At 43.8% G+C, this 70,787-nt stretch overlaps 2 protein-coding genes across 6 annotated transcripts; both read left to right on the top strand.

The window, feature by feature from the left end:
• The first annotated feature begins 1,817 nt into the window (after window positions 1–1,817).
• Window positions 1,818–8,390, top strand: MYCL (MYCL proto-oncogene, bHLH transcription factor). Its single transcript, XM_030327128.1, has 3 exons — window positions 1,818–1,913; window positions 2,251–2,755; window positions 5,772–8,390. Exons 1-3 carry the CDS (start codon window positions 1,833–1,835, stop codon window positions 6,368–6,370), a joined length of 1,185 nt encoding a protein of 394 aa, XP_030182988.1. The 5' UTR covers window positions 1,818–1,832; the 3' UTR covers window positions 6,371–8,390.
• A 10,310-nt stretch (window positions 8,391–18,700) lies between these two features.
• TRIT1 (tRNA isopentenyltransferase 1) lies at window positions 18,701–62,864 on the top strand. 5 transcript variants are annotated; one of them, XM_030325711.1, is made up of 13 exons: window positions 18,701–18,874; window positions 45,023–45,163; window positions 49,077–49,175; window positions 49,901–50,046; window positions 53,179–53,321; window positions 53,906–54,040; window positions 55,063–55,174; window positions 55,544–55,656; window positions 55,904–55,981; window positions 58,763–58,872; window positions 59,206–59,323; window positions 61,780–61,976; window positions 62,576–62,864. In XM_030325711.1, exons 1-12 carry the CDS (start codon window positions 18,701–18,703, stop codon window positions 61,947–61,949), a joined length of 1,539 nt encoding a protein of 512 aa, XP_030181571.1. In that variant the 3' UTR covers window positions 61,950–61,976; window positions 62,576–62,864. The 5 variants fall into 5 exon arrangements, 4 of the variants coding, with proteins under 4 accessions (XP_030181571.1, XP_030181572.1, XP_030181573.1 ...); XM_030325712.1 differs by lacking the exon at window positions 53,906–54,040; XM_030325713.1 differs by lacking the exons at window positions 53,906–54,040; window positions 55,063–55,174 and adding an exon at window positions 54,987–55,002.
• The last annotated feature ends 7,923 nt before the right edge of the window (window positions 62,865–70,787 follow it).

The raw sequence follows: 70,787 nt of genomic DNA, 5'->3' as shown, positions 1-70,787 counted from the left end.
TCTCTGCCCCTTCCCAGCTCATGCTCTGTTTCTCTCTGTCTCAAAAATAAATTTTAAAAAATTAAAAAAACAAAAACAAAGCTAGTACAAACTAGTTGCTGCCATCAACAGTGTCCCACATGCATTTTAGATCCAATATATTCAAAACTGAGGGTGTCATCTTCCCTGCCTTTTCTCCCAACCCATATGTCAACTCACACTTTGTGTATGCTCCAAACACAGTGAACTACTTGCACTTCTCACTTCCCTCTGCTTCGATGCCAATAGTTTGGTGTTCTTAGACCATAGGAGTGGGAGGGAAAGAGACAGCAGGCGATCTGGTTGCTGACTATAGACAGTGACCAGACCTTGAATGCCACATAGAACATTCTAGATGTGTTGGCTGCTATCCCAAATTATTTGGCCTAAATGGAATGACCATACAGTTTGGCTTTTCTTCTTCCACTGAGAGTAGTCTGCATAGAAGATGACACAAAGGGCTTATATGTCCATCGTCTTGGCCAGAGATGCAACTGCAAGCAATGGTCCCATTTTACAGATAAGCAAACAGAGACTTCAAATGACTTGGCCCCACAGCTAGCAAATAGCAAAGCAAGGGCTTGAATGAGGTTTCCAGACTCCAAATTCTCATTTTCTTTCCTCTAGTACTGCAGCTCTTACAGAGCTGTTTTGGGTGTGGTGTGAGGAAAGGGAGACAGCTCTGACCTACACCAGGGGAGGGGGGGCGGAATTCTCTTTACCACCAGTGCACTCACTAGGGGCTAAGTCTGTTTAACTTGCCTCTTTTCTTGGCCTAGTTCCCTTCTCTAATTAATCTTTTTTCTTTTTTTAATGTTTATTTATCTGTGAGAGAAAGAGAGACAGTGCAGAGAGAGAGGGAGACACAGAATCTGAAGAAGGCTCCAGGTTCTGAGCTGTCACCACAGAGCCCAACCCAGGGCTTGAACTCAGGAACAGTGAGATCCCAAGTCAGACGCTTAACCCACTGAGTCACCCAGGAGCCCTCTCTACTCTATCTTCTTAAAGAAATCCTTACAACAACCCTGTAAAGTAACTGTTCCATCCCTTTATTTTATAGATGGAACTGAAGCTCAGAAAGGTTAAGTTTCACGCCCCAAAGTCCGGAATCTTCCTACCTCGCTTGTCTGAGGTACCGGCTTGGAACACCGCGGTAAAGAAATCTGCCAACGGGTGATGAAGAGGATACCCGGGACCAGCCCCCAGTTCAGGGCTGAGGGCCGCCAGGTGGCGCGGTGGAGGTGTGCCTGTCCCCTCCCCAACCTCCACAGGACTGCGGGGCAGACGCACCTGAACTAAACCCGCGAAGCTGCCTCGAGGGGCGGGGCAGGGAGTAGCTCCACTGCCTAGCCCAGGGTGGGCAAGGAGGGCGACTTTAGTTTGCGCGGTGCGGACCGCCCGGGCCTAGCTGGAGAGTCACGCCTCCACTTGTCGACCGCCAAGCCGTGTCAGCTCGCTCCTTGCCCTGCACTCCCCAGCGTGCAATTCATTTTTGGTGGTGGGGGGGGGGGGTCCAGAAAATAGACTGGAGCGGGAGAGAGCAGCCAAGAGCGGTGGGGCGGAGACTCCACCGCCCCCACCTGTCGGCGGCGGGTCTGGGGCGGGTTGGGGGCGGGGCCTGTCCCGTAGGGTCCGCCCCCGGTCCCAGAGCTCTGGGAACGCGACGAGATATAAGGCAGCCGGAAACAATGCGCCTGCATCTCGCGCTCCCGCGCGGATCCCGGGAGCGTCCGGGCCGCCGTGCGCGAGCGAGGGCGGGGGCGCGCGCGCGGGGGGCGCGTTCTTGAGTGCGGGCCGCGCGCTCGGTGGCGCGCATGTGCCTGTGTGCGGGCTGCCGGGCTGCCCCGAGCCGGCGGGGAGCCGGTCCGCTCCAGGTGGCGGGCGGCCGGAGCGAGGTGAGGCTACAGGCGACCGAGGGGGGGCGGGCTGCAGGCTGCCTCCTGGGCACAGCGCGCCCCCGCCCGGCCCGGCCGGGCCCTGGGAGCTGCGCTCCGGGCGGCGCTGGCAAAGTTTGCTTTGAACTCGCTCCCCGCAGCCCAGTCCGCGCGCTGTGAGCCTCTTCCTTGGGCACGCCGACCCGGGGCTGGGCTTCCCGGGACGCGAGGGAAGGGCGCGGGCTGCCAGCCGGGAGGTTGGGGAGGGACGAGAGCCTGGCAACCGGCTGTGCTGGCGGACCCGGGGACGCCTCCCTCGGCCCGCACCCCAGCCAGCCGGTCCCCTTCCCTCCCGCAGGGAGCGGACATGGACTTCGACTCGTACCAGCACTATTTCTACGACTATGACTGCGGGGAAGATTTCTACCGCTCCACGGCGCCCAGTGAGGACATCTGGAAGAAATTCGAGCTGGTGCCGTCGCCCCCCACGTCGCCGCCTTGGGGCTCGGGTCCCGGCGCCGGGGACTCAGCCCCTGGAATCGGTCCCCCAGAGCCGTGGCCCGGAGGGGGCGCCGGGGACGAGGCGGAATCCCGGGGCCATTCGAAAGCTTGGGGCAGGAACTACGCCTCCATCATCCGCCGTGACTGCATGTGGAGCGGCTTCTCCGCCCGGGAACGGCTAGAGAGAGCGGTGAGCGACCGGCTCGCCGCCGGCGCACCCCGGGGGAACCCGCCCAAGGCGCCCGCCGCCCCAGACTGCGCTCCCAGCCTTGAGGCCGGCAACCCGGCTCCCGCTGCCCCCTGTCCGCTGGGCGAGCCCAAGACCCAGGCCTGCTCGGGGTCCGAGAGCCCAAGCGACTCGGGTAAGGACCGCCCCGGGCCATCTAAGAGGGGGGCACCCCAAGGGTGGCCAATACTCTGTCGCTGTCTGAGGTCAGGCATTGGGTCTTCGCAAGCCCCGCGGCCACCTCCCCCTTTCTGTAGCTGAAGCCGCCGGTGTAGCCCTCAGCAGTGTCTGTCTGGCACGTGGGTGTGTTAGTAAACAGTTTGAAGAAGTGGCGTGGGAGCCAGCGTCCTTTCGATGATGATTGGAGCCCCAGGGGACAAGGGAGACAGGGTGAGGCTTAGCGCTTAGGGAGGACAATACTAGGATTGGACTGTAGGGGATTTCTTTCCTCCGGAGGCTAGAAGGGTCTCTTAAGGGTTACTCCAGGCTTGAAGTTTTTTGTTGCTGCCACTTTCCCTGGGAAACTCACACTCCCTTAGGGAGAGGAAGCTGAGGAGCCTTTCGTGCAAAGCCAAAGCCTTCACCCTTTAAAAAATCTAGTCTCCTGTCTGCTTTACTTTAAAAGGGCAATAATGCCCTCCCATTGCACCTCCCACCCCTTACCATTTGTACACCACACAATCACCCACAGATAGGTAGCAGAGCAATGAATGCTCCCCATTAACAGATGGGAAAACCGAGGCTTGGAAATAGGAAGTCACTAGAAGTGAGCCCCATCTTTTGCCCAATCCTCCATTGCATCCAGGCACTGCTTCCTTGGTGTTTCGAGGGTCTTCATGGTAGCATATCCTAGAGGGGCTACACTTTGCTTTGTTGCTTTGGCCTGAGTTGGAAAGGTGTTCCTCTAGCTCCCTCCTAATTTTACCTGTGGGCTCTCTGTAGCTACTTCCTTGCATTCAACAAATGTTCCCTGGCCGCTGAGTGGTGCCAAGCTCTGACTAGGTGCTGGGGTCACAGGTATGGAGCTCCAGCCTCCTCCCCCATCCTTGGATGCAAATTTAAACCTCACTAAGTGCAGACTTCCGCATCCTGTTCTTAGCCTCGCCTTTTAGACCTCTACCCAGGAGAAAGACTGGAGAGGGTGCTTTTATAGGGTGCCAACTGACTAGCGTCAGGTAAATCAGGATCTAGAAAATTTGCCATAGCTTTTAAGAATAACTTTTACATGACCTTTTGAGAGGGAAGTGGGGAGTGGGTATGGAAGTTGTCATATACTTGCGGGGGCGGGGGGGGGGGGATAAGGATAACAAGAAATTAAAAGTCAATTTTCTTTTTTTTTTTTTTGGTCCACTGTGTTAAGGTCATTTTTAACCTGCTTGCTTTCAACACCAAGAGCTTGTGTTTGTTTGATGGCTGGAATGGGAGTTTGAGATCAAGAAACCAATAAAGATATATCTCTACAAAAGCTGATGGAGTGGTAGAGTGGAAAGAGCATTGTTTGGGGACTTTGGAGATCTTAGTTTGAGATTCAGAACATTACAGAGGTGATGTGTGGACTTGGCTGGTCTGGATCTCAGTTTCTCCCTCTGCACATAAGAGGGTTGGACTTGATTGTCCAGCGGAGGGCATTTTCTTGTCTGGGTAGAGTTAGACCATCTCTGGAAAGAATGGTGCCCTACATTATTTCTTCCTTAAGAAGAACCTTACTAGCTATGAGGTTTAACACTGAAATATTAAAAGTTTGGGATGTGGGAAAGCTTCCTGAATCCTTTTCTGACTTGCCCTTTAACCTGAACCTGTTTGCAAGCCACTGGTTCACTCACAGGCCACATGGCCCAGAACAAAATGCAACAGATTGCAAACAATGAGGGGGGGGCGGTGGGGAGAGTGACTGACGGCAAGGCTCAGCCAATAGGGGTTAGGGGCTGGGTAAAACAGCATTCCAAACACAGCTTATCCAGCCAATCACAGGCTTTGTGGCCAGGAGGGCTGAATGGTCAGGTTTTATTAATGGAGAAATAATGCGATTGTCCACACAATGGAAGCCTTCCTGACAAAGGGGCTCAAGGATCCTGATATGCAAAAGAGGCCGAGAGAACTGAGCTCTTCTGTTGTCAGGCTGAAATGCACGAAGGTGGCCTTCTGTGTGGGGGCTGCAAAACGTGAGGCAGGAAGACTTTCCCCTAATTGCACTCTCCTGGTTGGGTAGCCTAAGAGACCTTTGAGCCAGGGAATGACGGGGGCATGTCCAGGCATCTCCAGGTCTCTTGGTGTTTTGGCCCTTGTACTGGGACATTCTGTTGCTGCTCAGTTCCCTGCCCCCGGCACAGGTCGCTTGGAAATGGTCGCTTGTACCTTTGTGAAGTTCCTGCAGCTTTTTCCGACCTGCTATCACAAATCCAACCCTCTTCTGGTCCAGGGAAGGGGGTGGGGCAGGCGACCTATAAATGATGGATGACTAGAAACCCATTGAAACCAGGAGCAAAATGCTCCTGAGAGAAGCCCTTTCCCTCCCCTCTGTGGGTGAGGAGGGATAGGTTATATGTAGCCCTCCCTTCTCCAAATCTTCAGCTGAAAGGGATGGCAGAATAGAGAGGTGGGGGAATAATAGGATTTATAACTTGTGAAAAGTAACAATTCCCCAAGTGCAGACTGTGCTGGGCAGGAACAAAGGGCAGCTCGGCCCACAGACCCCTCATTTACAATTCTGATGGGGCATGAAAGAGCCCGACTGGGGAAGATCTTTATAGCTAAACTTTGTCCCAGGCCGATAGCTCTTTCTCTCCATCCCCTCGGTGGGGGAGGGGAGTGCCTGTGCAGACTGGGGGCTGTTGGCTTGGGTCTGCCTTTTGTTCTTATCTAAGCCTTGCTGTGCAAAAGGAAATTGGAGAATATTTTCCTTCTTGCTTATTTCCCCTCCTTTCCTTCATGCTGCCCTTACTCCACTACAAATGAATCAGTTGTCTTTCTCCCCATTTCAATTTGTTTATATCTAAATGGGGGAAATGTCCCCTCTTTTCCCGAGCCTCAGCATAGGGTGTGTGTGTGTGTGTGTGTGTGTGTGCGCGCGCACGTGTGTGTGTGTGTGTGTGTGTGTGTGTGTGTGTTTCTCATGGGATGTGTTTCTTCTCTGGATCTCTCTTCTTGGACAGAGGGTGAAGAAATCGATGTTGTGACAGTGGAGAAGAGACAGTCCCTGGGCGTACGGAAGCCAGTCACCATCACGGTGCGGGCAGACCCGTTGGACCCCTGCATGAAACACTTCCACATCTCCATCCATCAGCAGCAGCACAACTATGCTGCCCGTTTTCCTCCAGAAAGCTGTTCCCAAGGAGGGGCTCCCGAGAGAGGTCCCCAAGAAGAGGCTCTGGAGAAAGATGCCCCAGAAGAAAAGGAAGAGGAGGTAGATGAAGAGATTGTGAGTCCCCCACCTGTAGAAAGCGAGGCTCCCCAGTCCTGCCACCCCAAACCTGTCAGTTCTGACACCGAGGACGTGACCAAGAGGAAGAATCACAACTTCCTGGAGCGCAAACGACGGAATGACCTCCGTTCTAGGTTCTTGGCCCTGAGGGACCAGGTACCCACCCTGGCCAGCTGCTCCAAGGCCCCCAAAGTGGTGATCCTGAGTAAGGCCTTGGAATACTTACAAGCCCTGGTGGGGGCCGAGAAGAGGATGGCCACGGAGAAAAGGCAGCTCCGATGTCGACAGCAGCAACTGCAGAAGAGAATTGCGTACCTCAGTGGCTACTAAGTGACCAAAAAGCCTGACTGCTCTGTCTTACAAAGACCCGAGTTTATTTTTTAACCTGCCCTCTCCCCCTTAGTAATTTGCACATTTTGGTTACGGTGGGACAGTCTGAACGGTAGATTCCAGAATGCAGAGCAGCCGGTGCACACACTCTTAAGGGCTTGCATTCTTGGAAACCTGGGAACCCAGCTCTCCCTCTTCCCTGACTCAGGGGAGCACTGGGTGCTCTCTGGCGCCTTTGGCTTCTCAGGCAGGCAGCTGACTGAGGAGCCTGGGGTGCCTAGCTCACTAGCTGGGAAGAAAAGCCTGACAGATGCTATGCAACAGGTGGTGGACGTTGAGGGGGGTGGGTTCCAGCCTGCATGAAATCTCACACTCCGGATGAGCTTTAGGCTGGGAAAGGATGCTCCCACTGGTGTCTCTGGGGTGATGCTAGGACAGCTGGGCCCGGACGCTCTCCCTGAGGCTCTTTTTTCCAGGAGACACACGAGCTGTCTTGGGTGAAGACAAGCTCACAGACTTGATCAACATGGACCATTACCTCACTGTCAGACACTTTACAGTAGCTGAGGAGTTGGAAACCTTTAATATATATGTGTATATACATATATATGTGTGTATATATATATATACACACATATATACATATATATATTGTGATGTTAGCTGACACCCCTCCTCCCACTCTAAATGCTGCGACCTTGAGAACATTTAAAGAGCTTGGCCTCTAGATTCTTTGTCTCAAAGCCCTCTGGGCCCTTTCCTCTGAGGGAGAAACCATTCTGTCCTCACAAGGGACTTTTTTGTTTTCTTCTGCCTTTGTTATGCAATGGGCTCTCCAGCACCCCTTTCCCACAGGTCAGAAATATTTCCCTAAGACACTGGGAAATGGGTCCTAGCCTGCGGCCTGAGGAAGGCTTGGAGTCCTGGCTGTGAACTTGTGATCTGCCCAGGTGTTTTCCGTCTTGGAATCTTTTCTCAAGGCAGATGTCAGGCACATCCAGAGGGAGAACTATACCACTTCCTCTTTCCTACTTCCCTCTCCTCAGTCTCTGACTGGTAAGTCTGAAGTTCTACTAGAACCCTGCAAACTGTCCTAGTGCAACTCCCAAAGAGCTTGCTGGCCCTGCACCCACCTTGGGCCCCTTGCCAGCCTGATATGAGTCAGATCTGTTTCCCAGAGTCCGGGCCTTACTGCAGTTCTTGCTGGGAGAGCTGCTGGGACTCATCCAGTGCTCCAGAAGGTGGACTAGTTTCCTGCTGGGTTCTAAAGGAGCTTCCAGGAGCTCTGCTTCGCTGACCATGACGGATTTTGCCCCAGGTGAACAGCCCATCTCCAAGTGGACTCCAGGTGCAGCCTCCAGTTTGGAAAGACCTCTAACCCAACAGGTGTCATGTGGGCAACTCAGGAGCCCCAAAGCCTGGCCTGGAAGAAAGATCAACCCCTCCAGAACTCTGCCCAGGGCAGCAGGTGCCTACTGGCTGTGGTTTTGAAAGGGGGGAGGGGGGACGGGTAGAGCACTGTCTGTGGCTCTGGAAAGCCAGCTGCTACTTCCAAACTTATTATGCACAGTGGTCTGTTTCTGAGGTCGTTTTCTGGCCTCAGAGAACCCCAGTGGAAATTTGGAAAAAATCTCTCTACCTTCTGGAGTATGGTTTTCGGGAGCCAACTGTCTTCTGGAACTGTCTTTGGAGAACAGGTGGGACGTAGGTTACTGATGTATCACCTGAATAGCTTGTGTATAAGCTGCTGTTGGGTATTAGGCTGGGAGCAGTGGTTTGTTTTATTGTTTTGGTTTTTTTTAATACTGTATTTTTGTATGCCTTTTGCAAAGTGGTGTTAATTGTTTTGTACAAGAAAAAAAAAACACAAAAAACTCTTGGGCAATTCTCCTGTTGCAAGAGTCTGGTTTATTTTGAAAGGCAAGTTTACCTGAAATTTTGTATTTAGTTGTGGTTATCAATTGCCTGATTTTAAAATGTTGCCTTCTGAGACCTCTGCTAATAAAAGATTTCTCAAACATGTCAGAGTGGGGGCACCTTATGCCAACCAAGTCCCCCCTGAGCCAAGGAAAACAGTTTCGGGGTAACCACCAGCGATCCAGAGGGTTGCATTTCTCTAACCATGTTGCTAACCAGGTCATTCCACTTTGGGTTCCTGAAATGCCATTTCAGACATGTCTAAACAATGTAGGTTTGGTCCGTGGTGTAGTCCGTGAACGTGGCATTCTCTTGTGAATTGCAAAGAGGGTTGAATTTGAGCTTCAGAAGGTTTGAAATCCCAGCCCCACCACTTGCTCTGTGCCTTTCAGCTTTACCTTTCTGAGCCCTAGTTTCCTTATCTGTAAAATGGGGATAAATGCTCCTGCCCAGGGGGGTGACAGGTATTCATGAAGTAGTAGATTTTAAACCCCTTTCTTTCTTTTTTTTCTTTTTAATGTTTTTTAACATTTATTCATTTTTGAAAGGCAGAGAGAGACAGAGCGCGAACGGGGGAGGGGCAGAGAGAGAGGGAGACACAGAATCTGAAACAGGCTCCAGGCTCTGAGCTGTCAGCACAGAGCCCAACGCGGGGCTCGAACTCACGGACCGCGAGATCACGACCTGAGCCGAAGTTGGCCGCTTAACCGACTGAGCCACCCAGGCGCCCCTAAACCCCTTTCTTAAAGTGTGAAGCCTTATATTCTTTTGGGTGGTACCGGGTTCTTACCTTGGTGGTATGATGACCATGCAGGATATCTTAAAAATTCGCTAAGATTTTGTGATGTAATACAATTTTTTTTTCTTTTTCCCTCAATTAATGAAAGCAAATGAAGGCTCCTCTTCCCTCCCATAGTCTTCCTAAACTTGCCCTACACGCAGGAGGGGAGAATTGAATAACAGCTGTTCCTGATAGAATACTGCCTATGTCAAAGCACTCTGCCCCCTCCTTCATGTGACACCACGACCAACTGTGTGACAGGGTTACAGAAGACGAACCTGAGGTTCTTTTTTTTTTTTTTCCGTAATAAATATTTATTCATTTTTGAGAGCGAGAGCGTAAACGAGGGAGGGGTGGGGACAGAGGACCCAAAGCAGGCTCTGTACTGACAGCAGCAAGCCTGATGCGGGGCTCAAACTCATGAACCATGAGACCATGACCTGAGCCAAAGTCGGACATTCAACCGACCAAGCCCCGCAGGCACCTTGGAACCTGAGGTTCTAAAAGCAAAATAAAACTCGGGGCGCCTGGGGGGCTCCGTCGGTTGAGCATCTAGCTTCAGCTCAGGTCATGATTTCGCAGTCTGTGAGTTCGAGCCCCGCATCCAGAGCCTGGAGCCTGCTTTGGATTCTGTGTCTCCCTCTCTCTCTGCCCCTGCCCCCCCTCTCATGTTCTGTCTCTCTCTCTGTCAAAAATAAATAAACATTAAAAAAAAAAAACAAAAAAAACCTCTGTAAAAGTAAAACCTGCCCAAAGTTACTCAGTTACTTGGCTAGTAAGTCAATGAGTTGGGATCTAAACTCACTTTTGCCTGTCTCCACAGCCAGAGGTCTCAACCACTACATAATAATGACAGCTGGTTTTGTTAGCATGGGGTGTGTGGAGGAGGGAAACATGGAATTTCATCACTTAACTGCTTGTTGGAATTGTCTCTCCGTGGGGCCATTGCGCCTGCCATTTATTGGGATGGAGTGGAGCAAATGTTCCATGACCAGTCACTCTGCCACATTTGTGGGCTGGGTGGGTTAATCTTGCCCCAACGAGGCCCCTTCTGGGACTGTGAAAGCAAACAGTTGCTGTTCAGAAAGGCTGAGCACATCATGGTGGAAGAAGGCCACTTTGCCTCGGCTAATCCTTTACAGCTGAGACCTGGTTGCTCTCCCTCTCTCTTACGGAGCCTGAGTAGAGTCAAAAACTTCCTATAAATTCCTCACGTTTACAAAGTGACCCTCATCACAAGTATGCAACCTCTGCCACATAGTACTGGAGCCTAGGCCAGTTTCTTGCTCAAGGTCACATAACAAAACCAGAGTCCCAAACCCAGTCTCTTGTCAGGTAAACTTTCCACTCAACCCCCCACTGTCTCTAAGCCAGGGAACGTAGTTTGTAAGTAGCTGTTTGATAAACATAGACTTGTGTTCTTGGGACTGTTTTCTCAAAACTTCAGTTCCCTCTTTCAGTTCTTGTCACTCTGCTCCCAGTATATTCATCCTTCTTTTTTGATGCCATTTGTCAAAAGACTAATTTGTAGGATTCCTCTCCCTTTCCTAGGCCTCCAAAGAATTCATGGGCCCTCTGTAAAACAGCAGGGACCCCCAGTGTTAGTTGTTTTAAGTATCTTAATTCTCGCAACAACCTGGAGAACAGGGTGGCGTCAGTTCCATTTCACAGATGAACAAACTGAAGACTCGAGACATTGAAATCCTTTGTCTAAGCCCACACAGCTAGTGCCAGCTGCCTGACTCCAAACTTCAGCTCTTTTGAGTGTAACTCTGCTGAGAAAGGAGAGGGAATAAAGCCATCTCCTGGGGGGAAGGGAGGGTGTTTCTGGAATGTGAAGTATTTTAAGCTCCTTCCTAGCTCATTTCTACAGACTCCTACCTCTATCTTTGTCTGAAAATAGCTGGGAGTTTATTCCTGGATTTTGGAGGACAATTTCTACAAATTAGGTTTGACTGGGAATAGTATACCTCAGGGACTCTGCACATAGACAATAAGGGGCAGCTGAGAAGCCACACTTAGTATAGAAAAGAAAGGCCGTCTTCTGTGTTAGACAATAAAAAGCTAAAGCGTGTGCTAATTCTTGCCTCTGTTGGCAGGGAGTATTGTGGGGGGAATGAGACAGGTTGAATTATCTTAGATGTGCTGAATTTGTCTAAAGGACTCCCAGGGTTAGGATATTCCAGAATATTCACTTTAGAAGGAGAAGAGGAGGATGGGGATGGCTTTGTTGATCTAGAAGGTGATAAGAGGGACTGAGAAAGAGGTTCTTTTCTAAGGAGAAGATAACCCGTTGGCAGATGATTGATGAGTGGGTGACTGGGCAGGGGTGAACGAGAGGTGTCTAAATGTGTCAGCTAAAGTTCCGTTGGGGTGTAAGCATTTCTACTTTAAGCCCAGTGGGCAGCCCTTGTTAATGTCTTTATTTGGAACTGTTGCCAAAGAGATCAACTGTCTTAACATTACCCATTCTTCGGACCAGGAAATGTAAATATGTTCTTAAAGTCTCTAATCAGGTGAGTTATTAAATAATTACACTCTGTGCCAGGGGCCTAGGAGGTGCCTAGGAAGTGTTGGATTGCCTTTCAACTTGTGGGAAACAGTATGGTTGAGTGGTCTCCCTCACCCAACAGATCTTAGTTCCAAGTCTGGCCCTGCATTTTCCAGCTACACCTTTGCTACCACCTTGGGCAAATTACTACCTTCTCCCAGCCCCAGTTTCCTCCTCTGTAAAACAGGTATAAATAATAGCACCCACTTCATTGAGTTGTGGTGAGCAATAGTAAGTGCTCAGTAAATGATTAGCGTTATTCAAACCATTTAGCAAGGCACACCTAGAATACAGATTAGTCATATTTAAAAAGTGACAGAAGAGAGTGGTAAAATAAAGAGCCTTCCCACAAGGAGTACCTAAAGTAATCTGGAGTGCACATATTGATGCCTCAAGAGGCAATAAGTCATCAGGGAAAGAGTAGCGAAGGTTTGGGGAGACTGAGCTAGGCAGAGGAGAAAAGGCAGGCACAGACCTGAGCTTCTGTCTGGTCCGTAGCATCCCATGACCCACAGCAGGCAGGAGCTGTGAGCCTGCGATGCTGTTGCACATATGGGCCCTCCATTTGTCCTCCTGGGCACTGACTGTGGTGTCTTCAAACTGAGCAGGAGTCAATGGACTCCATTTAGCCAGTTAAACCCTCAAATGTCTATTTTGTTCAGGCAGTGACTCTCAAACTTGAGTATGTGTTAAGAATCTACCCACCCCACCTGATGCAGTAGGTCAGAGCTGGGAATCTACACTGCTGACAAACAAGCAGGAAGGCGGAATCCTGAGGTCACACTTAGAAGAATATTGGAATAAAGAGTTGGAGCCAGATCCTATGGAGATTAAAAAAAAAAAAAATTACTGGAGGTGGTATAGACGGCATAATATAATGGTTTAAAAACAGGGATTTGGATCCCTAGTACCTGTGTGATGTTGGGCAAATCACTTAATATCCCCGAGTCCTAGAAGTTTCCTTCTTCTCTGAAATGTATATAATAGTGAGAGCAATGATATATGAAGCTATGGTTCCTTGTGGAAGTTTATGAGCGTGCAAACACCGTCACAAAAGAAGGCAGCGTGTGGCTCAGTCAAGGGCTACAAGTCTCAGAAGGGGAAGAGAGCACTTGGGAGTCATCAAGAAAGTTCTTGTTGGAGATACGGTGACTATAACTGGAACCAGAAGTCCCAGAAGCATTTGGCTAAGTGAAGAAGAGGAAGGTGGGGGCGCCTGGGTGGCGCAGTCGGTTAGGCGTCCGACTTCAGCCAGGTCACGATCTCGCGGTCCGTGAGTTCGAGCCCCGCGTCGGGCTCTGGGCTGATGGCTCAGAGCCTGGAGCCTGCTTCCGATTCTGTGTCTCCCTCTCTCTCTGCCCCTCCCCTGTTCATGCTCTGTCTCTCTCTGTCCCAAAAATAAAAAAAATAAAACGTTGAAAAAAAAAAAATAAAAAAAAAAAATAAAAAAAATAAAAAAAAAAAAAAAGAAGAGGAAGGTGTTCTAGGCCGAGGGACTAGTGTTGGGGAAGAGGGGATTGTGGGAAGGCTGTATGGAATCTGGGGAATGAGGAACAATCTGGTCTGATGTGCTGGTTGGGTGGTCTCATTCTTACAAAACAAGAGGGGTTGCACTGGATTTCTAAGAGGTTCCTTTCAATAGCAAACATTCTCTGTGATTCTTTGAAGTAGGGAAGTCAGGGAAAGAAACTGATTGTGGTTTGAGATTTGAGGTGATGGGGTCATACAAAATAGAGCACCCAACAGGAAGTTGAGGATGTGATACTAAAGCTTTAGGAAGGGGTTTGAAATGAAGGTACAGGTTTGAGACTCATCAGAATATAAAGATGATGAGGGCCCAACATGCCAAGCCTTGAGAAAGAGAGGGGGCCAGAGACATAGGCCTTGAAAGAGCCATGAGATTAGGATTGGCAAGGAGCTCTTATGGCTCTGTATCTTCTTCCTTTTTGCACTTCCCCCACTCTGATTTTGCAGCCTTCAGGGATCTGCTGTGGGTGTGCAGGCCCTCTTAGGGAGCTGAGAAGACTGGAAGTGAGCTCCCTTTGAGAACATTCTGGTATGCTCTGGAGAAAGCCCAATAACTCAACCTTAGCTGGAACATAAACTATATGACATGGTAAGCTCTACTCTCTTGTGAGGGGAACCTTAACTGTTGTGAGCAATTCTGGCCTCCCAAATTTGAATCAGCCAATTGCTAATGGAAAGAGCAACCAATGGAAAATATTGTGATTACTCAGGTACTGTACTGGGTTGTGTTTTGTCCCTCACCAAATACATGTCTATCCAGAACCTATGAATGTGACCTGAAATAGGGTATTTGCAGATGTCATCAAGTTAAGATGATGTCATACTGGATTAAGGTGGGCTCTAATCCAATGACTGGGGTCCTAGGGAGGGAAATTTTTGGAAGAGACACACACAGAGAAGATGGCCATAGGAAGACAGAGGAAGATTGGAGTCACACTGCCACAAACCAAGGAATGCCAGCAACCACTAGAACCTACAAGAGGCAAAGAGGGATTCTTCCCTAGAGGGAAGCTTGGGAGCATGGCCCTGCTAACCCCTTGATTTTGGGCTTTTGGGGTCCAGAACTGCTAGAGAATAAATTTCTGTTGGTTTAAGCCACACGGTTTGTGGTAATTTGTTATGGCAGCCCTAGGAACCTAAAACAGGCACCAAATTTATTGTGAAATAATCCTACAGGAAATATTTTTTATTTGGGATACCTAATTAGTATGGGGGTCAGGCTGCTAGGGCTCCTTGGGTTGAATAAAAAGCTAGTGTTTGTCTTCAACTCGACTTTCTTCTCTTACCTTGGAAACAGATGCTTCAGTCCTCCCATGGCATGTTCCTCCTTCTGTCCTATCACAACATCCCTAGCTTTCCATGTTGAACATTTGAACTTTCTGGATGCTTCACTTTGAATGGCTTCACCTTTAACCATCTCCCTATGCTTCTTCTTTTTTCTAAAAAAAAAATGTTTTTAAGGGGCGCCTGAGTGGCTCAGTCAGTTAAGCACTAACTTTGGCTCAGGTCATGATCTCGCGGTTTGTGAGTTCAAGCCCCGAGACGGGCTCTGTGCTGACAGTTCAGAGACTGGAGCTTGCTTTGGATTCTGTGTCTCAATCTCTCTCTGCCCCTCCCCCACTTGTACTCTGTCTCTGTCTCTCTGTCTCTTTGTCTCTCTCAAAAATAAATAAACATTACATTTTTTAAGAAAAATGTTTTTAAGAAGGTATTTTTTTAAGTTTATTTTCATTTATTTTGAGAGAGTGAGAGTGAGCAAGGTAGAGGCAGAGAGAGAGAGGAAGAGACAGAATCCCAAGCAGGCTTCACATTGTCAGCATGGAACTTGATGCAGGGCTTGAACTCATGAACCGGGAGATCATACCCTGAGCCGAAGTCAAGAGTCAGATGCTTAACTGACTGAGCCACCAAGAGCCCCTCTAAAATTTTTTTTTCAAATATTTAAAATATACAAAGGGCAGGAAATAATATAATGAACACTATTGGGTCATCACTCCAATATCCCCTCTACCTCTCTGCATTACTCCCTTTCTCCTTTTTTGCCATGTTCCCATGCCTATCCCACCCCATGCTCTCAATTTCCTGAAGAAGGTGAGGCAGGTGCATAGGTTGCCCAGCCTGACTGTACATCGGTCCTACAGACACCGTACAACACGCACACACTAAGGATAATAATTAGGTGACTGGTTGTGGACTTTCAGAAGGGGAAGCAAAGAATTATTATCTTCCAAGTAATTTGAGCATCCCTAGTCTTAAATTTTAGTTGTGCTTTTCTGGACCGAACCTATCCCAGAAATTTTGCCTTTTCCAGCAGAAATTCTTTACCCCCAATAATCTGTAAGCAGTGGAGTATGTTGGAAATGGGCTTCTGCCTCCTCCACCTCTAGATATACACAGAGACCTTAAATGAAAGACCCTCTTACCTCTTGGGTTATCTTTCAGAATAGATTGAACTACTTCCCATCTGGCATCACAGAAGGCAAAGAGGGGTCAGGGCTAATACCTGGGCATGACTACAAATAGCTTTCTTGACTCTCTTTTGTACCTTTTGTGCAAAGCTTCCCATTAGAGGATTTTCTATTATTTTTGTTGTTGTTTTTGTTGTTGTTGTTTGTTTTTAGAAATTCTTCTTAACTCTTGGTCATAGACTTCAATTTCCTAATTTTCCCTTGAACTTAAACTCTCCAATTAGGATTTCAAGTTACAGCTATCCTGAAGGAACTATTCTTAATATAATTTAGAGTTCAGAAGATCATTAGGGAGACAAATAGAGGTACAAATGGAGTAGCCTAAAGATACTTACAGAATATGTTCCTATTCTCTTTTGGTAAGACTGGTAGAATAAAAATAAATAGAAATGGTATGGTTTTTTTTCACTTCTCCTGATTTGTTTTGAATCATGGGCTCCATTCTGATTTAGGAGTCTTTCCTGCTCACCACTTCAGTGATAATTCTCCCCATGGTCTATAGGATCCCTGTTCTCTTTGTTTCTATAGCAACAGTCCCGTGTTGCTTGGCTAGAAGCAATTTTCTGCTGCTGTGGTGAAGCCTCATTTTTTCATTCCTTTCTCCCCAGTTGCCTTGGTAACCAGCCTCTCCCTCTTTGGGTCTCTCAGTGGTAAATTCCACTCCTCTCTTTTTTCTCTCTCTCATAACAGTCACCTGGTCATGACTTGGACAGTGCTTTCCCATCTGTGAGTGAGCACTCTGTCATGGTCAGATTGTCATCATGAAATTAGCCTCTCTTTTGCTTTATTTGCATCGTTTCTCCTGCCTGCCGTCTTTCTAGGGGTTGTCATGGTAACCGTACCCTCTGAAAGTCTCCAGGCAAAGGCTCTACAGTTAACAACCATCATGTGAGAGTGTCTGCCAATCTATGGCCACACATCTCGATTTTAAAACCAGCCCCAGGCAGGTACCACAAATTGGAGAGAACAGGCTTTTGATCAAAGCAGACTGGACTGAGAAAAGGAGGTATAGGGGACCCTGGATTCTGATGTTCTCCAAACAATAAATGTGGCTACAGGGTTCAGGCTGGGCCCGCAAGAGTGCCCATTATGCCAGCAGTGATCCAAGTGATTGAGAAATGTATTGGCAGTTATTCCAGGCAGGCCTATCATATAATCTAAATTTCCAAGGGTAATTCCTCTGGCCCAAGGGATCCTGGTGATATGACCTGAGAGCTAGGTGGAGCCAAGTAATCTCAGGGAAAAAAAAGTTAACCCTTAAATTGGCTAACAAGGGGTTAGTAAAATACATATTTAGGTATTTTTACACAGTACTGAAAATTTCTCTGCCCTTAGGCTTCTGCTCTTACCTCTTTAGTGAGGCAGATGGGGTGTTACCATTAAAGTAACACCAAGTGTTCAGCAAATGGTGGTTGTTATGTGTTAGAGTATTGTGGCAGACACATTTTGGATATAACTTCATTTTATCCTTATGACAATCCTGAGAGGTAGTTAATGATAAGAAGACTGAGGCTAAGGGGCGTCTGGGTGGCTCAGTTGGTTAAGCATCTGACTCTTGGATTTTGGCCTGGGTCATGATCTCATGATTCGTGAGTCTGAGCCTTATGTCAGGCTCTGTGCTGACAGTGCAAAACCTGCTTTGGGATTCTCTCTCTCTGTCCCCCCCCCCCCCCCCCCGATGCTGTTCTCGCTCTAAAAATAAATACATAAACAAACATTAAGGGGTACGTGGGCGGCTCAGTTGGTTAAGTGTCTGATCTCACAGTTCTGTGAGTTTGAGCCCCACATCAGGCTCTGTGCTGACAGTGTGGAGCCTGCTTGGGATTCTGACTCCCTCTCTTTCTGCCTCTCCCCTGCGCTCTCTCTCTGTCTCTCAAAAATAAATAAATAAACTTAAAAAAATAAATAAACATTAAACAAAAGAAAACTGAGGCTAAGAGGTAAAGTGAGGCCATGCAGCAGCTGGTAAGTAGCAGAGTTGGGATTTGAACCCAGCTCTATCATTTCAAAGCCCTTTCTTAAAGGTTGTGGTTCTTGAATTTCGGTCTTCTGGTCTCTGCTTTTTTTTTTTTTTTTTTAATGTTTATTCATTTTTGAGAGAGAGAGAGAGAGAGAGAGAGAGAGAAAGCAGGAGAGGGGCAGAGAGTGAGGGAGACGGAGAACCCGAAGCAGGCTCCAGGCTCAGCTCCCAGCTGTCAGCACAGACTGCCCCAACATGGGGCCCAATCCAATAAACTGTGAGATCCTGACCTGAGCTGAAGTCAGACACTGAATACCCAGGTGCCCCTGGTCTTCACTTTCATCTGAGGGTTCCTACTTTATCCTTTCTGCCTTCCTTATTCTTCCTGTTCATATTTTGTGGGTTGTTTACTTGCTTTTCTCTGTTCTCAATCCATCGTTTGCATCCTTTTGCTAAAGAGATGGAAGATTTTGTCCTTCCTTCTGTGTCTGGGTTTGTTTTGTGGGATAAAAACATTAGAGCAGCTGCCCTTGCCTAAGAACTAGGCAGATCTGATTCTGGAGAACACCACACTTCTAGTTCAGTGGCTCCAGCACTAGGTAGGCAAACCGTTCTCTTCTCCATTTAACAATGCCTGTTCTGCATCAGGCACTGTGCTAGGCACTGGAGATATTAGCAATGACCTAGACCTAGGCAGAATCTGTTCCTTGCCTTTATGGAACTAACAGCCTGGGGTGGAAGTCAGACAATACACAGGAGTCAGTATATAATTTTATACTGTAATTAGTGGTATGAAGAAAAGAACTAGCTGCTGTGAAAGGAAGAAATAACAGGGATAGATTTGAGATAGGATTGCCATCCCCCATTTAAGAGAGGAGAGAGTTAAAAAAATCTTTTTAATAAATTGATTACCAGTTGTTAAAACAACAAAGAGGGGAGAGGAGAGAGTTGAGGCGCTGGCACCAGCTAGTTGAGGGCAGTCAGGTCGAGAGCCTCTCAAGCTCAGAAGCCTTGGTCGCGCTGCTCCCACCTCTCCACTCATCCTAACGGAGTCCTAGGTCTGCGCAGGCGCACTGACGGTTGCCATGGGGACAGCTGCTCCTGCACAAGCGCAGATAGCTTCAAGATGGCGGCGGTAGCGGCTGCACGAGCAGTTTCTGTGGGTTCCGGGCTACGGGGTCTGCAACGGACACTGCCTCTTGTAGTGATTCTTGGGGCGACCGGCACCGGCAAATCCACCCTGGCGTTGCAGCTAGGCCAGCGGCTCGGTGGCGAAATCGTCAGCGCTGACTCCATGCAGGTATGACAGTGCGGCTGTCCACGGGCCTGTGGAACCCAGAGGCCGCGTGCGGGCCTCTGGCGGAGTGGATACCCTGTCGCATGGGTGTAGTGGGTGAACCCTGAGGCTTGTGGGACCGACTGGGCAGGTGAAGGGAACCCATAATTACTAGGTGCCCACCCACCATGTGCCAGACGTAGTGCCAGGCGATTGATTGGCTTTCCTCATCTCATTTACTTCTCACGACGTTGCTGTTGGTAGATTCTGTTCTCTCCATTTGCGCGTGAGAAAATTCACCTAGGGAGATGGAACGGCTTTCTCTGTGTCACACAGCGAATAAGGGGAGGAGATAGCATTTGAACCTACAAGGTTGACAGGAGTCCAATAAATATCTTTTGAATGAAAATTATCGCAGAGCCTTTGCTACTTAGAGTATTCAGCGACACCGGTATAAGTTGGTTACCATCTATGAGTGCCTCCTGAGGGTATGGAACAGGATGGATATTCATCGAGACCTGGATTCTAGTTCCGGATCTGCCGTGGCCACGTGAGCTTAACGTATCTGTAAAGTGGGAAAAATGCCACCTGTCCTCAGGGCTGTGGTGCTTAATAGGTGAGATCATGAGTTTTATTTTTTATTATTAAAAAAAAAATTTTTTTTAACATTTATTTACTTTTGAGACAGAGAGAGAGCATGAACAGGGGAGGGGCAGAGAGAGAGGGAGACACAGAATCAGAAGCAGGCTCCAGCCTCTGAGCCATCAGCCCAGAGCCCGACGCGGGGCTCGAACTCAGGGACCGCGAGATCGTGACCTGAGCTGAAGTCGGACGCCCAACCGACTGAGCCACCCAGGCGCCCCGAAATCATGAGTTTTAGAATGAAGAGCAGGGTCCTGAAGAAGGCCAGGGCCATGCACTTGGCAAATATTTGTGTAAGCTGAGGTTAGAGGTTTTTTTTAACCTACTCTGGCTGATGGGAGTCGGGAGGCTTTGTCCTCTTCCCTGAGTTAGAGGAAAAGCCCAGAAGGAGTGTGTACTACACACAGTACCTGGGTGCATTTGGCCTCGGGTTGAGAGTGGGTGACATTTGGGGTAAATCTGTGATGGAGGAATTACACACGCTATTTATTGAGGGTAATTTACAGTTAATGAGGTTTTGGAGTAAATGAGGTGCTTGAGTGTGAAATGGCCTGGCACTGAGTCTAGCCCCTACCTGATGGGTACTCAGCAAGGAAGGGCAGTCCTTCCCACTGCACCCCGTAACCCTCGGGGCATGGTTTCATTTGGAGGGACATGACCCATCAACACACATGAAATGATTAGTGTAATTCAACAAATGTTTGTTTGCAACCTCTACGATGTGTCAGCTTCAAGAGACAGACTTTACCTCAAATCCCAGCCCTGTCTTTTCTAAGATATGTGATTTCAGCCTGAACTCTTTGCGCCTTTGTTTCTTCTGTAAAATAGGAAGAAGAATATCAGTGCAACATAATTGTGATGATTAACATAATAAAGTGTGTAAAGCACTTAATAGTACGGCACGGAGTGCTAAAAACATGACAGGTGCTATTTTCCGCAAGGCCCTTTTGGAGAGAAAAACCATAATGCCTCTCCTCAGGGAGTTTTAGTCCAGCTAAACATGAAATAAAGCAGAAGTAGTGTTTGAACTGTGATACTAATGATGCTCTGCAAGGTGGATGGGGCAGGGAGGAGAGAGACTGCAAATGTTAGATTTTATGCTAAAGCATACAGTTTCTGAGAAGGGAGAAGAAGTCAACAAAGACTGGTGTGGTTAGTCATGGAAAGCTCTCTGAAAAGGGACTTGAAAGGTGAAGTTTGGATAGATAAGAAAGAAGAAAGGCATTATGTCAAAGGAGAGAACATGAAGGAAGATTTAGAAGGTGAAATGGGCATGTGTGTATGTAGGATGGTGAAAGGAGGCTGTTCGTTAGGTTTTGCGGATGTTGTGGAATGGGGGATGAGTAATATGATGAAGGAAGGCAGTGTGTAAGAAGCATTCATCTGTGAATAGTGTGCCTGATGAATTGGATTTGGGGGTGGGTGTTAGGAATGCAGGGGAAAAGAAAGATGTCATCATGTCAAAGTGAGTTGACCACTGATCGCTGAAAGAATAATGCACACCATGTGATTCAGGATTCAGGTTTGTGGGCCTGGGAGAGTATGGTGAGCAGGGCAGGAAGTCAGGAAGGTTTGGCACGGCACAGTGGGAGTGGCAACAGGACTTCCAAGGGGAAAGTCTGTTGGGGGGTGGAGAGTGTAACAGGTATGAGCCTTTTCAGGACTCTTGCACTGACTGCCTCTGCCTGGTGGAACTTCTTCGTCTGTTTAACCACGTGGCTTGCTTTCTGTCTTCAGTCACATCTTTACTCAGATGTCACCTTATGAGGCCTTCTCTGATCCTCCTATTTAAAATAACACACCACTGCTCCCTGTTCCCATCTTCCTCAAACACCACACGTAGCCCTGTCGAGAGTGTTCTCAGTAAGTCGTCTTAATTTTACATTTATTTAAAATAATTTTTTTTAATGTTTGTTTATTTTTGAAAGAGAGAGAGAGACAGAATGCAAGCGGGGGAAGGGCAGAGAGAGAGGGAGACACAGAATCTGAAGCAGGTTCCAGCTCTCAGCACTGAGCTGGCTGGACGCGAGGCTCAAACTCAAAAACCGTGAGATATCATGACCTGAACCAAAGTCAGACGCTTAACTGACTGAGCCACCCAGGCGCCCCTTAATTTTACATTTATTTTTAAGTAAGTTAGTGGGTTCTGGCAATGAGTGTTGTATATAGCTCTTTAATAGTTATTACCCATTTCTCAGAAATCTTTCTCTACTCATAGCTGTGTGCCGTAAGGTTGAGGTTGCTAGAGGTTTTGTTGACTGTAAAACAGGTCATGTGTATGGGACAACGAGCCTCATATAGTGCTGATGATACTGTAGACCCTTAATATTTGATGAAGTATTTGTTGACTTGCCGTATTAAAATGGCACATCTTGATCCATTCAGATTTTTCGTGTGGTTATATAAGTAACTAGAGCATGGGAATTACATTTCTTTTGTCCTAGGGACACCACAGGGATTAATTAATGTATGAAAACACTTTGAAGATTATTGAGCCTCCTGAACTGGCTATAGGTTGTGTTTAGTTTTGATTGTACTGTGGATATTTGTATCATTTCCTCTTGATTCCCATTGGAGAACTTTGACCTTTGATTTTACTTTTCAGTCCAAATAATGATATAAAGTATCTCTGCCCCATTTATGGGGTTATATGCAGTTCTTCATTCTACCTTTGCTTACCATGCCCCTGTTACGTGTTTCACTTGTTTTTTTATCCAGTGGAGGGAGATGGTGCTTTTTAGTGACTTGAGGTTGACTCAGAATTTTTATAAGTGTGTGAACAAAAATGACATTTAAAGAAAGAATTGAAGTATAGTTGATACGCAATGGCACATTAGTTTCAGGTGTACAAAAGGACGTTCTTTTTTTTTTTTAAATTTTTTTTTTTTCAACATTTATTTATTTTTGGGATAGAGAGAGACAGAGCATGAACGGGGGAGGGGCAGAGAGAGAGGGAGACACAGAATCGGAAACAGGCTCCAGGCTCTGAGCCATCAGCCCAGAGCCCGACGCGGGGCTCGAACTCCCGGACCGCGAGATCGTGACCTGGCTGAAGTCGGACGCTTAACCGACTGTGCCACCCAGGCGCCCCTAAAAGGACGTTCTTAATGTTGGATTACCAGCTCCTTGAAAGAGCATTTTCAATTTCAAATAAGTACACAGGCAGAATGATAATAACAACTTAAATTTGCATAGCAAATTTGTTTATAAAATACTTACATATGCTTTTTATTCTACCTTACCTCGTAAGGTAAATATCATTGTCATTTCACAGGTAAGACAACAGGCCTTGCAGTAAGGTCTGGCGGTAAGTAGCAAACCTGGAGTTGAACATAGGTGTTTACTTTCCACGTCTACTGCCTTATCCACACAAAGCCATCCCCTTTAGATGAGGCAGGAGCTGTGGTGTTCAGTCATTAGAGAGTATTTCTTAACTTGTACGCCACTCTTCTTTCACAGGAGTGTGCTACATTTTGATCAGGATATAAAATGTATTTGAGGATTCATATTGTGAATCATAGTGTGAATTCATAGTGATGTCTGTCAAATGGAGTGTTGAGCCAAGTGGTGGCCACATGAGGCATTGCCTATGGGGATAAAACTTGCTGCAACTAAGAGGTATAATTTAATGTCAATAATTTAATGATACTAAAGGCAGAGAATGTTTACTGAAACAAAGGAGAAACTTGGCCTTGTGGAGAGCCTAGTCGGAGCCGTAAACTTTGTTGTACAGCCACACAGACCAAAGGATGACCAAATGGAAAGTGTGATAATTAGAAAGTTCTTTCAGGCTTCCAAGTTGATCTTTTAAAAAAACAAATATTTGCGGGGCGCCTGGGTGGCGCAGTCGGTTAAGCGTCCGACTTCAGCCAGGTCACGATCTCGCGGTCCCGGAGTTCGAGCCCCGCGTCAGGCTCCGGGCTGATGGCTCGGAGCCTGGAGCCTGTTTCCGATTCTGTGTCTCCCTCTCACTCTGCCCCTCCCCCGTTCATGCTCTGTCTCTCTCTGTCCCAAAAATAAATAAACATTGAAAAAAAAAAAAAACAAATATTTGCTTTTTAATAATCACTTTTGGAATGATGTCCAGAATTTCATATTTCACAAGTATACTAGTAATTCAAAAAGGGTTGTAAAACACTGTCTTAAATCTTAACTTGTCTAGCACCTCATACTTGTTTCGTTATCCTTTTGTTCTGCCTTAACTGTAGGGTGATCCCAAGGCAACCCCTGTTGGGGCATTTCCCATCCAGGGAAAGTGATTGTTTTTTTGTGAACATTGAGTAAGTATATCGAGGTAGCTTCTTCAAGGGAAAACCACAATGGAATGTTTAGGGTAGTATATCTAGGGTGATAATATTGTCCTGGAGCCCAACAGATAATGACTTGCTTCTGTAGCCATGTAGCATGTGAAGGTCCTGCCTGGCTTCTTGCTTCCCATTCTCATGCACTTGATTTGTTGAATGGGAAGTCAGAAACACTCTCTGAGGGATTACTTGCTTAGGGACTCCTGCTGGGCTCTACTTTGGATTTCTGCCTGGCAGGTGTGATTATAGTGAGAAACAACATTTGTGCTTAATTTCCTGAGTTTTCCAAGTGCCGGTTTCACAAATCATAGAAACGTAAATATTGTTAGTCAGCAGTAAGAGTCTAAATTTAAGGAGGGTCAGGTAATACAATCCCTGCTTTCCAGGATGGAAAAACTGAGGCACAGAAGATTAAAGAACACACTAGAGATCACGCTGCAAGACACTGGTACACCTGGGAATTGGATCTGGGTCTTCTAACTCCTCTGTAGTGTCTAATATATTGCAGGAAGATGATACTGAAGGTCTTCTTTTCAGACTGAGTCTTTTTCTTGGCATGTAAATTCAAGGTACAATGCATCGCCTTCAGTGACTGGATGAAACATTGTACTGAGAAACATGAAGGCACTTGCCAAAAGATGTACAATGACTGCCTGGAAATACAGACTGCCAACTATATGCCACGAGATAAATACACAAAGTGTTCTATTTGGGTTTATAGAGAGGAAGTATCCCTAATGCCTTAGTTCTTCAAGTCCTGTGGAGAAGCAGTAGTCATACATAGGAGCACTGTTCCCTTTATGTGTGTCTAAACCTACAAGAGCAGAAGCAAATGATTTTTGGCAGTCTGACTAGTGAGCAGCCTATGTGTCATCTAATAGATGTGGAGTCTGGGTTCTTTTTGTCTGCTTCGGGACATAATTTAGGAGCAGTATTTTTTTTTTTTTTTAAACCAAAGGACTGTTTGTCTGATAGTGCTCAAGGGAGATCAGGGATGCATGGGAGAGGGATATGAAAGGAGAGAAGGGAGTGTGAATCACAGTGGCTTAGTAGGACACGATATAAAAGCCACAAAAACCTGTTAACCAGGAGAGATGGGGGCTGTCTGGAGGCTGCTTGCCACAACTGAACAGAGGCGATCTTTTAAGGAAAAAAAAAAAAAAAAGACTGAGGCTGGGGGTGCCTGGGTGGCTCAGTTGGTTGAGCATCCGACTCTTTTTTTTTTTTTTTTTTGTAATGTTTTTATTTACTTTTGAGACAGAGACAGAGCATGAGCAGGGGAGGGGCAGAGAGAGAGAAAGAGACACAGAATCTGAAACAGGTTCCAGGCTCTGAGCTGTCAGCACAGAGCCTGACGTGGGGCTCGAACTCACGAACTGTGAGATCATGACCTGAGCCGAAGTCGGACGCTTAACCGACTGAGCCACCCAGGCACCCCGAGCATCCGACTCTTGATTTCAGCTCCGGCCATGATCTCACAGTCTGTGGGATCAAACCCCATGTTGTGCTCTGTGCTGAGCCTGCTTGGGATTCTCTCTCCCTCTCCCTTTGCCCCTCCCCCACTTGTACGCTCCTTCTTGCTCTCAAAATAAATAAGCATTAAAAAAAAAACAACTGAGCATGACAAGAAGCTAAGAAGGAAGTCTCAAAAGTTTTGCCTCCTCCCAAAAATCTGTCTGCGTCTCTAGATTCCTTGATTCACCGCCACTGTGACTGAATGTAGTTTTCCTTTGGCTAAAGTATTCAGCTTGGTGGGTTGTTCATATACTGTATGTTCACCTTTTTGCAGCGATGGGAAGAACTTTGGAATCAAACCTTCGATGTTTTGTAAGGAAAGAGAAGTCACTACTGGCCAAATGAGAAATCGTGGGAGGGCACAAATGGGACTTGCAGGTTCAGATTTGTGAGGGTGAGGTGCTGCCCTGAGGCTTCAGGGCCTGGGGCAGGGTGTTGAAATAGCTCTTCTTCAAAAGGAATGTAGTATGTTCTAGGGGTAAAAGTTACTTGGGGTATGTAAGAATTCACGTATGTGATTCGTATCTACTTGTATGTGTCTTAACTAAATTGGTTTTGGTTTCTTGTGTAGTTTGAATTCTTTAGATAAACTTGAATCAGACTGGGGTCCTCTTCCCAAAGCTATCTACACATTCAATGCAATCCCAATCAAAATTGCACCAGCATTCTTCTCGAAATTAGAACAAGCAATCCTAAAATTCATATGGAACCACAAAAGGCCCCGAATAGCCAAAGGAATTTTGAAGAAGAAGACCAAAGCAGGAGGCATCACAATCCCAGACTTTAGCCTCTACTACAGACTGGGGTCCTCTTTGCCGCCTTGCTTACCTTTGGAGCCCTGGTTTGGAGCTACAGGTTCACCACTGCTGCTTCCTCATTGTGGCATCCAGAGTTCAGGCTCATACCACTACACCATGAACAGTCATAATAATAATAGCAGCAATGTAGTAAGCAATAATAGTCTGTATGCCAGGTACTGTTCTAAAAGTTTGACATGTATTATCTCACTTAGTCTCATCACAGCCTTATCAGGTAGGCACTATCATTATCTCACCCATCCAGAAAATTCCTTTCTTGAACTCTGTCTCTGTGCTATTCTGTATTTTTCCCCCACGTCTTCTTACTTATTTGTCCATTCATCCTGCATCCCATTCTTTTCCCCTGTACCCACTGTATACATTTTATCAGACAGAGGAGGAAGACTATTCCTGACAAAAGAACAGCATGAGCAAAGTAAAGGAAGAATAAAAGTGTATGGTATGTTTTCAAGGAATGACCAGGAATTATCTGGCATGGAGGATACTTGAGGAACAGTAGTAAGAGGTAAAACTAAAAATACAGGACCCTGTGAACAAGTTGCAGAGGCCCTTGAAAGGAATGCCAGGAGGCGTGGCGTTTTAAATTCGGAAGTGATAGCAAATCTGTTACATAGGGTAACTCTGATGGAGAGTGGGTTAGAGAGTGATAAACAGTTTAGGATTTGGTTGCATTAGCCTGGGTGAGAGGGGCTGGAGTTGGTCTGTGGCTGGGGAGAAGTAACCATTTCGACATTTTAGAGACAATCAATAGGATTTGGTTTTTGAAAAAAAAATCCAAATAACAGAAAAGTACAAAGGAAGTGTCACCATAGTCTTGGCATCAAAGGTTCAACATTTTAAAATGCTGGTGCACATCCTTTCAGACATTTGTGTATTTTTGCAAATGTGCTTATGTGTTTTTTTGTTTTTATTCCCAATTTTACTGTGGTAACATACACATAAAATTTACCACCTTAACCATTTTTTTTTTTTTTAAACTAAAAGAACCTCTACGGCCAACATTGATTGGGCTTTTGAACTCACGACCTGGAGATTAAAAGTCACATTCTCGGCCAACTGACCCAGCCAGATACCTTCATCTTAACCATTTTTAACTGTACAGCTTAATGGTATTAAGTATGTTCATAATGCTGTGTAACCATAATCACACCATCTATCTCCATAACTTTTTGTCTTGTAAAACTGAAACTCTGTACTCGTTAAACAATACCTCTCCGTTCCTCTTTCCTCCTAGCCCTTGGTAACCACCATTTCACGTTCTATGTCTATGATTTTGACTGCTCGTACATACCTCATATAAATGGAATCATACAATATTTGTCTCTTTTGTGACTGGCTTGTTTCATTTAGCATAATGTCCTGAAGGTTCCATTTATGTGTGTATGTTTCTACATAAATTGACTCATACATTTGCTATTCTTCTGTGTCCTGCTCTCCCCCCACTCTTAGCAGTATGTTATGGATAACTTTATGTGTTAATGTTATACAACTGTACATCAGTGGTCTCAATATGGGATCATTTTGCCCCCCAGGGGACATTTGCGATTTCTGGAAACATTTTTGGTTGTAACAACTGGGGAGGTTGGTCCCTGACATATATTGGGTAGAGACCAGGAATGCTGCCAAACATCCTACTTTGCATAAAACAGCTCCTCACAACAAAGATTTATTTGGCCCAAAATAGTAATATATTGTACTGAGGTTAAGAAACCCTGTTTACTTTATTGGTTGTTAAATTTTGAAGTAATTATAGATTTACACAAGAGTTTCAAAGATAGTAGAGAGAGTTCTTGTATACCCTTTACCTATCTTCTCCTAAAATTAACATCTTGCATCATCATGGTACATTTGCCAACACTAAGAAATTGACATCGGTACGGTACTGTTAACTGTAGACCTTACTTGGTTCTCACTAGTTATCTACTAATGTCCTTATTCTGTTTCAGGATCCCATCTAGGGTCCCACATTGCATTTAGTTTTCGTGTCTGTTTAGGTTCCTCCAATCTGTGACAGTTTCTCAGACTCTTCCAGTCTATGACTTCAAAACTGTTGAAGGGTACTTGTCAGCTATTTTGTAGAATGTTTCTTAATTTGGGTTTCTCATGATTACACTGGCATTACAGATTTGGGGAAAGCATACCCTTCTCATTACATCATATCAGGGTATGATGTCAACATGACTTATTTCTGGTGCTGTTAACGTTAACCTTGATTGTTTGGTTTGGGTTGCATCTGCCAGATTTTGCCACTGTGAAGCCCCATTTGTTAGAAATGACTTGCTAGGTCCGGCCCACATTGAAGGGGAGGGGATTTAAGCTCTACCTCCTGAAGGGAGGAATATCCAAGAATGTGTGGATGTATGTTAAAAGCACCACAATAATTAATAAATATTTTAGAGGAGATACTTTGAGACAATTCAGATGTCCTGTTTTTCCTTAAAGTTTCACTCACTAATTTAAGGATTTGTCAGTGGATCATTCCTGCTGCAGTTACTATGATAATTTACTTCATTCCTTCTACTTTTATGAATTGTAATTTTTGTGGAATGATTTGTCCTTTTTCCTCACTTATTTACATCATTTACTTGTATAGTATGGATATTTATTTTATTCTTTGGGTTGTAATCCAATACAGTGTTGTTTTGTTGCTCAGATTATTCCAACTTTGGTTATTGAGCGCTCTTTCATATTGCCTCTGTGTCCTTTGGCATGCCTCCATGTTTGTTTAGTACTTCCTTTCTGGCACTGCAAGATGCTCCCAGCCTATGTTTGTCTTGCCCCAGCCCTAGAGTCAGCCATTTTCCCAAGGAGCCCTGATTCCTTTTATTGGTGAATGTTTTTCTTTTGTTTTGTTTGTTTTTTTGTGTGAATGGTATTTAGAAACCAAAATCTGGGGCTCCTGGGTGGTTCTGTTGGTTAGGCGTCCAACTTCGGCTCAGGTCATGATCTCACAGGTTCGTGAGTTCAAGCCTCTCGGTCAGGCTCTGTGCTGACAGCTCAGAGCCTGGAGTTTGCTTCAGATCCTGTGTGTGTGTATGTGTGTCTCTCTCTCTGCCCCTCTCCCACTGTCTCTCTCTCTCTTAAAAATAAACATTAGGGGCGCCTGGGTGGCGCAGTCGGTTAAGCGTCCGACTTCAGCCAGGTCACGATCTCGCGGTCCGTGAGTTCGAGCCCCGCGTCAGGCTCTGGGCTGATGGCTCGGAGCCTGGAGCCTGTTTCCGATTCTGTGTCTCCCTCTCTCTGTGCCCCTCCCCCATTCACGCTCTGTCTCTCTCTGTCCCAAAAATAAATAAAAAATGTTAAAAAATAAATAAATAAATAAACATTAAAAAATTTTTTAAAAAAAAAATTTTTTTTTTCAACGTTTATTTATTTTTGGGACAGAGAGAGACAGAGCATGAACGGGGGAGGGGCAGAGAGAGAAGGAGACACAGAATCGGAAACAGGCTCCAGGCTCCGAGCCATCAGCCCAGAGCCCGACGCGGGGCTCGAACTCCCGGACCGCGAGATCGTGACCTGGCTGAAGTCGGACGCTTAACCGACTGCGCCACCCAGGCGCCCCTAAAAAATTTTTTTAATAAAAAAAAAAAAAAATGAAACCAAAATCTGGATGCTGGGTGTGTTTGTTGCTATTGGGGTATCATTGTTTCTTGTCTCTTTGGTGGAAAAAGCTAGGAAACATGCTTATGTACACTAATCCTTGTATACACAAATATCTATGTTTATGTCTGTATCTATCTACATATATATGAAAATAAACATGTGTTTATACAAATATCTCTGACTCTACTCTGGCACCACAGGATCCATCCCAATGTTCTCTATTTGTGTTCTCTTTCTCAGAGAGAAAGAAATTTGGCTTCTCATTGGCTATAATATATTTATTTATTTATGCAACCTGTAAAGTAGTTTCAGTAGTTACTTATGTAAGAAACAAACTTACCAATTAAAACATTTTTTTAACGTTTATTTATTTTTGAGAGAGAGAGACACAACACGACTGGGGGAGGGGCAGAGAGAGAGGGAGACAGAATCTGAAGCAAGCTCCATGCTCGAGCTTTCAGGACAAAGTCCCACAGGACAAAGTCCCACAGGACAGAGCCCCACGCGGGGCTCGAACTCACAAACTGTGAGATCATGACCTGAGCCAAAGTCAGATGCCCAAACCGACTGAGCCACCCAGCCGCCCCAACAATTTACCAATTAGGTATGTTTGTGTACAGTTCTTTTTGTTCATTTTAGCCTATAGTATCTAGTCATAATGTTATACACAGTTATTTAGGTAAGCTCCTTTTTTTCCCCCTCCACTGCCCTTCAGTGAGGTAATGCTGTGCATTTGTAACACAGATTCATTTATTGCAGTCCGCATTCTATCCTGGGTTCCCCAGAAGTTGTTTTTTTGTTTTGTTTTTTTTTTTTAAATTGCATACAGTAAAGTGCATTCTTTGTTGAGTACAGTTTTATGGGTTTTGACAAATGCAAAGTCAGGTATCCACCATCACAGTACCGTACTAAACAGTTCCATCACTCTAAAAATTTTCTTGTATGGCCTCTTTGTAGTCAGCTCTTCTACCTACCCCACCTTTCAACAACCACTGATCTGTTTTCCATCCCCTTGTTTTTTGCTTTTTCTGGAATGTAATGTACATGGAATCATACAATATGCAGCCTTTGGGGTCTGACTTTTTCACCTAGCAAAAAGTACCTTTTAAATCTCCCAAGTCCATTACTCTTTATTGCTAAGTGTCATTCCATTGTATGGATGTACCATAGTATGCCCATTCACCTAAGAGAGGACATCTGAATTTCCAGTTTTTAGCACGTATAAAGAAAGCTGTTATAAACATTCATGTGCCAATGGTTTAACTTTATAGGAAACCCTTAAAGGACTTTCCAAAATGGCTGTGCCATTTTGCATTCCTACCAGCAGTGAATGAGAATTTCTGTTCCTCTGTATCCTCCCCAGGATTTGGTATTGTCTTTTTTTTTTTTTTTTTTTTTTAATTTTAGCAATTCTAATAGGTATGTACTGGTATCTCAGGGTGGTCAATTTACATTTCCCTAAAGGCTAATGATGTTGAGCATCTTTTCATATGCTTATTTGCCATCTGTGTGTCTTTGAAGTGTTTGTCAGATTTTTTGGTGGATGTGTTTGTCTTATTCTTGACTTTTAAGAGTTCTTTATATATCCTGGGTACAAATTCTTTATTAGATTTGTTATTTGCCAGTATTTTCTCCTGCTCTGTGGCTTATTTGTTTTTCATTTTCTTCACAGTGTCTTTGACAGAACAAAAGTTTTAAATTTTCACAAAGTCCAATTTTTTTTTCTTTTATGGATTGTGTCTTTGGTTTCCTACCCTAAAAACTCATTGGCAACCCCAAGGTCATGCAGATTTTCTTGCCATTTTTTTAAAAAGTTTTAAATGTTTTATTTATTTTTGAGAGAGCGAGAGCTAGTGAAAGAGCGTGGGGAAGGGGCAGAGAGAGAGGGATACATAGAATCTGAAGCAGACTCCAGGCTCTGAGCTGTCAGCACAGAGCCGGACGCAGGACTTGAACTCACAAACCGCAAGATCATGGCCTGAGCCAAAGTCAGAAGCTTTACCAACTGAGCCACCCAGGCGCCCCTCACCATTTATTAAGAGAAGTATTATTTAAAGAAAAATTGTATAGTTTTGCATTTTACATGTAGGTTTGTGAGCTGTTCTGAATAAATTTTTGTATAAGGTATGATATTATGGACATCCAGTTGTGCCAGCACTGATTTTGAAAGGCTATCCTTTCTCCATTAAATTGCCTTTGTACTTCTGTCAAAAGCCAGTTTATATTTGTGCGGGTCTATTTCTGGGCTGTGTTCTGTTCCATTCATCTATGTGTCTCTTCTTTTGCCAATATTGCATTGTCTTGATTACAGTGGCTTTATAATAAGTCTTGAAATTGGATAGCGTAAGCCTTCCAACTTTCTACTTGGTTGTTTTTAATCTCCGGGTAGTCTATTTTTTTTTTAAATTTATTTATTTTTTTTTATTTTGAGAGAGAGAGAGCACAAGCACAGGAGGGGCAGAGAGAGAGGGAGAGAGAGAATCTCAAGCAGGCTTCACGCTTTCAGCATGGAGCCCAATGCGGGGCTCGATCCCATAAACCACGAGATCATGACCTGAACCGAAATCAAGAGTCAGGTGCTTAAGCGACTGAGCCACCCAGGCACCCCATCTGTGTAAGTCTGTTTTATAGATGTATCATAATTAATGAGGTTTCTACTGAAGGACATTTAAAGGGTTGTTTTTTGCTATAATAAATGATGCTGAGATGAACATCTTCACACATACATCTTTTTGGACTGTGTGATTCCTTTTTCAGGATAATTCCTAGAATGGGAATACTGGGTAAGATGTAAACATTACCTCTTTTTTCCTCCCAATTTTCTGAGGTTATTAGAGGTTATATTATTTTTCTCATTGAGGTAAAATTCATATGACGTCAGCCATTTTGAATTATTATTTTTTTTTTAAATTTTTTTCAATGTTTATTTATTTTTGGGACAGAGAGAGACAGAGCATGAACGGGAGAGGGGCAGAGAGAGAGGGAGACACAGAATCGGAAACAGGCTCCAGGCTCTGAGCCATCAGCCCAGAGCCTGACGCGGGGCTCGAACTCCCGGACCGCGAGATCGTGACCTGGTTGAAGTCGGACGCTTAACCGACTGCGCCACCCAGGCGCCCCTATTTTTTGTTTTTTAAAGTTTATTTATTTTGCAGGAGAGAGCACACACATGGGAGAGGGGCAGAGAGAGTGGGAGAAAGAGAATCTCAAGTAAGCTCTGCTTTGTCAGTGCAGAGCCAGATGTGGGGCTCGATCTCATGAACCGTGAAATCATGACCTGCGCCAAAATCAAGAGTCAGACGTTTAAACATCTGAACCACATAGGTGCCCAGCATCAACCATTTTAAAGTGAATGATTCTGGGGCATCTGGCTGGCTCAGTCAGTAGAGCATGTGACTCTTGATCTCAGGGTTGTGAGTTCAAGCCCCATGTTGGGTGTATAGATTACTTAAAAAATCAAATCTTTAAAGTGAACGATTCAGTGTCATTTGGTATATTCACAGTGGTGTACAACCATACCCTCTGTCTAGTTCCAAAATATTTCCACCACCCCAAAAGAAAACCCCATACCCATTAATCAGTTACTTGCCCATTTTCCCTTCCCGCCCAGCTCCTGGCAAATACTTGTCTGCTTTCTGTCCCTATAGATTTTACCTATTCCGGATATTTCATATAAATGCAATCATATAATCTGTTAGCATGTATTGGTAATTTGTTCCTTTTTATGGTTGAATAATTTTCCTTTGTATGTATAGATCACAATTTGTCCCATCTATTGATGGGCATTAGTACCTTAGGCTATTATGAATAGTGCTAGTGTGAACTTGTATGTATATGTACATGTATTTGTTTGATTATCTGTTCTTAGTTATTTTTGGGTAATACCTAGGAGTAGAATTGCTGGGTCATGGTAATTCTATGTCTACTTTTTGAGGAATTGCCAAACTGTTTTACACAATGGCTATATTATTTTACATTCCCACCAGCAATGTGTAAGGGTATCAATTTCTCTACCTTGTCTCCAATACTTGTTATTTTTCCTTTTAAAAAATTATTTTTAACTTTTATTATTATTTTTTTTTAGTTTTGTTTATTTTGAGACAGAGAGGGCACAAGCTGGGGAGAGGCAGAGAGAGAGAATCCTAAGCAGGCTTTGCATTCTGTGCTGAGCTCAACATGGGGCTTAGTCTCATGACGGTGAAATCATGACCTAGCCCAAATCAGGAGTTGGACGCTCAAACGATTGAGCCATCCAGGCACCCTTTTCCTTTTTAATAAAATTTTCCTTAAAAAAAAAAAAAAAATTGTAGCATCCTAGTGGGTGTGAAAGTGGTATCACTTTAGAGTTTTGATTTACATTTTCTTAGTGGCCATTTGTGTAATATCTTCTTTGGAAAAAATATCTATTTAGGTCTTGTGTTCATATTTTTTTTTTTTAATGTTTATTTTTGAGATGAGAGAGACAGAGTATGAGTGGGGGAGGGGCAGAGAGAGAGGGAGACACAGAATCCCAAGCAGGCTCTAGGCTCTGAGCTGTCAGCACAGAGCCGGATGTGGGGCTTGAATCCACGAACCTTGAGATCGTGAGCTGAGCTGAAGTAGGACACTCAGCTGACTGAGCCACCCACGCGCCCCTTGTGTTCATTTTTAAATTGGGTTGGTTGTCTTTTTGTTGCTGGTTGGCACACATTACATTTTGATACATATTGCCCGACTTTTGGTTTGAAGAAAGTTTGTATCAGTGGTATGTGTATTTTTGTTCACCCTTGCAATTCTGTGTATTACCTATCTTTTCATTATTATAGTTTGGCAAACAAATGAATTTCATTTTGATTTCATTTCTTTGGTTAATTGTCTTTTCAAGGGTGCATTGGTCATTTGTGTATTGCTTGTTTTAATTCCTTGCTCATACCTGTTATGCCCACTTCTATATAATGGTTTTCATTTATGTGTTTATTGCTTTGTAAGAGTTTTTTGTGTACTGTAAGTTTGAATCTTTTACGCAGTCTCATGTATTGGAAGTATTTTTTTCAGTTGGTCATTTGTCTTTTGACTTGTATGATTTTTTTGGGGTCATAATAAATGTTTTAGGTTTGTATGTTCTCATACTTCTTGTGAGTACATGTTACTTTTAACATTCTTTTAGAAAGAGAATGTTATAGGGGCATCCAGCTAGCTCAGTCAGTAGAACATGGACTCTTGCTCTCTGGGTCATGAGTTCAAGTCCCATGTTGTGCATAGAGCCTACTTTATTATTTTTTCTTAAAGATTTTAAAATGTTTATTTATTTTTGAGAGAGAGAGAGAGAGAGAGAGAGAGAGGCAGAGCGTGAGCCAGGGAGGGGCAGAGAGAGAGAGAGACACACACACAGAATCCGAAGCAGGCTCCAGACTCTGAGCTGTCAGCACAGAGCCCAGTACGGGGCTCCAACTCACGAACAGTGAGACCATGACCTGAGCTGAAGTCAGACGCTTAACTGATTGAGCCACCCAGGTGCCCCGAGTCTACTTTAAAAAAAAATGAGAATGTTATAATAGATTTATAATGTATTGAACTGTTGGAACTTACAGATGTGAACAAAAAGTATTGTTGATGCTCTGGTGTAAATGAAGGTATACTCAGGCCTCCTTGCCTTCAGCATGCCTGTTGCTCTTTGCTTGCAGTCCCCTACATGCACAATTACAGATGGAATATGGGATTCTGTGTTGTCCAGGTGGGTACTTTTGGTTAGCTACCCCACTACCCAGTTTCCTTACTTTCCTTTTTTTTTGGTTTACATCTTGCTAGTGCCTAACATCATAACTTGTAACGGTGGTTCTCACTCCCAGGTGCACATTGTAATCACCTGGGTAGCATTTAAAAACATTGATGCTCAGGCTTACAGTATTCAGAAAGTGTGTATTGATTAGAATTAGATTTAGATGGTTTGCCTAATAGGCAAATGTTTCCTAATTTATAGTCTGTCTTTACTCTGAGGTCTTCATTTAGCTTGTTTAGCCTAGCAGGCAGTTTTATTTACTGAGAAAACTGGGTTTTAGTCTCAGCTTTGCCACTAACTCGCTGTACTTATAACCTGGGACAAGATAACTGCCCTCTCTGGGCTTTAGTTTCCTCTTTGGCTGTATTAGTGAGGGGGGACTGATTAGATCAGATCAGGGTTGGGCAGACTTTTTGTGTTAAGGTCCAGTTAGTGAATATTTTAGGCTTTGTGGGCCATACAGTGTCTGTCAGTGTCTATTTTATTTATTTTTTATTTGTTTTGAGAGAAAGAGTGGGCATGCTTGTGTGTGGGAGGGGCAGAGAGAGAGAGAGAGAGAGAGGGAGGGAGGGAATCCCAAGCAGGCTTCGCACTGTCAGCACAGACCCTGAAGCCAGGCTTGATCCCCATGAATCCCAAGATCATGACCTGAGCTGAAATAGAGTTGGACACTTAACCAGCTGAGCCACACAGGCTCCCCTGTCTGTCATGGTGTCTAAAGCTCCTTTTAGCTCTGGTATTTTGTGGTTCTCTTCTTTCAAACCCTAGCCAGGGGTCTCACCTCGAAACACCAAGAAAAATCTTGTTTAATCACCACCAATTAAATATAGATAATGCCAAGCACTTCTATAGTGCTTATTACCATTTGCCTGCCATTATTCTAAATATTTCATCTATATTAACTCTAATCTCCAGAATAACATAGTGAGGACTATAGGTACTATTATTATTATTATTCCCATTTCATAGATTAGGATACTTGAGGCAGGGAAAACTAAGATACTTAAATATCCTGCGAAATGAAGTTGGGTAGTGGAGTCAGAATTTGAACCCATGCTTCTGGCTCCATCATACACTGTTGGCTTTCCCTAACTTAGATACAGACCTCCAAATAATATATGCTCTATCTCAGGTATCTTAAAATAAAATCTCACTGAAACCGTCAAAAGTGGGCCAATCTGGAGGCTGTAAAATTGGCCACAAGAAGAGCTTTATTATTGATTTCATTTTCTCAAAAGAGCCCTTTTGTTTCTGTCCCAGCATTATGGTCACATGGCATCGTCTTTGTTTATATTTTCAGCTTTCTATCATATTTACTCTTCAAAACCTTGAAGGGGTTCAGTGTATGGAAGCTGTCTTCTCAGTTTCTGGAATTTAATTTCACCTTAGTAGGAATTCATTACTTCAGTCAAGCAAACAGACTAGAGTCAAATGGGAATAAAAACTCCTCATGAGAGGCAGCAGAAACAGCTTGTGTTATGGGCAGAGCATCTAGGCTTTAGTCGTGTCTCTATTGCCAGCCAATTATATATGCAGGGGAGCTCCCTGAGCCTCTGTATTCTCAAGTATAAAATTTCAGGTGATTGGACCGGGTAGATGATCTCGGAATTTCCTTACATCCATCCTTTGCCAGGGCTTGCAGGTGGACTTCTAAGCAGCCACTGCAGAGGCTCTCCGTTGCAGAGTTTCTCATACTTCAACTTTAAAGTATGTTAAAAGTATGTTAACTTTAAAGTATGCCAGTTTTGCATTCTCTTTTCTGATCTGTCTGCATTTATTTATCTATTTACTTATTTAAACGTTTATTTATTTATTGAGACGGATGAGTGGGGAAGGGCAGAGAGAGAGAGAGAAAGAGAGAGAGAGAGAGAGAGAGAGAGAGAGAGAGAGAATCCCAAGCAGGCTCTGCACTGTCAGCATGGAGCCCGACGTGGGGCTTGAAGTCATGAACCACGAGATCATGACCTGAGGCAAAGAAATCAAGACTCCGATGCTCAATCTACTGAGCCACCCAGGTGCCCCTGTCTGCATTTATTTAGATGTAAAAATTCATGTTTTACGTTCTTTTTACCAATTAGGAAGATCTGGTGCTTAAGAAGAATGCATAGTGTACTTATTATGTATGTACCTCTCAGTTTGAGAAGCATGGCCTTGTATTATGATTGTAGTTCCTTTTCCCTTAGATAGAGATAGCCTTGGAAGGACCAAAAGTCTCTATCTGCACTACAAATTCCAAACCACTCCTCTCACTAGACTGAACACATCAGGTACAGGTTCTCCCACTTTCTGAGCATCTTAATCTGTCTGATTTAGTCAGCATGTCTGCAGTTGAACTTCTGCCAAGCAAAGCTAAAAGGAGTAGTTGCCTGCCCTGTTCCTGCAGCTAATTCATTCTTTCTTAATAAAGTGTACATTTTTTAAGAAGTTATCCTTTTATTAAGAAAGAAAAGTTAAATAGGGTGCCTGGGTGGCTCAGTCGGTGGTTAAGCGTCTGACTTTTGATTTCAGCTCAGGTCTTGATCTCAGGGTTGAGTTCAAGCCCTACATTGGGCTCCGTGCTGGGTGTGAAGCCTACTAAGAAAGAGAGAAAGAGAGAGGGAGGGAGGGAAGGAAGTTAGGCAAGAGATTTGACCTTTTCTCTACTTTCCAACATCTCTTCATTTGAATAATCAAATTCAAAATCTTTAAAAAAATTTTTTTTTAAATGTTTTCTTTATTTTTGAGACAGAAAGAGACAGAGCATGAGCAGGGGAGGGGCAGAGAGAGAGCGAGACACAGAATCTGAAGCAGGCTCCAGGCTCTGAGCGGTCAGCACAGAGCCCAACACGGGGCTCGAACTCACAAACCGCGAGATCATGACCTAAGCTGAAGTCGGATGCTCAACTGACTGAGCCACCCAGGTGCCCCAAATTCAAATTCTTTTAATCAAAAAGGAAAATCAACTTTTGGTGATAGAGGCAGGAAAGCGATTGAAGGATTTCAGGATCTAATTTGGATTGGGAAGGAAATGAAGTTAAAAGGGGGAAGATAACTTATGAGGAAGAAACCAAACAAGGAGGGCAGCTTTTCATTTTGCTTATAAACAGCTATGTTGGGGCATCATAGCCAACATGAACTCAGACAGAGCTCCACAATCTGCACAGTGTCCAGGATCTTGCTGATTAACACACTTATTAGGGCCACCCTACAGCATAAAAACCCTAAAGGGTTGGAGCCATGTTGCCTGGATTTTAAGTCCTAGCCCCACTACTTACTAGCTATGCAACCTCTCTGTGCTTCAGATTTTTTTTTTTTTATGTTTATTATTTATTTTGAGAGAGACAAAGATAACACAAGGGTGGGAGGGGCAGAGAGAGACGGAGAGAGAGAATCCCAAGCAGACTCCACGCTGTCAGCACAGAGCCTGATGAGGGGCTCAAACCCATGAAACCGTGATATCCTGACCTAAACCAAAACCACCCAGGGATTTTGGGGAGTTTCTCCATGGTGAAATTTCTTTGGACCAGGGTTTCTCAACTTCAGGACTGTTGACATTTTGGGTTGGGATAATTTTTTGCTGTGTGAGCTCTTATTTCCTTGTAGTATCCAGTTAAATACCTAGAACATTAAATGTTTGGTGGTTATGATATTTAAAGAAGATGGTACAGTCACACTTTAATGTCTCTTAGAAACTTTAAATCACGTATGTCTTTATAGTACAGTTATTTGTATCTCTGTTTCTGCTAGCCTGGACTCCTTGAGGACAGGGACCCTTTCTTAATCTTCTTTGCATGCCTAACATCTTGCAGATTACCTGGCACATAATAGACTCAGTAAATGTTTGCAGAGATAAGTCAGTTATGTTGATAATTGGCTAAGTAGGTTAAACCTGGGATTTTTCAGAATATTTCAGCTATCAGACCTCACAAAGAGGCCAGAGCCTCCTTAGTATTGACAGAATCTGATTTGTGCAGAGAGAAGCATTTTATCCGGTCATTTCTGTGTACACAGATCACAGGTGTCTTCTGGGAGAGTAGGAGATGGAACGGAGTGGCATACTGCCTTTAAAAGATAACACAAACCCTTTAAGCTCTTCTTAGCACCCAGGGCTGCCTGTTCTATAGGCGAAGTCACACTGAAACTATAATTGAAGCTGGAAAATAGGTGGAATGTAAAGCAATCAGCTACAAACCTGACTTACCCTGGTAGAATGTTGTTTTGTGGGCAGGTAATAAGCCCAGTTGGGGCATTTGCAATATAAATATCTGTATGGACCAAATGTGACGTTTACAAAATTGATTGGTTTCTAAATTTGTTTAGATATTTATCCTTAGTGCATATGTGTAAAATGTTGCTGTGTTTTTGCTTTTTGGCTGGGTGGTATGATTTTAATTGATAAGCAATGTATGCCCTAAAATGCATCATTCATGGGGCACCTGGCTGGCTCAGTTGGTGGAGCATGTGACTCTTTATCTCAGGATTATGCGTTCAAGCCCCCTGTTGGGTGTAGAGATTACTTAAAAGTAAAATCTTAAATGCATAATTCGTAGGTGTACAAAAAGTGAAAATACCTGTGTAGGGGTGCCTGGGTGGCTCAGTCAGTTAAGCGTTGACTCTTGGTTTCAGCTCAGGTCACGATCTCACAGTTTGTGAGTTTGCTGCCTTGCTCCCTGTTGCCCCAGCTTGCTCTCTCTTTCTCTCTCTCTCTCTCAAAAAAATGAAACATAAAAAAATTTAAAAAGTGAAAATACCTGTGTAACCACAACTCAGTTCAAGAAATAGAACGTTACCAGTCCTCTCAATAGTTTTGAAAATTGTGATTTGATCCAGCAATTCCACTTCTGGGTGTATATTTAAAAGAATTGAAAAATTCAGCAAATGTTTGAAAGTTTCAGTTCATTGCAGATATTCACTGTTTTCTCATTGTGCTGAAAATCTGTCATCCAAGTCTTTCGTTGTTATTGTGGTAAAGTATACATGACATAAAATGTACCATTTTACCATGCATTAAGCACATTCACATTGTTCTGCAACCTTCACCCTCTATCTCCAGATCTTTTTCATCTTCCCAACTGAAATTCTGTACCCATTTTTTTTAAGTAAAAAAAATTTTTAAAAAACATTTATTTATTTTTGAGAGAGAGAGAGAGAGAGAGAGAGAGCGAGCATGAGTGGGGGAGGGACAGAGAGAGAGAGAGAGACAGACAGACAGAATCGGAAGCAAGCTCCAGGCTCTGAGCTGTCAGCACAGAGCCCGATGCAAGGCTCGAACCCGTGAACCCTGAGACACTCAACTGACTGAGCCACCCAGGAGCCCCTGTACCCGTTTTATATGGACTCTTCATTCTTCTCTGCCCCAGCACCTGGCAACCACCATTCTACTTTTTGCCTCTGAATTTTTACTAGTTTAGTTACATCATGTAAGTAGAATCATACAATATTTGGCTTTTTGTTACTGAGGTTTTTTTTACTTATCATAATATCTTTAAGGTTCATCTATGTTATAGTATGTGTCAGAATTTCCTTCCCTTTTAGGGCTGAATAATAATGGAATAACACATTTTATTTATCCATTCATTCATGGTGGACTGTTGGGTTGCTTCTACCTTTTGGCCTCAGTGAGTGATGCTGCTATTATAGACATGGGTGTATAAATACCTGTTCAGCTCCCTGCTTTCAGTTCTTTGGGGTACATACCCAGAAGTGGAGTTGCTAGATAATATGGTAATTCTATTTTTTTATGTGTTGTTTTTAAGATTTTATTTTTAAGTAATCTACACTCACTGTGGGGCTTGAACTCACAACCTTGAGATCAAGTGTCACATGCTCTACAGACTGAGTCAGCCAGTGTCCCTCTATTTTTTATGTTTTGATGAATCACCGTACTGTTTTCCATCCATAGCTATGCCATTTTACATTCCCACCAACAGTACAGAGGGGTTCTAATAGCTCTACATCTTCACCAACATTTGTTATTTTTTGTTTTTTGATAATAGCTATCTCTGTGTACGAAGTGCATCCAGATTTTTTTATAGGAACTTTTTGTTATGGAAGTTTTCCAACATATAAAAAAAATAGAATGAGTACCAGTTGAACTTCTGTGTGTCCGTCACCTAGCTTCAGCAAGTTAGGAACACTTGGCCAATCTTGTTTCATTTAGTCTATCCCTCTTCCACCATTATTGGAATGTAGATCCCAGTTGTCATATACTTTCTTTTTTTTGTCCTATGGTTAAAAACAGAAAATAAAGATAAAATTTTAATGTTATGAATGTTACTGCAAATTTTACTTGCATCATTGTTCTCCCTTTCATTTAGTGATCATAATTCTTTTCTAAAGTAATCTCTACCCAATGTGGGGCTCGAACTCACGACCCCGAGATCAAGAATCAGATGCTCTAATGACTGAGCCAGCCAGGCACCCCAGTGATCGTAATTCTTGTGTCATTATTAACAAATGTCTTTTCAGCGTCATTCTTGCTCTCATGCAGTGCAGCTATAGATCTACTTTACATATGCCCTTCATCTACCCTTGCCTTCTTGCTTATTAAAAATTTATTCAGGGGTAAAATGAAAAAAATACACAGTAGCTGTGATCACAAGTTGCACAGTCATTTGTAAGCTCAACTTTAACAGCACATCGCTAACTGTCAAAAGAAGTCATATTAGAATGGAAGAGTGAAGCAACATCATTATAGATATAACCTTGGATCAGCTCTCATGTCTTTAAAAAATATATATACTTCCATTCATAAGTACTTCAGTATACTGTATACCTCAAAGTTAAAGACTCCTTTTTTTTTTTAAGTTTATTTATTTTTTTTTTGAGAGAGGGAGTAAGCTGGGGAGGGGCCGAGAGACAGGAGAGGTAGAGAATCCCAAACCGGCTCTGTTCTTTCTTGATGTGGGCTCAAACCCACAAACTGCGAGATTATGATCTGAGCCAAAACGGAGAGTCGGACACTTAACCAACTGAGCCACCCAGGCGCCCCAGTGACTCCTTTTTTATTTTCTCCTTTTTAACAAAACAAAACAAAACAAAACAAAACACAAAACCATAAAGCCATATGATACCTAAACATGAACAATCCTTTTATTATCAGATACCTGTTTAGTACCACCATATCTTTATGCCCAGTTTCTTTTAGTCTGATGGTATGGGAAACAAAAGTTGACAAATCACTCAAAGATGACAATTCACATTGGTAACCAAGATGTAGTACTTTTGTATGAATTACAGTTTTTAGTTTGTTAACTCTGTGAGCAACAAGTCTTTCCTTAGACCATGAGTACTTCTTTCTGATATTTGTTGGCATTTGCATATACCATAAATAGTGTAGTAGTCTACTTCCTTTAAAATAAGGTGAGCCTCATTCTGGGGTTACCTTCTGTTTGATTTATGTTGATGTGTTTATTTGTTTAAGCTTACTATTTTAAGGAGTTCTAGAAGATACACTTAAAGATGAGACTCAAAATGACAATTTACCAGGTATCTAGGTGGCTCAGTCAGTTGAGTGGCTGCCTCTTGATTTTGTCTCAGGTCACGATCCCAGGGTTGTGGGATTGAGCCCCATGTCAGGCTCTGCGCTGAGCGTGGAGCCTGCTTAAAGATTCTCTCTCCCTCTGCCCCTCTCCCCTCTTGTGCTCGGTTTCTCTTTAAAATTTAAAGAAAAGGGGGGGGGGGATGGAAATTTATCTACAAATTTATCTATATGTCGGATAGAACATGCTGGTAGGGATATTTACATTTTGGTTTTTTTGTAAGTTGGGGATGGTAATTTTGCATTTGCAGCGATAATTTCCTTAACATTAATCTCAATGTTAAAAACGAGAATCCACTTACAGCGTTCAGAAATCTTCCACTGGCAAAATCAAGTTGTTGCTGTTTGAGTTCTTTCACATTGATTGGGTCATTTGGAATGCAACAGAACCAGCTAAAGTTTGTGGGAAAAGAGGGAGAGGAACACGCAATTGTTAACTCCTTTTCTCCTGTAGTCTTCTTAATTTGTGCAGAAGACTGCGGTGTAGGGTATATCCTATAGCACTTTGTAACATCAGAAGGAAGTCTTGCTCAAGATACACAGAGAGAACACCCTGTGATCTAAGATTCCACCAGTACTCAGGTGTAAGAATGCAAGTTTGTTGTCGGGCACAGATTGAGTTAAAGGCAGAGCTGATTCTTTCCTGGTGGCTCTTTATGTCTTATGTGCACTATTTTACTAATTAACAATTTTATTTTACCTGAAGATAGCTTCTGTCCCTGTTGGGTAAAAAACCTCAGTAGCTACCAGCAAAGAGGCTTCAGAGTGATAAATGATAACACTAAATTTATTTCCCATTATCCTTCTGTTGTGATAGTAGTTGTTGTAATACAGGTAGTAATATAATAACCCTTCATAGCATCTGCAGTGTTAGGCAAAAACTAAGTGCTTTGCATGTATTAACTCACTTAATCCATGCAACAACCCCACGAGATAGACATTATTATCCTCATTTTACTGATGAGGGATTGAGGCACAGAGAAGTTAGTAACTGACTACTCCACGGGTACAAATAGCTGGTAAGTGGCAGAGCTAGGAATTGATCTGAGGCAGCCTGGCGCCAGCGTCCTTCCTCCTAACCATTATACTGTGCTGTACTTAATCGACACCCATGTAAGTAAAGGGAAATGTGAGATAAAAAATGCTTTTAACATCTTTGTGGGCTCTATGGAACTTATTATTTGTTCATTCAATGCTCCCTGTAGAATCAGTGATTACAGAGAGAACATTTAATCTCAAAGCATTCATCCCTGTTTTCAAACTAGTATTTTCAGATCTGCTCTCCGAGACCTTGCATTTAGAAAAAGTACATTTGAACTCTTTAGTTGAATTGGCAGATCAAGAGCTTACAGACAGGATATTGCCTTTGAGTATTTAGACTGTATATGCTGGCCCCCTGAAGCAGTAATTTGGTTAGATCACAATGTTTCCACTAGAGTGTAGCAGTATTAGGGGTTCTGACTTCAAAGTGTGTATGTGTGTGTTTTATATGTATCTTTGTAAATAGGCCACTTCTTCACAAACGGAGCCAATGCTATACAAATCCTGAAAATGTTTCAGAGCATTTTAATCCAAGAAATATCTAAGCATTTGAAGTAGAACTATGAGCAATGCAAAAATGTTACCTTTCTGGAGACTTACGATAAGTAAAATAAATAAAACAACCTGCCCATTTTTAAATGCTTAAAGTTCAGGCCTAAAGAACTTCCAGTTAATCTTGCAGAATTAGTTCTTACTTGAGCACTGATTTACATACACTTTTTATCTTTAAGTTTAAACTAATTGCCACTATTTGATAAGAAAGCCAGTGTTTTGTTTTCTCCTGCTACCTTTGTCCTGGGTTTCTTGGGTGGGTCCCCTATGCCCTGAACACAAATGCTTAGAGCACATCTGTTCCGGTGCTTTGCATCAGTCACGTGTTTGGCTGGAGGGAGGTATGGATCACCATTCCTACCTCAAATGTGCCTTTTATGGAAGCAGGTGACTATCTCATGCTAATTTTCTTTCCCCTAGGTTTATGAAGGCTTAGACATCATCACCAACAAGGTTTCTGCCCAAGAACAGAGAATGTGCCAGCACCACATGATCAGCTTTGTGGATCCTCTTGTGACAAATTACACAGTTGTGGACTTCAGGAACAAGGCAACTGCTCTGATATCCTTAGGAAAGACAGCAGCTAGGCTTGTGGGTGCAAGGCAGCCCAAGCCAGAAAGTTTTCTTTTCAGTGACAGTTTCTTCTAAGCAGGGGCACCCAAGACCTAACAACCCATAGGTAGCATCCCCATCTGAACTATATGGATTGAAAGATAGAATGCCCTTGCTACTCAGAACCTTGTCTTCAGACTGCAACATTTAGCATCCCTTGGGCACTTATTAGAAATGCTGAATTTGGTCCTCACTCCAGACCTGTTGAATCAGAATCTGCATTTAACGAGAATCCCAGGTGATTCATAGGCATGTTAAAATTTGAGAAGCTGTTTTAGTGGCAAGAACACTGATATAGGAACCAGAAAATCTGTGTTCTAGTCCCAGAACTACCTCTTTGGACCGAGTGGATTTTATTGGGTAGAGAGCATTTACCCCACGGAGCTTCAGTTTCCCACCCTTTAAATGAGGTTACAAAATCAGTTTATAAATATAATGGAGTTACAGTTAGAATTTAATAGGGATTGTTGGGTGAGGGAGGACTGCAAAACACCAATAAATTTTTTTTTCTAAAAATAATTTTTTTTCTGTGATCAGTGATCTTTTACTTTTTTAATTTTAATTCCAATATAGTTAACATTAGTTAACATTAGTAACAGTGTTACATTAGTTTTAACACCAATACATTTTTGAAAAGACTAGTATAAGGGAACTGCCCTTGTATTTTAACTGTTCAGACTGCCTTTAATATTTGGACTGCCAGATGGGGCTCCTGGCAGACTCAGCTGGTAGAGCATGAGACTCTTGATCTCGGGGGTCACAAGTTCAATCAAGCCCTATGCTGGGCATAGAGATTACTTTAAAAAATATATTTGGACTGCTAGATATTAAAACGTAATGAAAATTCATAATAATTATAACAGCATGGAACTTACACTAGACAGACTTATGGCACAGAATAGAGAAAACTCAGAATACAAATTCAAATCAATGTACATACTTAGCTTATGATCAAGGTGGTATTTTAGAACAGTGGAAAAATAAAGCAGCAGTTAATAATTATTCCTAGGACTTGGGGTGCCTAGGTGACCTAGTTGGTTAAGCGTCTGACTTTGGCTTAGGTCACGGTCTCACAGTTCTTGAGTTGGAGCCCCGCATCCGGCTCTCTGCTGTTCAGATCCTCTGTCCCCCTCTCTCTCTGCCCTTCCCCTCCTTGTGCACATGCACTCTCTCTCTCTCTCTCTCTCTCAAAAATAAACATCAAAAAAATATTTCTAGGACAGCTAATTGTTTTGGAAAAAAATAAAATCACAACCTCATTATATATATGACATAAATTGCAGATGGATTTCAGAGTTAAATATGTGTATTCTTAATGAAACTTTAAAACAAATGGGATAATATATAATTGATTACTTATGTGATTTTAACTACACACAGTAGGGAAGGACTTTGTAGATATCTAGTCTTTAAAAAACATTTTTTTAATGGATTTTTTAAAAAGTTTATTTATTTTGAGAGAGAGAGAGAGTACAAGTTGGGAAGAAGGAGAAAGAGACAATCCCAAGCGGGTACTGATGGTGCAGATCCTGTTGCGGGGCTCAAAACTGTGAGATCATGACCCAAGCCGAAGTCGGCTGCTTAACCAACTGAGCCACCCAGGTGCCCCTAATGGACTTTTTAACTTAATTTTTTCCCTTGTTGTGTTAAAGTACACACAAAACTTACCACTTAGCCATTTTTTTTTTAAGTTTATTTTTTGAGAGAGACAGAATCCCAAGCAGAGAGAGGGAGAGAGGATCCCCAGCAGGTTCTGCATTGTCAGCACAGAGCCCGACACATGAGATCATGACCTGAGCCAAGAAACCAAGAGTTGGACGCTCAACTGACTGAGCCACCCAGACGCCCCTATAAAGAACGCCTATGGATCAATACGAAAAATACTTAAAGGGCCTTAGTAGTAATTCACAAAGGAAGAAACATAAATAATGGTAAACATGAAAAAGGGCTTACCCTTGCTGTTAAGGCCATGCAAATCAAAATAATGAAATCATATTTTTTTGCCTATCAAATAGGCAGAGATTAAAATGCAGATAATAATTCTTGCTCTACCGGCTTTACAAGGCAATTGTATCAGATGAGATAATGTATATGAAAGCCCTTGGCAAATTAAAACATATCCCCAAATGTCCATTGTTGCTTTAAGACAGTTTGGTTGTTCAGAAAGAACTGATAGAAAATGGAGTTTTCATAGGGCAGCATGGGATGACTTAATCACATCACTTACAGGAATGGAGATTTCTGAGTTAAGGTAAGAACTTAGAATGTCAGAACTGAAAGTACTTTAAGAAGTATTCTTAGTTAGCTTTCTTTTTTTTTTTTTTAATGTTTTTATTTATTTATTTTTGAGAGAGAGAGAGAGAGAGAGAGACTGAGCATAAGTGGAGGGGTGGGGGCAGAGAGAGAAGGAGACACAGAATCTGAAGCAGGCTCCAGACTCTGACCTGTCGGCCCAAAGCCAGACGCAGGGCTCGAACCCACAAACCATGAGATCAGTACCTGAGCTGAAGTCGGATGCCCAATGTACTGAGCCACCCAGGTGCCCCCTTAGTTAGCTTTCTTGATTGGGCAGGTGAAGATATTAGATACTGAGGCCCAGAGAGGAGAAGGGTTTTGCCCAGAATCACAATTGTTTCATGGCTTGGGCAAACAAGTCAAACCTTTTCCCACCAAATGTCACCTATCCCATGTCCCTCCCTCTTTTCCACTCTTTTTTTGGCATCTCACCATTTTACCCTTCTCTTTTTACTTTCCTTGCTCCCTTTTCCTTTGTTAATCATGTTATATATTTGAATTTTTATTACAGTTACTATGTAATTGTGTGCTCCCTATGCTTAAAGGGGGAATATAGAATTTCTCTTTTAAAAAACAAATAGACAGTGTTTCTTCTTTATGATCCTTGATCGGTAACAGCTTTCTTCCCACCCCACCCCAGCCTCTTCGGGGTTAGTGGGCCTCTGATAGAAAAGAGGTCATCTATCTCTGTGCCCACAGACAGGCTGGCAGGGGGAAGAAGCATGTAAATGAGTCTTTGTCTAGGTTGAAAGTCTCTTTATCAATTATCCTTAGAAGCAAAGCCCTTCATAAAGCAGATAATTATCTGCTCAACAGAGATTCTAAAGAAGAATTCAAAGTAGCAGGGATATAAAAACAATAGAGGCTCAAGTAAATTCAGTACTTACTCAATTGAAAGCAAATATTTCAGGCATTGTGGTAGGGGATTTATATGCCTTGTCACATTTAATGCTCTGAAGAATTCTGGAGAATTTTACAGGTGAGAAAACTGAGTAACTTGCCAGAGAGTTGGAGCTGGTCATTGAAATCTATTTATCTTTGGAACCCATGCTTTTCAGTTTATCTGGTGGAATCTCAAGTGGCCAAAATGTGCATTACTACCACATAATGGTGGGGACTGAGTCCAAGAACCATGGCTTAGAGAAACCAGCTTGTATTTTGCCTTAGAAGGTAAAGTCACACCATGGGCGTCACCTTGGTGGCTTCCTGAGCAGCTGACACTTGGTTCTCTGAGAGCCCTTGGGCTTGTGTTCATTAAACTGATTTGGAATACCAAGCAAGCTTTGAATTTTAGCAGCAAGGCCTAAACATTTTTAGCACTGAAAGGAATTACCATCATGCATTTGTCTCTGGTTTATGCAAGACCCTCCAGAACTAATAGGAAATGCTTGTGAGAACTCATGGGAAACAGTGAAGACTGATATCCATTCATCTTGGTTTCCACCCTTTCCCCTCTGTTCTCCAGACAAACAAATGAGTGTGGTTTCTTGCTAATACCCTCCTTCTCAGGTGAGTCAGGATGCTCTTCTTGATATTAAATATTGTGATAATCTTTCTTAACGTTCACATTGAAGATATATTTGCCCGAGACAAAATTCCTATTGTCGTGGGAGGAACGAATTATTACATTGAGGCTCTGCTCTGGAAAGTTCTTGTCAGTACTAAGGTATGTTTAGTTCACTTGTAAGTCACTGAGGAAATGGGTTCCTCTTTCTTGCCAGCTAATTTTGGTGGGAGGAAGGTTGACTTTTACTTATTTCTTATACTCAGCAACTTACTTTTCTTACTTAATATTCTGAAGCAAGTGCAACCTCCATATGTGAAGTGTGCTCCTCCGGGGTGTGGCCTGAGGGTAAGGGCTGTGTGTGGGAAAAATGCTTCTCTGTGGATTAATTAGCATCTCCATGTAAGTTAACAGTACATCAGTCTGACTCAGCATTTCTTGGCTGTAACAATCTATATGTCAAAGAGATGTCCAACACTAACCTTTCTAATGGAGATGCTATTGCATAGGGTGGGACTTTGCAAACTGAATGTGCGGGCAATTCTGGTCCACTCTGGTCATTTGCTGAGAAGACTAGACTCATGGATATGTTAATACAGATGCGTTAGCCCTGGTTCCTGTTTATACTTCTGACGAGGAAGCAGGGGAAGCAGGTACCTGAATACTTCCCTAGGCAGTAAGTCCTCTTTTGTTTGCTGTAGCCTCACAACACTACCACAGTGTATTGGAATTTTCTGTTATATGGTCTTTGTCTCACTATATGCCAGGACCTTCTGACTTCTCTCTATTCTGTATTCTCAACTCCCAGCAAGGTGCCTGACGCACACACTGTCTCAGTGCTTGTTGAACTGTTAAATTAAATTTACTTGTAGATCTTCTTTTAATAGCCCCAGGAGATGGACACTGAGAAAGTGACTGACCGGAAAGTAGAGCTTGAAAAGGAGGATGGCCATGCACTCCACAAACGCTTAAGCCAGGTGGACCCAGAAATGGCTGCCAAGCTGCACCCACATGACAAGCGCAAAGTGGCCCGGTAAGAAAGCCTGGGCCCACTGACTTTGAGTCCCTCTGGAGTTGGGCAGTGAGTCGTTCCTTGTGCCTGGGTAATGAGAGGGCTTTGGCAACAGCAGTTAGTGGAGATTGGTGTGTTCCAGCTCACAGTTTGTGAGGCCCCCAGTTACTGCCTCAGTTCCCCTCCCTCAATAAATAATTGCACCCAACTTTGTTGTTAATTTAAAATGTATAGTACAATAGAGTTTTCCCTAGGGCCTATGTAATCGTGCTTCATTTTCTATTTGATCTCCCCTTGTATAGCAGTTTTCATGTAAATTTTTTCTGGCATGCAATTGGTTTACATTGTGATTTGAGTTTCATAATTAATTGTGCAATGCTGAGTTTTGCCCCAGCAGCTTTCCCAGTGGGAGGTGGATTTTATAAACCATCTCCTGGACCAGCTCACCTTTACATATGGAGGCTTTCTTGAAGGAAAGAGAGAGGTGGTGAATGAACTCATAAGGTCATGTTTTCTTAGGTTGTTTTGAAATTGCAGCTTCATGTGTTAGGTTTATTTTTTTTGCAGTGTTGGAAATGATACCACATCTGACAGGGTAGAGGATCTAACGAAGGACCTACTATATGGATGATTGGTTATACAGATTAAATATAACAACATATGGTATTGATAGGGATTTTTTTTAAATGCTTTTTAATTAAAAAAAATTTTTTTTTTTACATTTATTTATTTCTAAGAGACAGAGATAGAGCGTGAGTGGGAAGGGGCAGAGAGAGAGGGAGACACAGAATCTGAAGCAGGCTCCAGGCTCTGAGCTGTCAGCACAGAGCCCGATGCAGGACTCGAACTCACAAACCGCAAGATCATGACCTGAGCCGAAGTTGGACACTTAACCGACTGAGCCACCCAGGTGCCCCAAAAATGTTTTTTAATTTAATTTGAGAGAGCGTGCCTGCACACGTGTGCACGCGCAAGCAGGGGAGTGGCAGAGAGAGAGGGAGAGGGAGAGAGAGAATCCCAAGCAGGCTTTGCACTGTCAGCATAGAGCCCAACATGGGGCTTGATCTCACAAACTGAGGTCTTTACCTGAGCCGAAATCAAGAGTCAGATGCTTGACCGGCTGAGCCACCCAGGCACCCCTAGATCAGTGTTAATCCTTTTTTCATTATCTCCCACCACTCCCAACACATCCAGAGCTTTTTTAGAAATTTTTTTCTAATTGTGCCTCCCTGCCCTCCATGAAATTCAATACTAAAGAATAATATTTCTTCAGGTATGGTACCCCTTGAAGTGTCACACATCATTGTAATATCTAAGGTTTTTTGCTCCCTTGGTAATGCACATTCTAGATAAATGAAGTTTATACTTTCAGTATCCAAACATTTTATTTTAAAGCATTTTATTTATTTTTTTTTTAATTTTTTTTTTTAATTTTTTTTTTTCAACGTTTTTTATTTATTTTTGGGACAGAGAGAGACAGAGCATGAACGGGGGAGGGGCAGAGAGAGGGAGACACAGAATCGGAAACAGGCTCCAGGCTCCGAGCCATCAGCCCAGAGCCGGATGCGGGGCTCGAACTCACGGACCGCGAGATCGTGACCTGGCTGATGTCGGACGCTTAACCGACTGCGCCACCCAGGCGCCCCTATTTTAAAGCATTTTAATAGAAATCTTTCAAACATTTTTGGAAAACGGAAATATTATGATGAACATTCATTTTTATATTATTTTATGACATAATCCTAGAGGTTGGTCTTTATTATCCTCTCCTTTTATTAATCAGTTTTCTTTTTCTTTTTTTTTTTTTTAATTTTTTTTTTCAACGTTTATTTATTTTTGGGACAGAGAGAGACAGAGCATGAACAGGGGAGGGGCAGAGAGAGAGGGAGACACAGAATCGGAAACAGGCTCCAGGCTCCGAGCCATCAGCCCAGAGCCTGACGCGGGGCTCGAACTCATGGACCGCGAGATCGTGACCTGGCTGAAGTCGGACGCTTAACCGACTGCGCCACCCAGGCGCCCCAATCAGTTTTCTTAACACGTCTCCTCATTTTGCTACTTCTAAACTAGTAATGAGTTGAGAATTGTGTCTTAGTAGGAGTCAATAGGTTCTAATCAAGAGCTCTAGAGTCTCTTCTTTAGAGAGGACTGGAAGACTTTTCATCTTTTAGTTTGAGACTATATTCTAACCTCCAGCTAAGTGAGATTATCTGTTACTACATATTTTCCCTCATAAGTCCTCTTTGAGTGACCATGGTATGGAAAGGCAAGGGGTCTCTATTCCTGTGTTAGAATTTCACACAAGTAGAATTGGGTCAGGAAGGGAAGGATCACTTTCAAGCTAATATGTTGCAATCACCCAGAGTGGTAGAGTATAAATTTGAGAGTTAAATTACTTAGTGCTGCGTAACATAATAGATACGGACAGGCTGGATGGTAGCTTAAGAATAAGCATGTGAGTTCTTTCTTCAATGATCTTTGTGCTAGTAGAGTACTAAATTAGTTAGACGTGTTCTTCATTAACTTTAGACATATTTAAAAAGAAAGTTGACGAGCTGGATATACAACATACTTTTGTAACTGTGGGAAAGGCATCCCAGCGAGACTGGGCTTGTTGGCTTGTAACAGTCTCCCAAATAAGCTCTTTTACTGCTTACCTGAGGGTGAGTGAGTCCCATTCTATCTGTGTAGAAGAAGCCTGTTGTTTCTGAACCTAACTGATTTCAGAAAAGTTAATTTAGTATGTTTAGAAGAATAGTATTATTCTTACTTTATCCTAAGTTTTCTTTAGCATTGTTTCTTTTTTTTTTTAATATTTTTAATGTTTATTTTTGAGAGAGAGAGACAGAGCATGAGCGGGGGGAGGGGCAGAAAGAGGGAGACACAGAATCTGAAGCAGGCTCCAGGCTCTGAGCTGTCAGCACAGAGCCAGACTCGGGGCTCAGACTCATCAACCGCAAGATCATGACCTGAGCCGAAGTTGGACGCTTAACCGACTGAGCCACCCAGGAGTCCCAGGATTCCTGCATGGCTTTGGGAGCTTATGCAATGAAAGTGTTCTATAATAAATAGCCTCTTTCCTTGTTTCACTTGAGAATCAGTATTTTCTAATGGTTTTTATGGGTGTGCCCTCCCCCCTTTTAAATGACTTAGGAGCTTGCAAGTGTTTGAAGAAACGGGAATCTCTCATAGTGAATTTCTTCATCGTCAACACTCAGAGGAAGGTGGTGGTCCCCTTGGAGGCCCTCTGAAGTTCCCTAACCTTTGCATCCTCTGGCTTCATGCTGACCAGACAGGTAAAAGCCCTTTGATGCCTTAGAGTCCATCTGAGATAGAGCTTATTATATTACTATGTATAAAATACTTAGAACCATGAGTGGCTTGTAATAAGCACTAAACAAGTGTTAGCTATTAATTTAATTACCATTATTCATTGACTTAATGAGGTACTTTGTTCCCTTCCCCTGGGTGTCTGTCTGGAATGGAAAGAAGGATAGTGCTGGCAGTAGGCTAAGATAGCGAGGCTGGATAAAATGAGATGGTGGCGTAAGTACGAGACTGCCATCCCGGGAAGGTCTGAAGAGAAAGAGAAGGAAGGCTCTGTAGTAGGAGGTCTGACTCCCTGGATTGGCTGGATAGAGGTTGTATCACTGATTATTCTAGAAGCAGCAGGCCTGAGAAATGGGTATGATAGTCAGTTAGCTAGCCTGATTGTGGGGTTTCTTTTGTTTGTTTTTTTTTCTTTTGCTAAAGATGATCATGCCCTGTGATAGTACTAGCTTCATCCAGCTAGCATTCAGTAAGCTTTCAATGAAATGTCAAGTACACTGCAGAGTACTTGGATTTCAGAGATGAATATGAGACAGTGCCTGTTTTTTAGGAGCTCCCAGTCCAGCGGGGTGCAAACAAGATAGATCCTACATTGTGATAAATGCTGGGCTAGAAAGTGCTGTGAGGCCACAGACAAGGGATGATGAGCACTCTTCTGGGGGCATCCAGGGACCCATTTTTAAAGGTAACCTATGAGCTAGGTCTAGTATATGTGAACAGTATAGTGTAGCGATTAAAAGCACAGTCTCTGAGCCAGACTGGATTCAGATCCCTGCTCCACCATCTTCCGGCTACGTGAATTTTAAGGCAAGTTAGTGTACCTTCCTGTGCCTCAGTTTTCTATTCTGTAAAGTAGAAATAATGATAAGAAAATAATAGTAGTAATACATACATCTTCATTGAAGATTAGATGAAATAATAACACACAAAGTGCTCAGAATGTGCTTAACATGTGATAAGTCCTTAATAAATGCAAACTTTTTAGGAAGATAGGAAAAAAGGTTACTGTTACTGCAGGCTGAGAAGTAGCAATGGCAGATAATGTAGAGCATGATGGAAATGATGAAAATTTGTGATTAGATTAATCTCAGGTGCAAGTTTATAGAAAAAGATAATATTTAATGGATTTTTTAAAATTAAAACATGTATTGCAGTTCAGCATAAAATAATGGAATCGGACTCATAGTGAAGCTGTCTTTGACCTCCACATCTGAATGATTATGACCCCTTACCCTTTGCTCCTTTGTCTGGCTCAGTAGTTCACAGTGTACCTCAGATGGGCTTGGATTAAAGTTTTTGTTCCTATCCAAGGTGTTATCTGAAAGTTCTTAAATGTGAAATAACACCAAGTTAGAGTAACAAATATAATGGAAAAAAGTAAGAAGAGTAAACCAGGGGTCTCACAGCTGCCTCTAAAGTAAACAATGAATACACATTCCATAATAAAGTATTTGTCCTTCCTAATAGCTATAATTGTATGCTTCTCTTTATATAATAAGACACGCGCTTCATTCTGGCTGTTTTATTGAAGTGCAGTGTCTTAAGTATGATAAAAATAATATGAATTATTCTATAATCTTTGGAGTGTGAACCCTTTCTTCCACTTGAACAAATGTTCTTCTTCGTGGCAGCCCGTCCATTCATCGTGTAAGTGTCTAGTGGGCACCTGTGACAGACTTGCTGGTTGATGGGCTAATTTGATTGAAGTTCTAGATGAGCGCTTGGATAAGAGAGTGGATGACATGCTTGCTGCTGGGCTCTTAGATGAACTAAGAGACTTTCACAGGCGCTATAATCAGAAGAAAGTTGCAGAAAATAGGTGAGGATTTGGCTATTACTTTGACCTACTCTCCATCCCTTGCTTATGGTCAAAAGACCATAAATGTACTGGCTTTGGATCTACTTGTTTATTATTAGCCTTTGTCCTTGGCATTGGCAAGGTTTGTTGGAAGGAGGTTTGGTGTACTTGTTAACAGTTGCACTTTCTAATCTGTCAGACATTCTCGGGGGTTAATTTTCAAGGGAATTAACCAGGGAGCTGGTGCGGGTTGGGGTGGGGTAGAGGAAGGTGGTTAGAGAGGCAGGATCTCGGTTTCTCATCTATGAGATGAAATGGCTAGATCCTCTCCAAGGCCCCCGCTAGCTCTCAGATGCAATGGCTCATCTGCTGATGCTCTCCTATTCCCAGCCAGGACTATCAACATGGTATCTTCCAATCCATTGGCTTCAAGGAATTTCATGAGTACCTGGTCACTGAGGGAAAATGCACACCAGAGACCAGTAACCAGCTCCTAAAGAAAGGTGTGAATTCCTCCATTAAACCTAGCCTTGGACATCCTTGGGTGCCACAGTATCCTGCTGGTATGGTCTGAGAAAGAGCTGAGGCCAGAAGGGTCCCAAATGGCCTTCAGCTCAGAATAGAGATTCTTGTCTACCAGGTGTCTTCCAGTGTGCCGCTATGGTTAATTTTCTCTTCTTCTGGGCTGGGAGGGCTTGCCTTTCATCTGGGTGAGAACTTACAGGTTCTTAGATCTACTTTGCCTTTCAGGTATTGAGTCTCTGAAACAGGTGACCAAGAGATATGCCCGGAAGCAAAACCGATGGGTTAAAAACCGCTTTTTGAATAGTAAGTCTCATGTTTTTCCTTATCCCCTGGGTCTGTTTCCAATAGATGTCCTCACCTCGCCTGGAAAAGGAACTTTAGTTTCTGGACCTGTTCTAAGACTTGGGGACCTGATCTGGGGGAGGGTCCACTGCATAAATGACTGTCTAGGGATACTTTTTTGTAATGTCTCAGAGAACAAATTAAATCTTTCCAGTGAGGAAAGATGTGTTTCCCATGTGTTCCGCCTTACACCTGAACACATGGGTGTTGACTGCAAAACAGGCAAGAGCATAATAGCAATATCTTAGCAGAGTCAGTGCTCAGGGTTGATTTTAGCTTCACATTTTGTACCTGAAGTGCAGTCAGCTTTCTATAGGAACACTCTCCTAATTAAAATGGTTCTGGGGCACCCAGCTGGCTCAGTCAGAAGAGCATATGACTCTTGATCTCAGGGTCGTGAGTTTGGGCCCCATGTTGGGTGTAGAGATTATAAGAAATAAATAAACTTTAAAAAAAAGAAAAAGAAAAATGGTTCTTAGGCCAGACGAGCAGTGTAGAGTCAGACTGTCACCAGCTCTCCCTGCATCGCCTTCATTTTCAGGTACGTGGTGCTTTAGAATGCTGCAGCCTTAGCTTCAGTTGAACAGCACTTTTAAGGAACAGGGAAGGAAATTCTTGTTTATTTGACCCTATTCTGTGTCCTTGACGCTAAATTTGGTGCTATACATATATTTCTGAGCCTGCGGGATAGGTGTTATTCTTTTATTTTTGCAGATAAGGAAATGGAGGCTTCGAGAAGTTAAATATCTTGCCAAAAACCTGCCAGCTGAATAAGCTGTATTGAATGCAGGCCTGACCCCCCCCCCCCACACACACACACTGTACTTCATAGCACTCTTTTTGTTTCCTGTAGCTATAACTTTAGCTAGACAGCATTGGTATTGGGCCTCAGGTAAGAAATGGTGTGGTTATGAGCCAAATGGAGATTGATTTAAAAGAGATTGAATACCAGTGAAACCCCAACTCTATCTTATAGGCACTTTTTAAATATGCTTCTAAATCATCCCGTTTACCTTTTGCCATTAGACTTCTGCTTTCAGTTATAGATAAGAACAGCTGAGGCCTCCGCTGTGCTCTTTAGTGTCTCTGAACACAAGCACCTTGGTCCATGTTGTTGACCACCGATCGCTACAGTTCTTTCTCCTGCTCTTGCTCTCTGCCAGACCTCTCTAGCATAGTTCTGGCACCATCAAGCTCTATATACTTCCTTCTCCTTACCCTGTTTTCTCTGCATGTCCTTTTAGATAGGTGAATTCTTTGCTTCAGCTAAAATTGAAATTGAATTGCGTCAACGGAAACTCACTACTGCAGATTTCTAATGCAGCTTCTCTTCTCCCCAGGGCTAACAATTAATCTGTAACAAAAGATGTTTTTTTGTAATGATTTGAAACTTCCTCCTGTGGTAAAGCCACAGTAACTCCCCCATCTCTGAGTCCGGAGGGATTGATGGCCCAGAGCATCATCTGCCCATTCCTCATTCATGTGTATGTCGGCACAGTCCTGGTGCTAGAGTGAAAGGCGCAGCTGCCTTGTAAACCAGGAGCTGAGTGTGATTGGCCAGGGCTAGTCTGCGGGGATATGGTTCTGGCAAGAAGCCAGAGGGACTTCCCCGCCCCAACTTGGCCTTGGACCCAAGCCAGAAATAGCAGCTGGGAGCCGAGAACTTGTTGAAAGGTGCTTAGACAGGGCACAGAAGCCCAACAAAGGACTCAGAGGGGAAAGGAAAATATAGAGTGGCCTGAAAACAGGTGCAGAGCTTAGCCAAGGCCAGGTGTGCTGTGGATGCTGCCTGCACCCTCCTGGTCTCACCTTTCCGTGTGGTGGCAGGTGCAGCCCAGGCCATTTTATGATGAATCTTATTTGTGGTTGGCACAATCAAAAGGCCAGCACCTGCCAGCCGTTGGCATCCTAAGGACTTTGATGTTTTTGTCCATGGGGAGATGCTCTTTGCCTTTAGGCAAACTGACTTAACCTAGCGGTGGAAGGCAATGTAGTGTGTCTATAGATGGGGGAGGCTACCAGCGGAGACCTAACATGGTTGGCTCCAGTGGATGAAACGCCTGTAGCTGTACCCTAGGCGGTCTCCAGTCTCCTGTCCATTCAGAAGTGTTTACCAAAGGGTGTTTTCTTGAATACTCCTGTAGATCTGTTTCCTAAAAGAAGGGGGCTCAACTAGTTCAATTTCAAGGCTTTCTAGTTCTCAGATTTAGTGGCTCATTGGCTGATAATTCTTCTGTTCCCAGTCCCCGATTATCGGTATGGTGTCACTGAGTTTCATGAATGCCGTACTGCTGAGGGAATATATACAAACCCGAGACTAGTGCCTGTTCCTCAAGAAAGCTTTGAACTCTCTTGCCACAAGAGCAACATCACTGTAAGATGATAGGGAACTTAGAACAGGCATTTACTTCAAGCTGTTAGTTTATTTACTCCTGTGATGTGTTGTCGTTATATCACTAGAGCTATTACTCCATTCTGTTTTTCTGACTGATCTGGAAGGTCCTGTCTCTGGAAGTCTGGATTATACAGCTAGACTTGTTGACTACAGATCAGTGAGCCTTCTAGGTCATTTTTGAATTGCATGTAGTTGTTTGTTCATATTTCTGGTTAGAATGAATGGCATGGTCAGCATGTTTATTCCTTTGGCTCCATATATTTCTCTTGAGGATTCTGGAGTCCTGGGCGCAGAATGGATTGTGTGTCAGAGGCTGACCTGTCACGTCTTCTCTTTGTCATTATTAGGACCTGGTCCCAGTGTCCCCCCAGTCTATGGCTTAGAAGTATCTGATGTCTCGAAGTGGGAGGAATCTGTTCTTGAACCTGCTCTTGAAATCGTGCAGAGTTTCATCCAGGTGATTATTAATCACAGTACTGCCTTTTGTCTTTTCAGAGGACTTTCCTCAGCTGGCACCTTTGTTGGTATGTCAGGGAACCAAGTTTTCTTTTCCATGGAATAGAGCAGAAGCGCTAGCTGCTTTTAGATCCCTGGAGGCTGTGTTTCTGCTTTCACATTTAGAAAGGTTGTAGCTAAAATCTGTCCATCATATCTACCTGCTCTCTGGAATGAGAAAAAGGAATCTTGGGAAAATCCCACTCCCCTTAATGTCAGAGAATAACATCCAAATCTCTTTGATTCAGTTGCTTTTCCCCCCATCTCCCCCACTCCCCCAACCCCGTTCTTTCAGGGCCACAAGCCTGTAGCTGCTCCAGTAAAGATGCCATGCAATGAAATGGAGAACAAGAGAAGTTATCACATGTGTGACCTCTGTGATCGAATCATCATTGGGGACCGTGAATGGGCAGGTAGAGTCTGGGGAAGGGCATGGAGACATCTGTTAAGGGTGGTTCACAGTGACTTCATGCAATTTAAGGTCTTTGGTAGGTTGAATGCTGGGGTCTGCTTATTAAAAAAGGGACGGGCAGATTCCTCTAAGAGCCTAAGTACTCAAATTTCATGGACACTTTCCCATATCTGTGGGAGAGTTATCTGTGTATTCTGAATTTTAAAGGAAGGTCGTATGCCCTCCAACTTCAGCTAGAGTAGATATTTTATACTGAGAGGACTGCAGTTAACTTTCCAGAGCTCCTTTGACTTTCCTGATCCTACCTCCTAGGAGTTTCTGGGCCCTTCATGTTTAGACCTCAGTGCGGGTGAGGTAGGAGTATAAGGGAAGCCAGCCAACTCACCCAGGAGACCCAGACGCAGAGCCAGCTGTGGGGAGGTGGGAGGACGTCCTCCTCCTGAGTGCACCCTTTGCAAGCAGGGTCTCTTTGGTAACTGTTAGGGTATTGTGTTGAAGTTGTGGTGATGCTGAGACTGTGATGGAGAGTGTTGAGAGGAGTGGTGGCAGCTGCCTGTCCCACACGGATAAAGATGGTGATCGGTGATCAAAGGGTGCTGTCTTCTTTCAAGGCACTCATGACCACCCAGCAGCGGCCCTGCCCTAAAGCTCTCTTTCCCTCTTGGAGCCTGGATCCACCTCTGCCACAGATTCACACCCGCACTCCCCTGTCCGATTCCTCTGGTCCTCTGGTCAGAGCCCACAAAGGCCCGGGGCCTCCAAGCCTTCAGCTCACACTGTATTTGGAAACTGGTTTAAAGCTCACTCCTTTTGAGCACAGTAGGGCTTGTACTATACCCGGTGGCTGGAATCCTTCTGTTCCGAGTACTGCCTTGCATGGGATTCTCATAGAAATGGGGTTTTCTCCTCATTCCAACCAATAGAATGATTACTTCTATTAACTGGTAACGCTGGCAAAATGAACGCCATTGTCAGAGACTGGGGATGGCTGTGATTTGCTCAAGCAGCAGAAGAAGCCTCGATTGTCGTTGGTTTATAATGATGAAAGGGGAAGAGAAAGAGAGTGTCTGATTGTTTTTTCTAAAGGAAACTTAGTGGTTCGATTTGTCGAATGTCCTTCAGGGATAGCCTTAAAGAAGCAACATTTGTGAGCCTTTTGTGAGCTTAGCTTGTGTGAGCCCTTCTATAGTGCCATCTGTCAAGTCCTTGCTCCCATCCCCTGCTGCCGTGGAGAGCCAGGCCAGAAGCCCGCCTCCCCCCACTTTTTTTTGCCTTAGGCTCTAGCTGGAGAATAAAGCTGACTTTTTCCCCCACATAAACTTTTCTTTGACTTCTAACCTCTCCTTTACTTTTTTTTTTTTTTTGCTCCAAAACCTTTAAAATGATGTTTTTAATATATATCAAAGAGCATTTAATCTAGTCATCTTCTTTTCAAATGCTTCCAAATAAGATTTCCTTGAAAAAGAAAAAATAAAAAGAAGGTTGTATGAGTTAGTTAGAGGGTGGGAACAGTCTTTGGGGTGAGAGGTCAGAAATTGATACCAGGAAGCAGTGGCCTTTCAGCTTTACTGCTTCTGTGGACCCTCCAAAGGGATCGTCAGAGAAGAATGCTTCCCGTTATCTCTCTGGAGCATTGTGTGCTTGGAGAATGTGAGGCTTTTGAGTTAGTCATTCGAATGGCTTATCTGACCCAGGCATGGGGATGTCAGACCAGGAGGGCAATGTGTGTGAGCAGGGAAGAAGTGGAAAGGACAGCTCTGGGTGCTCGGGGGCTGATGCAGACAAGGACTTGGATTTGGCATTTTTAGCTGAGTGAGTGGAAAGGTAATGTATCTGTAACAGGAAGCCCCATGCTGGAAAAGTGCATCTACAGCCCCGATTCTGGAAAATTGGGGCTCTTTTTGAGCTACAGATGAGCCGAAGAACTTACCTGCTATGTGTCCTTGGACAAAGTGCAAGTCCTCTGTGAACTTCAGTTTCGTCCTGTATCAAATGAGCTGAATAATACCGTCCTGCAAGATTGCTGTGAGGATTAGTGATGTAAATAAAGCACCCAGCAGGGTATGTTTGATGCTTCCCTTAAAAATGCTAAGCAGCTATACCAGCACATGTGTTGATCCTGTTATTGTTAAAGAAAAGGGTTGTATAGTTAATTCTTATGCTTCTAGGATTGATTCTAGAAAGTTCTAAGGAGGGGCACCTGGGTGGCTCAGTTGGTTAAGCATCCAACTTCGGCTCCGGTCATGAGGTCATGATCTTGGGGTTCACAAGTTCGAGCCCCGTATTGGGCTCTGTGCTGACAGCTCAGAGCCTGGAGCCTGCTTCAGATTCTGTTGTCTCCCTCGCTCTCTGCCCCTCCCCCATGCCTGCTGTCTCCCAAAAATAAATAAACCTTAAAAAAAAATTTAGAAAGTTCTAATGAATTGTTTTTTTGTTGTTGTTATTGTTTTGTCTCAGCACATATAAAATCCAAATCCCACTTGCACCAGCTGAAGAAAAGAAGAAGATTGGACTCAGATGCTGTCACTGCAATAGAAAATCAGAGTATTTCTCCAGACTGTGACAAAGAGCTTAAAGAGAAAGGATCCCCAGAGCAGAATGAGAAAGAGCTGAAATCCAGTGTTTAAGAGACATGTCCCGGAGCCTTTGCGCAGGTAGGGATCCAGTTCAGGAGGGAGGGTTATGTCTGTGTCCCCGTCTGGGCTGAGGAGTGCTATGCAGAAAGCCCCCACCATTTTTTTTCTTCTGTGGTGTAGTTTTTGTTTTTTTGTTTTTTTAATTTTTTTTTTTTAACGTTTATTTGAGACAGAGAGAAACAGAGCATGAACGGGGGAAGGTCAGAGAGAGGGAGACACAGAATCTGAAACAGGCTCCAGGCTCTGAGCTGTCAGCACAGAGCCCAACGCGGGGCTCGAACTCACGGACCGCGAGATCGTGACCTGAGCCAAAGTCGTTCGCTCAACCGACTGAGCCACCCAGGCGCCCCTGTGGTGTAGTTTTAAAGTCTCATGTTCTCTGTCATGGAAACAGCAGGTCTTGTTAGCTTCTTGTTTGGCTGGTGTGTCTGGTAATGATGATTTGGGGAAGGGATTTTTTTCCCCTTTTAACCTTAAAGGTTCTATTTTTAAAAGAGGTGCAGATTGTACTTTTTTATACTTGAGGATCTTTCTGGTAATGAACACTGAATTCCCTATATCCCTTTAGAAAGAAGTTTTTATGTCCCTGACTCTGGCTAAAAATATCTCCTTTCCAGATACTTTTATAGATGACGGAAGTCTTGTGAGCCACAGATCAGGAGTTCTGGATTTGAGTGAATGGGAGGAAAAGACCAGCCCCAGTGAGAAGATTAAGTGAACTCGACCAGTTCTTGGAATTCCACAGAGAAGGAGAGAAGGAGGTGGTCGTGATGTGGTGCTTGAAAACTAAAGACTTCACCATTTGTTGCACTCTTCCTGTGTGATAATTACTGTCACTACTGTCTTTCTATTGGCTTAGGAGTCTATATATTTTTTGAAAGTTAAATAAAGAAAAAGTTCCCAAGAGTCTCTTTAGTGCTTAAAAAATGTATATTCCATGTCTAGTTTATACACAGTAGGCTGTGTTATCAACATGATAGCCTTTTCTCAGTCTTGACATTCTTCATATGTTCGTGCTGTCTATTCATTATTTAGCAAATGTTTATTGAGCACTTAGTATATTCCTGGAAGACCTCTGGAGAGGGTCTTTTATTGAAGATTTGTGATTTCCAGCAACGTTGAGTATATGTATGTATTTAGTATAAAATTAAGTATTTTTGTGTTTACAGTTCAGCAACATTGATTATGTTCACAATGCTATAAAACAGTCACCTCTGTTTCTAAAACTTTTTCATCACCCCAAACAAGGCGTATCCATTAAGCAGTAACTCCACTCAAGTAATATTTTATTTGTTAAGAATCTACCATATGTGAGGCTAGAGGGAATACAGAGAAAAAATGAGACGTCATTCTTGCTTTCAGGGAGCTTTGTTCATACTGTACAAACAGCCAGTCTAGGGAAGAGAATATCTAAAGGCCATAAGAGGTGTGTAGAATTGCACTTAGGAGGGGAAGGGGTGGTGTAAGAAGGAGCATTTCTGCTGGACCTTAAAAGCAGTTCTTGGGGTGGCTGTGTGGCTCAGTCGGTTAAGTGTCCAACTCTCGATCTCAGCTCAGGTCATGATCTCATAGTTCGTGAGTTTTGAGCCCCGTGTCTGGCTCTGCACTGACAGTGTGGAGCCTGCTTGGGATTCTCTCTCTCCCTCTCTCTGCCCTTCCCTCTCTCCCCCACCGCCCCCCCCCCCCAACATAAATAAACTTTAAAAAAAAAAAAGCAATTCTTGGTTAGCCATGCACAGGAGGAGAAGGTAAAGAACTATTGAACTTGATTGACTTTTTTAAACAGTGCTGAACTCCATAGCCTCACCTACCTTTTCCCCCCCTTCTAACAATTTTTAAAAGTTTTAACTTTTTCACTAAATTTGTTTACGTAGTTCCAAAATTAAAATGGTATAAAAAAACATTCATTGGGAAATCTCACTCCCGTCTCTATCCCCTTCTCCCCCAATCCATAATTACTTTATTAGTTTCTTATAGCTCTCGAGTTTTTTTAATGCAAAAATGAATAAATACAAATATATATTCTTTTCTTCCTCCCCTTACCCAAAAAGATAGCATTTAGCACATACTGTCTTCATGTGTCACCTTACCTGTTGGCAATATCTGGGTGTGCGTGGATTTCTCCTGCTGCTGCCGGCAGGTCTCTTGTCTGGGGCCGTAACCACCTACCCTAGAGTTCCCCAGTTAACCCCCAGCAGGGTTCACCTACCTTGTATACTGAACTTCATTCAGATGCCAGTGTTTAGGCCCAGACCAGCCTCTGAGGAATTCTTGAGGTATGGCCAGCCCATTCCTTCAGCCAGCAGGTTCTCTGGAACTTACTATGTGCTTGGTGCTTTGCTAGACTCAGATGGTACAGGGGTGATCCAGGTCCACTGATTAAATAATTACAGAATTACAGCGGGTGTACAGAAAGGACACTTGCTGAAGAGCAAGTAATCTAATCTGAGGACCTCCCCGCCGGCCCCTGCCTTGGTGCGGGGGAGTGTGTGCCTGTGTTGGGAGAAGGCATGTGCTGAGGCACGTGGTGTGGCACAGCAGGACACTAGGGCAGGAGTCAGCCCAGGCCTGCAGATATGGTAGCACGTGACCTGGAAAAGCTGGGCTTCTCCACGTGACTTGGGCACCTTCTCTTCTCCCTCCTTGCCCACTCTGTGGGATATCCTTGGGCCCCTTGAGTTTTATTGAGCTTTACCCATTTTTAACTGCTTTGAATTTCAATAGTTTTTTATAGTCAAAAATTATCTTTGTATCCACCCCATGGTTTTTTTTTTTTTTTTGAATTTTAAAAAATGGTTTTGGGAGAGACAGAGTGTAAGCGGGGGAGGGGCAGAGAGAGGGAGACAGAATCCGAAGAGGCTCCAGGCTGTCAGCACAGAGCCCGAATCGGGGCTCGAACTCACAGCCTGCAAGATCATGACCTGAGCCACCCCGGCGCCCCACCCCATGTTGTTCTTTACATTAAATTAACATAGTATAATTTTCCCAATCAGTTTTTTATTAGCTACTTCAGGAGCTAACAAGGCAGGAAGCCACATGTCCCCCACTGGAAGTGGTGATAAATACTTGACTGTGGGTCAAGCAAGACCAAGCTTTGTATACTTTCTCTTCTCACACAGCCCTGGGGTGGGGTGGGGTGGGGTGGGGTGGGGGATGCTATTTCTCTTCCCATTACCCGTGGGGGAAGGGGCTCAGCACAGGAGCACAGCTAGCCAGCCCCGGAGCTGGAATCCAGGTGAGGCCTTCTCAGCACTGTTAAGCTAGCTGTTTTTAGGAGGAGCCTTAGTCACTGAAATGCACTCCACTCAAGTCGCTAAATATATTTTAAAGCTTTAAAAAAGTTTCAGTGGAGAAGCAGGAAAAACTAGTTTTCATAATCCTACCTCAAAAAGCCTTTAATCCTTTCATCTGAATGAAGTACCTGGAGGAACTCATTGCTATCTCTATGGCAATCGGAAATAAGGAATTTCTTGAAAGAAAACATCCAAGTGCCTAATATTTATGAAGTACCTACGACGCTTAAGGCGCTGAGGTTGTGCCCACTGTCCCTATTCTTAGAAACTATAAATTCAGCCGGACGGAACTCCTTCCCCATCAGGAGAGAGCTTAGGGAAGAGGAACACTCCCGGGAAATCAGCCTGGTGCCCTGGTCTGAGGCACTGCACTCCTGTAGATTTCCCCTTCTCCGCCTGCTACCTTCTGAATGACTTTGCTGTTGGGTGTAGGGAAGGAAAGTAGTTCCTCCTAGTGATTGTCCTAAGTGTACAGATGAAAGGATCCTTGGCACCTTCTTGTGCACATGGGGAAACTGAGACCCCAAACATGGATGTTCCATTGTCACAGCAGGACAAACTTCAGCTTCCCCCTCCTCTCTCACTACTACCAAGTCTCATTCCAGATCTCATTTGAGAGCTGGAAGGAACCATGGAGACTAGCCCTGGGCTATTTGTTCAGCCTGGAGGGAGGATGAGGAATGACATTTTGTACCATCTGGCCTCAGCTGATCCCCAGACAAGCAGAGCCATTTAGTTCAGGTGCTCAAGAGTCCCCAGTCCACAGCAGTGCTATCTAAATGGCTTTGATAATTAATTCCAACACTCAACAAGCTATTAGGTCCATCTACCTCTGTTGGTAAAAAGTTTTTCCCTGGTTTTATTGAGATAAAATTGACGCATAAAGTAAAAATCTTGGCAAGGATTCACACTTCTTGTAGTTTAGGCAATGCTGCTTTGAAGCGGTAGGAAATACTCTGAAAAGGGAGCTGGATTCTTAGTCTTTACAATATTTTGCTTGATGGGGCGCCTGGGTGGCTCGGTCCGTTAAGCGTCTGACTTCGGCTCAGGTCATTGATCTTGTGGTACGTGAGTTCAAGCCCCACGTCGGGCTCTGTGCTGACAGCTCGGAGCCTGGAGCCTGCTTCGGATTCTGTGTCTCCCTCTCTCTCTGCCCCTCCCTCACTCACACTCTGTCTCTCTCTCAAAAATAAACATTAAAAAAGATTTAAAATATTTTGCTCGGTTTTCAGGACTAAGCAAGGAAACAGTTCCGTCTACACGGTTTGATCCTTTGTAACCCTCAGTAACTCTTTGTATTCTTAGCCTCAGTTCCCACAAAGAGGATTTTTCCGCTTAAAACACAGTACATTAGAAACAAAACAAAAAACACTAGAAGGCAAGCTTTTATGAATGAGGTAACCTGTCTATATATTCCCAACATCTAAAAAGTCAAGTATTGGGGCGCCTGGGTGGCGCAGTCGGTTAAGCGTCCGACTTCAGCCAGGTCACGATCTCGCGGTCCGGGAGTTCGAGCCCCGCGTCAGGCTCTGGGCTGATGGCTCAGAGCCTGGAGCCTGTTTCCGATTCTGTGTCTCCCTCTCTCTCTGCCCCTCCCCCGTTCATGCTCTGTCTCTCTCTGTCCCAAAAATAAATAAACGTTGAAAAAAAAAATAAAAAAATAAAAAAATAAAAAAAATAAAAAGTCAAGTATTGGTTGACTTAAGTGCATGAACGGATAAAAGCTAAGTGGTTCTCTACATAAATGATCTGCTTTAATCATTAAATAGCCTTTAACCAGGATGAAGAAAACTTGAGTTGGTAGCCACAGGAAAGAATTTTCATCATTTGATTATCACCTGCTTGGGCAGTTAGGGCTCTTTTCTAAAAAGATGGCTAACTGGTCACTTGTAAGACTACCGTGAATACGTACAAAGGAAGCTGCATGATTGTACTGGTTAGAATAAAAGGCTAAGCTGCTCTAACAAAGAGACTCAACAATGCGGCGGCTTAAAGAACAGAAGTTTGTTTCTTTTTCACATGAACAACTCTCGTGTAACATTTCTGAAGTGCACCATCCAGGTCAGTGGGGCAGCCGTGCTCCCAGCAGTCATTCAAGGACACGGGTTCCTTATATCGTGTTGCTTTTCCATCCTCAGGGGGGCCATTGTCATCACCTGCGTGATTGAAACTGGGTCATCACTGGTTGCAGGCAGTGAGAAGGGGAAAAAGAGCGTAGAGGAGACACCCGAAACCCTAAGGCCTACACCCTGCAGTGGCACGCAGGCTTCACACTTTTCGCTGGCAAGAACTTAGTCATATGGCCGTCTACACTACCTGCAAAGGCCGCTGAGACACGTAGTCAAGCCGTGTGCCAAGAAAAAAATGCGAGAGCAGATTTGGGTGGGCAAGTTGCAGTCTCCACTAAACACATACTTGTTATCATGGAAAGAGCACCGGACTCCAGGCTGGTGTAACTAATTAGCTCTGATATCTTGCTGGGGGCAAATCTCTCTATTTCCCCATCTGTGAGATCAATGAGCTGTATGAGCTGACTGCTGAACTATTTCAAAAAAAGTAAAGCTTGACAAAAATCTTGGCTGGTGAGATTTTTTTTTTTTTTCAACGTTTATTTATTTTTGGGACAGAGAGAGACAGAGCATGAACAGGGGAGGGGCAGAGAGAGAGGGAGACACAGAATCGGAAGCAGGCTCCAGGCTCTGAGCCATCAGCCCAGAGCCCGACGCGGGGCTCGAACTCACGGACCGCGAGATCGTGACCTGGCTGAAGTCGGACGCTTAACTGACTGCGCCACCCAGGCACCCCTGGCTGGTGAGATTTTTAAAGACAGGTTGAAAAAAAGTGTAAGGAAAGAGCCTGAGCCATGGAGGGCCAATGGCCAACACTAAAGATGGTGGGAGGAATGATAGGGTTTGGGTGGCATTGTGAAATAAGTCAACTACGGGCTGTCGCTACTTCTAGACTTCTTTTTATGTGGAAAAAAAGAAACTGCTATTTGTACCTGCAGCTGAGCTCTTTGCTATCTAATATATTGTCTCTGTGACCTTTGGAAAATGGCTCAAGCAGCCTGGGTTTCCTCATATATAAAATGGAGTTATTAGCTCCATTCCAGAAACATCGTGAGGTTTAAATGAAGTCCTTTTGAAAACAGCATAGTTGTTGGCATTTCCTGGGCAATACAGTGTCCAGTAAATGGTAGGTATAAATTGGATTTATTTGCTTCACTGTGGAAAAATTGTGAATGCTACTCAAGTGTTGGTTCCCGGAAGTTGTCAGGTCAAGCTCTGACTTAAGACTGATTAGTTTAGTGGCCCATAATGCTAATGGCCAAAAACAGTGCCTCAGGCATTATCTGTCACCCAACCAGCGATTAGTTGTTGTTTGCCTGTTTTTTTAATAAAAAAAAAAAATTGTTTTAAGTAAACTCTACAGCCAATGTGGGGCTCAATCTCACGACCTCGAGATCAAGAGTCAAACGCTGTGTGGACTGAGCCAGCCAGGTGCCCCTATTGTTTTTTAACGCATATGATTTCTTCATGGGTTGGCTCATTCACTTGAACTGTGTTCTTCATCTGAAATGCTCTTTTCTGCTGCTTTTTACTTGCAGCTGAACACTTTCCTATCTGACATATTGTCTCTGTGATCTTGGGAAAATGAGCTCCTATACATCTTTGAAGACCCAAATACGATATCCTCTCCTTAGACAAAGATTCACTGGCAACTCTCAGAAGGCTTAGTTTTTCCTTCTTCTGGGTTTTCATAGCAGGTCTTTCTTTCCTTTTTCTTTCTTTCTTTCTTTCTCTCTCTCTTCTTTCTTTCTTCTTTCTTTCTTTCTTTCTTTCTTTCTTTCTTTCTTTCATCTCTGGCCGATGTAGGCCTCAAACTCATGACCCCAAGGGCCAGACAGGCTTTAAGTACTTTACAAAGAACTCATTTAGCCCTCACAGCAGCTCTGTGACAGAATAGGGTCACTGTTGTTATTAGCCCTATTTTGCAATTGAGGAAACTGAATGAAAGAGTTAAGTGATTTTTCCTGAGGGCCAGCTGGGGTTTGAAACTAGGTGGGTGGCTCCAAAGTCTGTATTCTTACCCACCATAGTCTTTTTTAAATTTATTTTTATTTTTTAAGTTTATTTTTGAGAGAGAGAGAGAGAGAGAGAGAGAATGAGTGGGGGAGGGGTCGGGGGAGAGGGGAGAGAGAGAATCCCAAGCAGGCTCCACGCTAATAGTGGGGCTGGAACCCATGAGCTGTGAGATGAAGGCCTGGGCCTAAATCAAGGGTCGGATGCTTCACCGGAGGCCACCCAGGCGCCTCTATACCCACCACATTCTTTCACCACCTTACTCTGCCACAGCACATTCCATCTCTGGCTCCGATTGGAGAGTCAATTCTGGCAAGATGTCAGTCCTATTTTGAGACAGATGTGGGACATACATTGGGTTCCCGGTGGATATTGAGGCTAGTTCCTGCAAGGCGTGACTTCGTGTCCGATCATAAACATGGCTGCTTTTCATTGAGCTCTTGCTGTGTGTCAGGCATTGTGTGTTGAGCACACGCATACCTTATCGTGAGTCCTTAAAACAAATGGACAAGCAGGGCACCTGGGTGGCTCAGTCAGCTGAGCTCCTGACGCTTGACTTTGGCTCAGGTCATGATCTCACGATTCGTGGGATCGAGTCCCACGTCAGGCACTGTGCTGACAGTGCAGAGCCTGCTTGGGATTCTCTGTCTCTCTCTCTCTCCCTCTGCCCTTCCCCTGCATGTGCCCTCTCACACACACTCTCTCTCAATAAATAAATAAATAATAAACATTAAGAAAACATTTTTTTTAATACAATTAAAGATGGACAAGGTAATTATCCCCATTTTATAAACAGGCATATATATTAATTGTGCTCACTGGTGGCTGGCACATAGTGGACACATGGTTATCTGCTGAGTTCTAGAAAGAAAGCTCTGTGAAGGCAGGGGTTTTGTCCATTGTTCACTGCCTTATCCCTGACATTTACAAGAGGGCCTGCTGCTGGCAACATTTGTTAGGCCAGGATTTGAAGCCAGTTTGGGCTGACTCCAAACCCGTGCTCTAACCACTGCGCTCCTTCTCTAAGGGCATTCCTTTAGGGCTATTTATGTTAAGATTTTATTATTATTTTTTAAATAATCTCTACACCCAACGTGGGGCTTGAACTCACAACCCCGAGATCAAGAGTCACATGCTCCCCTGACTGAGCCAGCCAGGCATCCCTAGGGCTTTCTAAATGCACAAATTATTTATATCCCAACTAGTTCTAAGAAGGAATCAAAAAAGAAAAAGCAGACAGGACTCCTGCAGAAGCAACTCTTCTGCTAAGCTGCTTATTTTAGTTAAGACTCATGGTCACAAATGAAATCAGCCAGACTCTAACTGAAGCAAAAAAGGTGACTCGGTGATAAATTTACTTAGGTGTCTTCTCAGATTCGAAGACAGAAAAGCCCCAGGCGTTACCAGTGCTACCTAATCTGATGCTGTGGAGACTCCTGTCTCCCTGCACATGG

This window comes from Lynx canadensis, chromosome C1 (assembly GCF_007474595.2).
Source record: "Lynx canadensis isolate LIC74 chromosome C1, mLynCan4.pri.v2, whole genome shotgun sequence".
Lineage (NCBI taxonomy): Eukaryota > Metazoa > Chordata > Mammalia > Carnivora > Felidae > Lynx > Lynx canadensis.
The sequence above is the reverse complement of the archived record's forward strand: the minus strand, read 5'-3'. Positions and strand labels throughout refer to the sequence as shown.

What these genes read in the sequence shown, in the direction of transcription:
- TRIT1 (XM_030325711.1), top strand. Translation starts at nt 18,701, where the DNA reads ATGGCGGCGGTAGCGGCTGCACGAGCAGTTTCTGTGGGTTCCGGGCTA. An exon ending in TCAGCGCTGACTCCATGCAG is followed by an intron (nt 18,875 to 45,022) that starts GTATGACAGTGC and finishes TCTTTCCCCTAG; the next exon opens with GTTTATGAAGGCTTAGACAT. An exon ending in AAGAAAGTTGCAGAAAATAG is followed by an intron (nt 55,175 to 55,543) that starts GTGAGGATTTGG and finishes TCCTATTCCCAG; the next exon opens with CCAGGACTATCAACATGGTA.
- MYCL (XM_030327128.1), top strand. Translation starts at nt 1,833, where the DNA reads ATGTGCCTGTGTGCGGGCTGCCGGGCTGCCCCGAGCCGGCGGGGAGCC. An exon ending in TGGCGGGCGGCCGGAGCGAG is followed by an intron (nt 1,914 to 2,250) that starts GTGAGGCTACAG and finishes TCCCTCCCGCAG; the next exon opens with GGAGCGGACATGGACTTCGA. An exon ending in CGAGAGCCCAAGCGACTCGG is followed by an intron (nt 2,756 to 5,771) that starts GTAAGGACCGCC and finishes CTTCTTGGACAG; the next exon opens with AGGGTGAAGAAATCGATGTT.